Source organism: Kogia breviceps, chromosome X, assembly GCF_026419965.1.
Source record: "Kogia breviceps isolate mKogBre1 chromosome X, mKogBre1 haplotype 1, whole genome shotgun sequence".
Lineage (NCBI taxonomy): Eukaryota > Metazoa > Chordata > Mammalia > Artiodactyla > Physeteridae > Kogia > Kogia breviceps.
This window is the reverse complement of record NC_081330.1, coordinates 116604251-116675673: the sequence shown is the minus strand read 5'-3', so window position 1 is coordinate 116675673 and position 71423 is coordinate 116604251. Positions and strand designations below refer to the sequence as shown.

Below are 71423 nucleotides of genomic sequence, written 5' to 3'. Positions count from 1 at the left end.
CCGAGACTGGGAGCCACGTAGCAGAGCGGTTCTCCTGGCTTCCCATACCCTGTTGCTCTCCACCTGGGCGCCCCTTCCCAATAACGTCTCTTGCTTTGTCAGCACGTGTGTCTCCTCGGACCATTCATTTCCAAGTGTTAGACAAGAGCCCACTCTCGGGCCCTGGAAGGGGTCCCCCTTCCTGCAACAAATCGTGACTCTGGTGGGCCTCTTCTTCGCTACGACTGACATCCTGGCCACTCAGGAACCAGCTCGCCTGCTGACAGACCAGACCCAGAGGCCGCAACCGGGACCCTTTTGTCCCTGGTCTCCTTCTGACACACATGACTGGCCAGAGCGCCCTGACCAGGTAAGGAACAAGAGACTTTATTGATCTCTTTCCCCTTCCCTCTTCCCTTACTCTTTTCAACCCCTCCTATCCTACTCTTTTTTTCTTCTGTCCTGGTCCTGGACGCAGGAGTCTAGTTGAAGGGCTTCAGCCTAATCTGAGGGTCGGAGCCTGATCACCTTGTGTGGGCAGAGAACTCGAAATCTGGTCTGGTATGTGGTATCTGGTTTCTGGTTTCTGGTAGGGCCAAATTCCCATCCTGCCTTCCTGGAAGCCCGGGGAAAAGTCCCTTAACACCTGGGCATCTGCAGGTGGCAGGAGATATCCGTAAGGCCATCCCTTTTATCCCCCTCCTTCCCTTCTTCTTTCAACCTCTTTTCCTCCCTTTGAAATCTCTGAAGACCCGAGATATTTCCGTTTACTCTGTCAGTACTCCGATCTGAAGTTTTGTGTCTCTGCAGGAAGTTTCCTGAGAGACTGCAATCTTGTATTTAAGGGAGTGACTGATTAGGATGGCTGTGCCTGTGTGCATTTTATGCTTTGTGTTCTGTGTTGTAATTCGTGATGGCCATTCTGCCTCGTGAAATGGGAAATTCTAGTTCTGTTCCACTGTGAAGCCCTCTTGGGCAAATTCTGTCTTACGGGAAAGATTTTAGCTATGAACCTATAACTAAGAAAGAGATATTTTACTACAACATTGTGTGGCCACCATATTATTTAGACTCCAGAGAAAGTTGGTCTAGGTAAAACTCTTGAAAATTCCAAAACTGGTTCTTTTTGCATATACAGTTAGTAAAAGCAAGCTTGATAAAACGTCTTTTCAGAATTCTGACCCTGAGGGAAGAAGTCCTACTAGGAGAACTTGACTTTCTCTCCATGTGCCTTGAGACCAGCGCTCTCAGGATCACTTATCTAGACCATCTCTAATTCCTGAGACTGAAGGGGAAAAAAAGGTAAGAAGACTTAAATTTTACCTATTCCAACTGTTATTTATAAGCTAGTGAGTTTTATATTGTAACACCTGATTCATGACTAAGTTTAGAAATGAGGCTATGAGACCTCTGGTTGTGTCTGTCTATATGTTTATGTATGCATTATCTTTGTTTTTACCTTTGGATGGTATTAACAAAATTAATTTATAAGTGAGCTCTACTTAATTGGATTAAAGGAAATTAAGCACTTATATAAATTCTCAGAAAAACACAGAAGGTAACTGGCCAGAATTAATTTTAGGTTCACGTGAACTGGGAAATATTCAGTATTAAATTAATACCTGGTATTAATGTTTAATCTTGTTGATGTAATTAATATAGACTTGTCTTTAGAGTCATCAACATCAAATATAATACCTTTATTGTACTTGGGTTTAATAGAAGTCAAATAAGACCTTATTATATCTGTTGTAAATTTTTCAGCAAGAAAAATAACTTGGTATGATGAAATTTTTATAAGTGTGTTAAATGCAAGTGAGATAAGAGCTTTTGGATGAACTTTTTAGGAATAATTATGTTTTAGAAATGTCTACTTGAAGATGATCTCTCCAGATATTTGGTAATGTAAAATTTTACAGTTGTGTTAAGTTAAATGATGGAAGTTTGTTGAATAGCTGGGTCATTCCCAAATAAAATAAGATACTGAGACATCAATTACTAAACAGAGAAACTAAAGATATTTAGGACTATTAATGAGTAGGTTTGGTGCCACCCTGAGATGTTCTCTGTGAGAAAGCAAATTGTGGGACTTCCATGGTGGCTCAGTGGTTAAGAATCTGCCTGCCAGTGCAGGGGACACAGGTTCTATCCCTGGTCCGGGAAGATCCCACATGCTACAGAGAAACTGAGCCTGTGCTCCACAACTACTGAGCCTGCACTCTAGAGCCCATGAGCCACAACTACTGAGGCTTGTGTGCCTAGAGCCCATGCTCTGCAACAAGAGAAGCCACTGCAGTGAGACACCCATGAACTGCAATGAAGAGTAGCCCCTGCTCGCTGCAACTAAAGAAAGCCTGCACACAGCAGCGAAGACCCAATGCAGCCAAAAATAAATAAATAAATAAACAAACAAACAAATAAATAAATAAAATAAAACTCCCTCTGCTTTAAAAAAAAAAAAGAAGGTATGAGGAATAGAATTGCATTTTATTAGTGAAAAGAAAGTAAGTCTGACTGAGAGCTGGTTGTTTCTGGATGGAAGAAAAAGTGATGGATACAGAAAGTGATGGAAGATTTTTGGGCAGTGGACCCTGAGGAAAGAGTTTTGTGCATGGTCAGGACTGGCTAAGTTTAGAATAAATTTAATTGATTGAATGAATTTTAAAAGTAAGCTGGTACAAAACTTGAATTTGGCTTTTCTCTGTGTTAAGAGAACAAGTTTTCTTAAAATGTTGAACTGCCTTTGATAACAGATTTTAAGTTTCTTTATCTTTTAAGCGATATGTTCTGTATTTGCCTTTGAAATCTTTCATTGTTACTTTGGCTAAGTGAATAACTATTGTTTCACAGTGACCTGTGATCCTATCTGACTGAGTGTTCTAAACCCTTTTGATATTTTTCTGACAAACTTTCCAAATATCAAATTTTAATTACAGTTCTTTTGACCTCCAGCTAAGTTCGAGATGCTTTAGAAGACCCATGAAGCATCTCACAGAGAAATATTTCATCAGTATGTTAAATTACAATACATGGAGAGCATTATTACATGAGTGATACACTTTTTTAAAAAATATACTGTATGGAACGGGAAGTGGAGTCCATCCGCGATGGCCTCTAACTTTGAGAAGGCAAACATGGCATCAAATGCTCAGCGAAAAAGGATGAGTCCTAAATCGGAGCTTACTGAAGAGCAGAAACAGGAAATTCGAGAAGCTTTTGATCTCTTTGATGCTGATGGAACTGGGACAATTGATGTTAAGGAATTTAAGGTGGCAGTGAGGGCACTGGGCTTTGAACCCAAGAAAGAAGAGATAAGAAAATGATAAGTGAAATTGATAAGGAAGGGACAGGAAAAATGAACTGTAGCTACTTTTTGACTGTGATGAGTCAGAAAATGTCTGAGAAAAATACCAAAGAAGAAATCCTGAAAGCTTTGAAGCTCTTCAATGATGATGAAACTGGGAAGATATTGTTCAAAAATCTAAAATGTGTGGCCAAGGAGTTGGGTAAAAACCTCACCAGTGAGGAGGGGCAGGAAATGATTGATGAGGCCGATAGAAATGGAGGTGGAGAAGTCAATGATCAAAAGAGTTCCTGTGTATCATGAAGAAGACCAGCCTTTATTAAGATCAGTGTCATCTTTTTAAAAAAATTTTTATTTATTTATTTTTATTTTTGGCTGTGTTGAGTCTTCATTGTTTTGTTTTGTTTTTTTTTTTTGCGGTATGCGGGCCTCTCACTGTTGTGGCCTCTCCCGTTGCGGAGCACAGGCTCCGGACGCACAGGCCCAGCGGCCATGGCTCACGGGCCCAGCCGCTCCGCGGCATGTGGGATCCTCCCGGACCAGGGCACGAACCCGTGTCTCCTGCATCGGCAGGCGGACTCTCAACCACTGCGCCACCAGGGAAGCCCGAGTCTTCATTGTTGTGCGCAGGCTTTCTCTAGTTGCGGTGAGCGGGGGCTACTCTTAGTTGCGGTGCGCGGGCTTCTCACTGTCGTGGCTTCTCTTGTTGCAGAGCATGGGCTCTAGGTGTGCAGGCTTCAGTAGTTGTGGCTTGTGGGCTCTAGAGCTCAGGCTCAGTAGTTGTGGTACATGGGCTTAGTTGCTCCGCGGCATGTGGGATCTTCCCAGACCAGGGCTCGAACCCGTGTCCTTTGCATTGGCAGGCAGATTCTTAACCACTGTGCCACCAGGGAAGCCCAAGATCAGTGTCATCTTTTATACCGCAAGCACATGGAACTCGGTTTTGTGCCTGCTGATGTGTGAAGCCTGGTTTTTGAGAACGTAAATTATTTTTCCCCCACTGACCTCTCTGTATGACTTTAGTAATAACTCTGAATCTATTTTCACCTTTTGAAAGTGTTCTTTGAAATTGAGTTTCTTTGAAATTGAGTTTCTTTGTAAGGTGACCTGCTGACTGCTTTAATTACCCAGGGCAGAACGAGAGCACGTTAGAGTGGAGAAAAGGGTCTTCAAGCTTTTGCCCACCTGCTGTTCTGCCTTGTATCGCTTTGTCCCGCATTTCCACATTTATACCACCGCAGAACAACTTCTTCACGAGCACATGTTGTACCTGTGTCACCACAAGCAGGGGGCATCTCTTCAATGGTTCCAATTTTAATTGGTGCCTGAATGCAGCTTTCTCTTTTATAAAACCCAGTGAACTCTCTTACTTGCATTTGGATGTGTGTGTGTGTGTGTGTGTGTGTGTGTGTGTGTGTGTGTGTGTGCTATTTGTTTTGTCTTCAAATAAAGCCCTTATTTTGAAAAAAATATATATATACTGTATGGATGTTATTATTCTAGAAATTACGTGGAATTCCTAAAAATCTAGTATGTCCTGGTAAAATGTTGCCAGTCGGGCTTCCCTGGTGGCGCAGTGGTTGAGAGTCCGCCTGCTGATGCAGGGGACACGGGTTTGTGCCCCGGTCCGGGAGGATCCCACATGCCCATGAGCCATGGCCGCTGAGCCTGCGCATCTGGAGCCTGTGCTCCGCAACCAAAGAGGCCACAACAGTGAGAGGCCCGAGTACAGCAAAAAAAAAAAAAAAAAAAAAAAAAAAGTTGCCAGTCATAATTCTAGCTATTTTAAAATGTTACATGTCAGTAAGTTTCTTTTGTCAAGTACATTGTGATCAGATGTTTAACTGTGACTTTTTAAGTCTTTCCGTCATTTATAGACAGTTGTTGTACTCTGATAAATCTCAAATTATCCTGGGGAACTGGGTAAGAAATTAAAGAATCTTAAGGAAACCTGATGCTTCATCAAAAGTTTAACAAGAGGATTAGTTACTGAATGGACTGGTGAATATAGTTGTAATGTGTATGTTTCTGTGTGAAACATTACTAGCTGTTAATTTGTGTAAGAAACCCTTCCCCTCAAACTAATTTTGACTTACAGCAATTTGATAAATTACACCTTTGTAAGCAGAATTGAAACATTTCTCTTTTCTCTCTACCTGACCCCTCCAGAGATTGGAAACTCTTGGGTTCCCAGCAACTTTATCAGATAAATTAGAAAGGCCACCTCCTAACAGGTGCAGGAATCTAAAGGTATTTTTGTGGACCTTAAAAAGGGAGGAATTCACCTAAATCTGTGAGGCAGAATCTGTGACAAGCCCTTGGCTTTGCTTTCCTGGTCCAGGGAAGCCTTTTATCAATTAATCAGACTTAATTTGCAGACAAATTAATCTTGCTTTGACTATATTGGTAAAAATGAGGGTAACTTTGGACAGAAAGTAATGCTTCAATGGACATCAAAATCTAATTCTGTTTATTGAGGTCTATATTCACTAAGACTCACTTCTTAGATAGTTTTTGCTGTTATGTTATATTGTTGTAAAGTTTTAATTGAATTATTAAAAGGACACTCTAAATTTGTTTCTGAAGCTTAACTCAGTAATCTGTCCTTGGACGAAGCTCAGATGCTCCATGATCTGCAACCGGGAAGTTAACACCAGGCTATGGTCATTTAAATTTAAAGGCAACTTTATTTGGGGACAATTAAACCATACTAGAGATAACCAGCCTAGTAACACTAGGAAACTGGGCTGGGTGCCTTATGGACAGTGCCAATTTTTTATTTCCCTTAAAGATAAGGATTGGTACAGAACAGACTAAGAAAACCTGGGATATACTGGGCCGCACCTAATGGAAGTTCTTGACTTAAATTCTTACTTGTGAGCTTACTAATAGTGCTAGCTATATTATTTTTTAATAAATAAATAAATTTATTTATTTTTGCCTGCGTTGGGTCTTTGTTGCTGCACGCGGGCTTTCTCCAGTTGCAGCGAGCGGGGGCTACTCTTTGTTGTGGTGCACTGGCTTCTCATTGTGGTGGCTTCTCTTGTTGCAGAGCACGGGCTCTAGGCACGTGGGCTTCAGTAGTTGTGGCACGCGGGCTCAGTAGTTGTGGCTGTAGAGCATGGACTCAGTAGTTGTGGTGCACGGGCTTAGCTGCTCCACGGTATGTGGGATCTTCCTGGAACAGGGCTCAAACCCATGTCCCCTGCATTGGCAGGCAGATTCTTAACTACTGTGCTGCCATGGAAGTCCCTATATTATTATTATTATTATTATTACTTTTTAATTTATTTATTATTTTTGGCTGCGTTGGGTTTTCATTGCTGTGCATGGGCTTTCTCTAGTTGCGGCGAGGTGGGGGCTACTCTTTGTTGTTTTGGTGGCTTCTCTTGTTGTAGAGCATGGGCACCAGGTGCGCGGGCTCAGTAGCTGTGGCTTGTGGGCTCTAGAGTGCAGGCTCAGTAGCTGTGGCCCACGGGCCCAGTTGCTCCGCGGCATGTGGGACCTTCCTGAACCAGGGTTTGAACCCACATCCCCTGCATTGGCAGGCGGACTTTTAATCACTGCACCACTAGGGAAGTCCCCAACTACTTCTTATTGGGTCTGTTACACCAAAATGGTGGACCAAGGGATTGAGATTTTAATTTTTAAAAATTTATCTTTGGCTGTTTTGGGTCTTCGTTGCTGCGCGCGGGCTTTCTCTAGTTGCGACGAGCAGGGGCTGCTCTTCGTTGCGGTGCACGGGCTCCTCAGTGCGGTGGCTTCTCTTGTTGCAGAGCACAGGCTCTAGGTGTGTGGGCTTCAGTAGTTGTGGCACTTGGGCTCAGTAGTTGTGGCATGCAGGCCCTAGAGCACGCGGGGATTGAGACTTTAATCATACAAGACTCAGATCCAGGACTTGGAACTCAGAAATACTTCCAACTCGGTGTCTATTTTCCAAATAGAGGCAGGACTAGTCCCCCTTTTATTTAGCAGGGAGTGTCCAGAGCTGTCATACCCCAGTTCCCTGAATTGAAACCGAGCAGGACTCTGTTGGGCTCTGGAGTACAAATCCTTTCTGTGTCCCCTATTTCTTGTTTGTAGGAAATAGGTTTCATTCAGCCTCCTTGACCTTCCCTGAGTTCCAAAGAGCAGATTCAAACAGTTGCTTACCAAGGGAAATATGTTTCACTCAGCCTCCTTGACCTTCCCTGAGTTCCAAAGAGCAGATTCAAACAGTTGCTTATCAGGGGAAATAGGCTACATTCAGCCTCCTTGACCTTCCCTGAGTTCCAAAGAGCAGATTCAAACAGTTGCTTATCAGGGAATGGTGGGGATATAGAAACAGGGGAGGAGCAGTCAAGTGATGGTATGGCCTTGGGGCAGAGTCCTGGTTCCTCCTCAAGGAGTATGCATAACAATATCTCTGAGTTCTTCTGCAGGAACTAAGGCCCCCACCCAGCTGAAGGATGGTAACTTCAGGCTGAGCACAAGAGTCCTGGAGCACCGACCTGTTACCTCACTACCAACCAATCAGAAAAAAGTCGCACACACTGCAGAATGTCGCACACCCCAAATTTTGCCTTCCTTTTCTGGGCCCGGTGGGCCTGGCAACGACCATCCTGTTCCGCCTCCTGTTTGGTCCTTGTCTATTTCAACTGCTGACAAGGTTCATCTCTGATAGGGTCCAACAGTTTCAGGCTAAACTGTTGTTACTACGAGGGTGAATGCTGATTTGGGGCACAGAATACCTCGATTTAAATCAGGTGGAGAGAGTGGGACTTCCTTGGTGGCACAGTGCTTAAGAATCCACCTGCCAATGAAGGAGACATGGGTTCGATCCCTGGTTCAGGAATATCCCACATGCCGTGGAGCAGCTAAGCCTGTGCGCCACAACTACTGAGCCTGTGCTCTAGAGCCCGCAAGCCACAACTACTGAAGTCTGTGCACCCTAGAGCCCGCACGCCATAACTACTGAGCCTGTGTCCTGAAACTACTGAAGCCCATACATCTAGAGCCCGTGTTCCGCAACAAGAGAAGCCACGGCAGTGAGAAGCCTGTGCACTGCAACAAACAGTAGCCCTCGCTTGCCGCAACTAGAGAAAGCCCGCATGCAGCAACGAAGACCCAATGCAGATTAATCAATCAATCAATCAATCAGGTGGAGAAAGACTTCTATTCCACTAGGCAGGACTACGCCCACTCTCATCAGGAAGTAGTTACAGAAGAAAGAGACCTCTGCCCCAATTCCCAAGAAGTATCTTGAGTATGAAGTCTCTCGGGGGGGAATTGTTAGGGGAACCACTGACTGAAGCCACCCGCCCTAGCCAGGCACCATAGTAACCACTTACATGAGTTATCTTACAACAGGAGGTCCTGGTAAGGAATGCGGAACTAACAAGCTACCACCAACCAGAAGAATTTGGGAAAGGTCAAAAGGAGAGAGGAGACACCAGTCCATATGTCCTAGTAACCTCCCAGAATCCTTCTCGCTGGAATCCATCTTGCTGAGTGATGCACACGCCACCAGGAAGGACCCTGAGTCAGAGTGACTGGCCAGAGACAACCAGGAAACTAACCCCATTCCCATAAAACCCGAGACTGGGAGCTACGTAGCAGAGCGGTTCTCCTGGGTTCCCATACCCTGTTGCTATCTGCCCGGGCGCCCCTTCCCAATAACGTCTCTTGCTTTGTCAGCACGTGTGTCTCCTTGGACAGTTCATTTCCAAGTGTTAGACAAGAGCCCACTCTCGGGCCCTGGAAGGGACACCTTTCCTACAACAGATTGATTGGGAGAAGGAAGGATTAACTACTTGCAGCAAGTAAGGAGAACACCGGGGATCTTTCCCAAAGCAGAGTCTCCCCAAACACCAAAACTGGGGAAGTTTTAAGCTAAGGGTACATGCATATTTATGAAGGGGTTTGGGCAGAGGAGACTATAGCATAGAATTGGGGTAAAGGTTGACAGAGTCCCAGCTGTAGTTGATTGAAGTCTTAAGGGTCAGAAAAGGTCAACATCCTCATGCCATCCTCCATCTGGGTGGGGGGCCTTAGTTCCGCAGAACTCAAAGATATGTATCAGATTGTTATGTATATCCGTTGAGGAGGAACTAGGACTCTGTTTTATCTCTGAACTATTGTTTCTTGACTGTTTTTCCTTTGTTCCTTCGTTCCCTCACCTCCCTTAAAATCGTTAATTACTGAGACCTGTTCAAGGTCAAGCATTGTGGCCAGGCTTAGATCACAAAATGGCTTAGTCCAAAAATGGCTTCTCTTATGTCAAGAAAGCCGTCCATGCCTGGTTCTCTTTCTCTGGGGACCCCCTATCCTATCTGCTTACAGTCGTGGTCCCTGAGCCTTCATTTCACTAACAAGCATGTAAACTTGAGCTGGTCCCTCAAACTCTCTGGATTTTTTTTTTTGGTTTTTTTTTTTTTTTTTTTTTTTTTTTTTTTCCGGTATGCAGGCCTCTCACTGTTGTGGCCTCTCCCGTTGCGGAGCGCAGGCTCCGGATGCGCAGGTGCAGCGGCCATGGCTCACGGGCCCAGCCGCTCCACAGCATGTGGGATCTTCCCGGACCGGGGCACGAACCCGTATCCCCTGCATCGGCAGGCGGACTCTCAACCACTGCGCCACCAGGGAAGCCCTACTCTAGTTTTTATTGTGTGAGAGACATGCTGTTCCCTTGCCTGGAATACCTTTCATTTCATCTGTTCAACTCTTACTTATCCTTCATGTCTCAACATAAATGTCAAGTTTGTATGGGAAACTTCCCTGATCTCTACACTAGATCACCAAATGATAACTCAGTACCTAGGACAGTGTGTCACATACTTGACAAAACGTCATAGTATCATCTACTTCTCCTCTGGTAAAAAAAAATCATATTATTATTTTGTCCTTCTTTCCTACTGGACTGTAAAATCTGTAAAAACTGAGATTGTGTAAGTATGGTCCTTTTTTTTTTTCTTTTGCGGTACGCGGGCCTCTCACCGCTGTGGCCTCTCCCGTTGCGGAGCACAGGCTCCGGACGCGCAGGCTCAGCGGCCACGGCTCACGGGCCCAGCCGCTCCGCGGCATGTGGGATCTTCCCGGACCGGGGCACGAACCCGCGTCCCCTGCATCGGCAGGCGGACTCTCAACCACTGCACCACCAGGGAAGCCCTTAAGTTTTGTTTTTAGGGACTTTCTGGAATTTGTTTTTTTAATATTTTCATTCTGAGGTTGGTTGAATCTACAGATGTGGAACCCACGGATTCGGAGGGCCGACTATATGAGTTGAATGGCTGGGAGGAGAGTGGGGAAGTCCAGAGTGGGGAACAGAGTGGGTTGGCTGTCACCATCATCTCCCTTTCTCGACATAGGACTCCTGAGAACTGGGTCTCTGCTTGGGGTCCTTTGGGGTGTTGAGCATGATGCTCTATTCCTCAGTTCATTTCAAAGGACACAGATATGGAGCGCCTGCTGTGTGCCAGGCAGAGTGCTAAGCACTGGGAACCCAAGGATGAAAAGTCAAGAATCCTGAAGGAGCTCAGTGCCCAGAGTAGGGTGTGCCTTAGTAATAATAGCAAACATCCTCATCAGCATAGCCATTTATTGAATACTTGTCATGTGTCAGATACTGCCCTCTACGCTTGTCATATAGTTATTCATTTAATCCTCACAACAGCTCTACTGGTATTAGCTCCATATTACAGAGAGGGGAAAGAGGCACAGAGAGGTCGGTGAACCTATTCACTGTCACACAGCTAGTAAGAGATTGGGTAGGGATTCAGCCCAGAAATTGGTGGAGATGGGCGATGGCTCCAGAGAGGAGGGGGGCAGGACACCCTCTCCCATCACACACTCCGTGATGGGGAGGGGGCGCCTGCTGGTGGGAGGCGGGCAGACTCACACACCTCGGGTTTGGGGAGTTATAAAAGTGGGGACACTTTGAGGCAACAGGCAGGGCAATCAGAGGCAGCACCATGACGGGGTGACTAGCCAGACTCTGGAGCCACCTGCCTGGGTTTGAGTCCTGGACCCAGCACTGTCCAGCTACCTAACCTCTTTGTGCCTCAGTTAATCCATTTGTAAAATGGGGATAATTGCATCTACCTCTTAGGGCTATTGTAAGGGTTATATAAGTTAGCATTCGAGGCTGAGAGGCTGAAGAATGCTTCTTTCTGGGAAAACCACAACCATGAGGCTGGTTTCGCAGCTGCCTTCAATTCTGCTCCTTTTTGCAAACATCTCACTTCAAGTCCACCCCATCAGGCATTTACTTGGAATTTGCTGTAGGTGATGAAGTTCATTTAATAGAAATTTCTATACAGCTTTACCTTACAAACTTGGTTTGGCTACATGTCTTTTTTTTTTTTTTTTTTTAATTGAGGTAAAATGTACATAACATGGAAGTAGCCATTTTACGGTGAAAAATTCACCGGCATTTAGTACATTTACAATTTGGGGTAACTGTATGTAATTCCAAGACATTTTCATCCCCCCAAATGGGAAACCCTATACCCATTAAGCAGTCACTTCACTTGCCTCCTTCTCCCCGCCCCTGGCAAGCACTAACCTGATTTCTGTCTCTATGGATTTACCTATTCTGGACATTTCTAGTGGAATCATACAGTATTTGTCCTTTTGTGACTAGCTTCTTCCACTTAGCATAACGTTTTCGAGGTTCACCTATGTTGTGCCATGTATCAGCACTTCATTCCTTTTTGTGGCTGAAAATATTTTGTTTATCCATTCATCTGTTGATGGAAATTTGGTTGTTTCCACCTTTTGGTCATTGTAAATAGTGCTGCCATAAACATTTGTGTACAAGTTTTTGTTTGAACACCTGTTTTCCATTCTCTTGGGGATACACCCAAGAGGGGAATTGCTGGGTTGCATGTTAACTGTTTAACGTTTTGAGGAACTACCAAACTGTTTTCAACAGTGGCTGCACTATTTGATATTCCCACCAGAAATTCCTCCACGTCCTCGCCAACACTTGTTATTTTCTCACTTTTAAAATGTATTTATTTACTCGTATCAGAGCCAGCCTCATGGCTTTATCTATTGGGGTTCACACTGCTTTGGGGTTTGGCAGCGGCACTCTTCACTTTGCACTGGAATCTCCTGGGTTTTTATATATTTATTTTAACAATCCAATGCCTGAGCTGTACCTGAGTCGGGGCCCAGGCAGCAGCAATAGCTTTTAAAGCTCCCTAGGTGATTCCAGTGTGCAGCCAAAGTTGAGAATCTTTGTATCAAAGATTCCAGGCCCCTCTCGGTTATATGCTCTGTTTAATCAGAAATTTAAATCGTGTTTAACTAGCTAGGCCAGGCCCACATTCATCTGAGAAATGGTGGGGGAGTGATCCATATATCTGTCAGACATTGTAACCTTAACAGCTAAGGCCAGTTCTTTTTTTTTTTTTTTTAAGAGAGGAAGTGATTTCACCACAGCTGCACACAGGGGGCAGGGAGGCAGAATGTCTCCTAGGGTCCCAAGTGAACTGGTGAAAAAGCCAAAAACAAAACAGTAGAACCAATTGCTACTGGGTAGCGCTCACCCCTGCCTCCCCCCCACCTCTCTTCAAAAGAGAGGTTTGGATTGCAGCCCCATAGAATGGCCTGTGCATTCTTCCAGCTGGGGAAGTTTCCAGATAGCACCCCAACTTCCCTGCCACGCCACTGTCTTCTTCTTTTTAACAGAAATCTTTTCTGTTTTCCATTCTCTTCTTCCCAGGAGGTAGTTATTGTTGCTAACTGTGCAGGACAGTGTGGCTCTTTCTCTGAGTTTTTAAAAACTTGCAGATGTGCAAGTTGGCCTGACTGCCAGTAAGCAGATGGGCCCATGTGAATGTGAGTTTCAGATAAGAGTAATATCTAACATCGAGTAGGATTTTGCTAAGAGGTCACTTTTCCACTCTAAGTATTGACTTCAGCTTATTTTCACCACCCTCCAGCCACTCCCCCCGCCCCCCCCCTCAGGAGCACCTGCAATGGAACAGCCGTGTACCATGGGGACCCGCGGGGCATCACAGCGAGAGGGGGTCAGGAGGGACCACACGTAGCAGTGGGGCCTGTGTCTGGTGCTTTGGGGAGAGTTTAAGGAAGCCGGGTGTCGCTCTGGATTGGTTGCTGTCAGGAAGCAGGGGTGAGTCCTGATCAGGCGTCTTAGTCATCTTACCGGAGAAGCGGGGAAGACCAGACAAAGGCTAGGATTGGTGAAGAAGCAGCAGTCACTCCTAGGAGCCAGGACCCAGGGACGCTGGGTGGGTGACTTTGGTGGTTTGGACAAGTTCCTGTTTTTTTCCGTGTTTTGACATGAGTACGGAGTGGTCTTGTTTTCGTTCTGTCCCATCCTGGTCACAGAGTGGCCTTGTCTGATGTCAGGGTTCTGGGGAATTGTTTATGTTCAACAGGAGGGCACCTGGCCAGCTCCTGCTGGATGCCAGGTACTGCTTTTCTCTGTCTCAGGCCTCCTTTGGGCCAAGAGGAGACGAGGGCAGGCAAGAGGACATTAATCCATGATATCTACATTTTCACCATTGCCAAGATTTTGTTGATGAGGAAATGCAGGCTGGCGTTGGGTAAGTCTCTCCTGCTTTTTTGTTGCAGGATAAGTTGCTGAATTTTCTGATGTGATAACAGCTGCACAGGATACACTGGTCAACTCTAACACAAGCAATTCCCACAGACAAAGTGATTATTCGTCCTCTAACAGGCCTTGAAGCCAGGGGCCTAGATTATAAAACCCAGGCAAAGAGAACATGTTCCAGAATCCAAATAGGTACTCACAGCCCAGTTGGAGGTATTTAAAAAGGCCTCAAGCCCTTGATTCCTCTCCATGTCCTACCTGTAACAGTCTTGCCAGGATTGTGTCATTGGTAGGTAATACAGTCACTGTGAACATGCTTAAAATTACCCAACAATGCCGGCTCCATTTCAAGGCCCATTTATCTCTGATGCTATGCTAACATTATGAAGCGTTAGCGTTTTGTTGTGGCTTTCTGATTAGTTAATGGCAGAGTACCTCAGGGACTTTTATCTCCGTCTATTTTGCACCTGCAGAAGCAAGGCAGGGCACTATCGCTGGCCACTGCCACCTGCCCTGGAGAACACAAGCTGCTGAGCAGGACCGGCTACATAATTTGCAGGCCCAGTACAAAATGAAAACACGGGGCCCCTTGTTCAAAAATCGTTCACAATTTCAAGACAGCGGGAGCAGAAAGTTAAACCAAGTGCAGGGCCGTTATGAGCCTGAGGAGGCCTGTGGAGTCTTGCTGCCCCTGCAGTGTGGCAGACAAGGACAACTGGGTTCCCGGGGACCTGGCTCCGGAGGAATGGCCAGGCTGGAGAGCATCCCAGGAAGCAAGCAAGAGCTGCAGTCTGAAGAACAGAGACTGAAGGCTGAGATAGCAGAAGAGCTATGGAAATTGAGGACCCTGGGATCCACAGAAGAAAGGAAAACATGCAGGGCAACAAACAGGTGGCCTGGGCTGGAGAAAATTAATGTGGGGGCTAAAAAGGGGCCCCGGTTCTTAACAGGATGGTCTATTAAAGGACACTTGTGAAGACACTGCCCAGTTCCTGTGGAAAGGTGAAGGACTCAGCAAAACAGCCACTAGGGACTGTTTGCAGGAGAGATTAAGCTTAATATCCAGGTTCCTCCTGCACTCGTGGAGGTACAAGAGTTCACTGATCTAGACTTTGTCCGGCCATTACAGCAATTCCTGAGGAGCCTGGGAACACCTAGAGATGCACAGAGGACTGATGAGGTGATGGAGGCATTTGTCCAGTGATACTGTCACTGTCATAAAGAGGACTTTAGTGCCCAGACACTGATGTTCTCTCCTTTGTCACATCTTGTTGATCACCAGCTACAACCCCGAAGTCAAAGACAAGCTCACAGCGAAAAGGTTCACTGCCACGAATGTAGACATCAGTGGTGGACAAGTAACTCTAGAAGCTGTAGTTTCTCAAGTCAACATTAACAACGTTTTCCTCTCTCACTTGCTTCTTCCCCATTCCCATTTTTCGCAAAAACGTAGGCAACTAACTTGAATACCCAAGAATTTTCTGTTCTGTGCCGAAACGCAGAGCCGGCCCTGGCTATAGATAATGTAAATGACAATTCTAATAGATTAAATTGTAGCATTTGAAGAGTTAAGGAAAAGGCGGCAGTACTTTTAGACTCCAGGGTGGATCCCAGCATTTTATTTTCTTGGCTTGGCCAGGAAATCAGAGGGGCCTGGGCTCCGGGGGCCGGTCTGGGGGAAGTGCAGGGGGTGGGCCCCCCGGAAGTCGTGCTGCGTGGTTTAAACCTAAGGTGACCTAACGGATGGCGGGAGCGCCCGCCCGATCCTCGGCGCGGGGCGCGGCCATTGGTGACGCACGCCGGGGAGCACGGCGCCCACGTTTCCACCGTTGCCTTAGCGCGGCCTCACACCCGGCGCTCGGAGTTCGGGGCTGCGGGCGTCCTCGTTTCCTCCCTCCCGGAGGCGGGCCCGACCCCGCCCCCGCGCCCCGGGTAGCTCCCAGCGGTCCCTCCTACCTCCTACCTCCTACCCTCGGCCTCCCCGGCGCGGCGCACTCCCCGCCGGCCGCAGCCTGACACGCCGCGCGGCCCCCCAGTCTCCCCGGCCGCCTCCCCCAGGCATGGCCCAGGGCCTCGCCTCACTATGGCAGCAGCACGGCACAGCACCCTTGACTTCATGCTCGGCGCCAAAGGTGAGGGTGCGCGCCCGCCACCTGCCCCGTCGCTCCGCCGCTGGGCGGGTTGGGGTCGGCGGGGCCGGGCGGGGCGCGCGCCGCGGGCCGAACAATGCGGACGGCGGCGCGGCCCCGGCCCCGGCGCTGGCGTCTCCCGGGCTGCCGCTTGCACCGGCGCCCGCGTGGAGGCCGCGCTCCTGCTCCCGCCGCGCTCCATCCCGGCGGCAGCGCGGGGCCCGGGGGGGCCGCGCCGGCTCCCTCCACGACCCCGACCGGGCCGCCCTCTGGGGCCCGGGTCGCCCAACCGCGCCCTACGCGGGCTCGGCCGCCCCCGCCGGGGGTCCCCTCACGCCCTGGGCGCGGGAGGAAGAGTCCGGGTGGCCGAGGCTCCCCCTGGGGCGGGGGGCGTGCGAGGGGCCCGCCCGTGGGACCTTTCCCCGTTCCCCGAGGCGGGTAAATTCCCCCGGGGGTGGGGGCTCCCCTCGTGCGAGCCGGGGCTGGGGCAGGACCGCGCCGCGCTCGCAGAATTCTCAGCCGACTGCGTAGGAGAAAGATCCCCCGGAAAGAGACGGGGCACGGGAAAAGGAAACGATGATTATATTATTATTGGGGGGTGGGGGGTGAAGTCCCAGCGCGGGAACTATAAGTCTCCGAATCGGGGAGGCTCGTAAGACTGCGAGCCGGCCAGAACAGAGGGCTGGGAAAGTACGGACCGACTGCAGAAATTGTGGAGAGGAAGGATATTTTGTATTCTTTTTTCCTGGGTGCGTCTAAGGGAGGGGGGAGGGGTAGGACTGCTGGTCTTTTTTCTGTTTTTTTTTTTTTTTTTTTTTTTTTTTTTTCAGAGCCCAGCGGCATGCGGGATCTTAGTTTCCCTACCAGGGATCGAACCCGTGCCCCCTGCATTGGGAGTGCGGAGTCTTAACCCCTGGACCGCCAGGGAAGTCCCTCTGGTGGCTTTTAAACCTGTGAGTGCCGCAGACTTGAATCTGCGCTTCCGGTTTGTCCCACTTGGAGCGTCTCACCCAGGTCTTGCTTTTTTCACTGTGTTCCTCCAATTGGCTGGAGCCACCTTTTCTGTTACCACTGAAAACATTACTTTCACACTTGCTTTCTCCCCTGCCCCTTTTTAAAAACTTTTGAGTACTCTGCATTTTCTCCCCCAGTTTAAAGGATTTCCGAAGGCATAAGATGAGGGGGTAAAAAAAAAAGACCTTAGGAATTTGGACAAGACCTAGTTTTGTGTCCTGTGTTGATTGGCTCTGCTTGTGACTTTGGTTTTATTTCTCAACCTGTCTGAGCAGCTTCTTCCCTGTGGTAAAAAGGGGGAAGGATAGGGCGCACTTCGTTGGGCAACCCCATCCCACAGGGCGTTTTTTTTTTTTTTTTTTTTTTTTAAATGTGGTACGCGGGCCTCTCACTGCTGTGACCTCTCCCGTTGCGGAGCACAGGCTCCGGACACGCAGGCTCAGCGGCCACGGCTCACGGGCCCAGCCGCTCCGCGGCACGTGGGATCTTCCCGGACCGGGGCACGAACCCATGTCCCCTGCATCGGCAGGTGGACTCTCAACCACTGTGCCCCCAGGGAAGCCCCCCCGGGCTTTTAATGTTAACGGAGTTGCTACAGCGTTGTGAAGTAATAGCGTATTTGAGTGGTGGGGAAGTTACTAGGAGAAAAAGCATTTCTTAGTTCCCTCCGTTCTTAGGTGAGCCTGGAGGGAAGGGAGGCGGCAGGGGAGAATAGGAAATAAAATGGTGACTGGAGCTGGCTAAAAGGTTTTCTTGAGTAATTAGCCTGCCAGTTTCACTGGGAGGGTGAGGCTTGAGGAAGAAATAGTGGTTCAAAGCCACTCAGCTACTGAGTTGAGTTTCTGGTGGCAGTCTTGTGTGACCGCTCACCTGTGCGTTTTCCAGGCTCTAAGGAGGGTAACGATGAGGTGGGAAGATTTTGACCTTTCCCTCAGCCTGAGTGTCCTTGCCTGAAGCCTTAAACAGCTTTCTGCTAAATTCAGGTGTTGTCTGTTGAAATGGTTGCTCCCAGCGGACTTCTGTGTTCTGTTGTAGAAGCGGGGAAAACCTTCTCTTAATTGTATGAAGAAAAAGTGAGAGAACTTGAACATTTTGGGTGGGTACCGGCTAGAGAGGGAGAGAGAACCATGGACGTGCAGTTTGGAAGGGAGCAGGAGAAGTTGGCAAGGTGTGGAAGTGGAGTCTAAATAATTTAGTCGTGTGAAGAGAAAGTAAAAAAAAAAATTGAGAATTCCCAGTCAGTTACTCTTTTTTTTTTTTTTTTTTGGTCTGTGTTGGGTCTTCGTTGCTGCACGCGTGCTTTCTCTAGTTGCGGCGAGCGGGGGCTACTCTTCGTTGCGGTGCTCGGGCTTCTCATCGTGGTGGCCTCTCTTGTTGCAGAGCACGGGCTCTAGGCGCGCGGGATTCAGTAGTTGTGGCGCACGGTGGCATGTGGGATCCTCCCGGACCAGGGATCGAACCCATGTCCCCTGCATTGGCAGGTGGATTCTTAACCACTGCGCCACCAGGGAAGTCCCCCAGCTATTTACTGTTAATTCCCAGATTGTTGATCTTCAAGATGAGAAAGTTTTTTGTTTTCAAAGATGAGAAAGTTTTGATGACAAGGTGAACATTCTAGAAAGAGATCCTAAGGGCACATGTATGTATGCATCTGTATTAGATCTTGAGTCACTACAGAATTGTTTTGGGAGTAAGAGGACCCTGATTCTTATTGTATTCCCCCCATCACTTGATTTTGGGGGGAAGCATGTCACCCTTGCTGTCTGTAGGTATCCACCCTTGTAGAATAAGGGGATCTGGCTAAAGTAGGATCTGTTTTGGTTTTCATTAAGGGGCACTTGGTGAGAAGTCTACCAGCTGTGAGGTCTTCAAAAGCATTTATTTTAATTGATAATAATGAGTCAAAAGGCATTACCCTTGGCATGTGAGTATTGGATGTGACTCAGGGGTGAGTCAAATTCCTGTGGAGCCTGGAATCATGTTTTTTTCTCATTTGTCAGTAATCCTTCCTCGTGCTCCAGTTCCACGATGTGATTTTAATGGAATTAAACTTGAACTACTTAGTTGTGTTGCGATTCTGTATAACTTGGTTACCAGTGCAAGCCAGCTAGTACCCAGCAGCCACTGGGCCACTGAGGGCAATTATAAGTTGGGCCTGGCTGTGCCTGTTTAGTTCTGGCTGGTGAGGTAACTCAGGAAATTTTAATTTCTGCTGAAAAAAAATCTCACCTTTGATCCTCTCGAAGTGAAGTACTGGACTGTGAAGACTCTTGAGCTCAGAAAACATTTTGTGACTTCTCAGCCTGAGGCTAACAAGAATAAACATGTCCCACGTTAGTATAGCTTAAGCATTTCTGGGCAGGTGGAGGACAAGTGGTTTGTTTATGCTAGGCAGCCAGGGAGTGTTCTGCATAGAGGTACGCAAGACCTCTGCCTGCCCTGGAAGGGTAGGGCTGCAGTCTTCCTTTCCATGTCCATTTCTTCCCCGGGCTGGGAGTGTCTTTGAAGGGTGACCTCCAGGGTCTGTATCCTGGACACAGTTCTGATACATCGTAGATGTTTGAGAAGTACTGGTTAAATGGACCTGACTGATGTTATGGTAAGGTGGAAAGCTAGTTCAAGTCCACTAGAGGAAAACAAGGCACATATTTACCTTTAGAATTAAGAGGATGGGTCCTGAGTGAGGAAATGTGACTGATGCTGTTGTGTCTGTCCTTTGGATCACTGATTTATAGTTTATGTAGGGAAACAAAGTGACTTGTGTCATTCAAATTAACAAATTAGTTTTATAACAGAAATTTATTTAGTAAATTAAGGACACGGGAGTTCCCTGGTGGCCTAGTAGTTAGGATTCTGGGCTTTCACTGCCATGGCCCAGGTTCAGTCCCTGGTCGGGGAACTGAGATCCCACAAGTGTGCAACACAGCGGAAAAAAAAAAAAAAAAAAACCCCAAACAAAACAACAACAAAAAAACCATAAGCCTGCTTGGGAATTATGGGCTTAGCTGAAAAATGTTGAGGGGTAGGGGTTCTTAAGTTGTGTGCCTTTGGCCCTCATTGGGGAAGCCTGTGGAGCGCTTCTCAGAATAAGAATTCTAAATGCATAAAATAACCCATTTATTTATTTATTTTTGGCTGCCTTGGGTCTTCGTTGCTGCACGCGGGCCCTCTCTAGTTGCATTGAGCGGGGGCTGCTCTTTGTTGTGGAGCACAGGCTCTAGGCGCACGGGTTTCTGTAGTTGTGGCTCGCGGGCTCAGTAGGTGTGGTTCGCGGGCTCCAGAGCGCAGGCTCAGTATTTGTGGCGCACAGACCTAGTTGCTCCGCGGCATGTGGGATCCTCCTGGACCAGGGCTCGAGCCCATGTCCCCCACACTGGCAGGCGGATTCCCAACCACTGCACCACCAGGGAAGCCCACCCCATTTATTTAAAATAACATTCTCAAAATAAAACCCCTAATATGTGACATAGTAAATAGTAATATGTGCTTCTTTCATAACACAAAATACAGTCTAGCTGCAGGCCTCATAATTTCCAAATTTTCGTAATTTCGGAGTAGAGCCGAGGAAATCAGTATTTCAGCTGTTATTTAGTCAGGAAAAGCTGTGCTTCTGTTGTGACAGTGGCCAGGTAGTTGATAATGTGTGGTTTTACAAGCATAATTGAAAAAAATGCTAAGTTTCAATTAGTGAAAATAAGGATGTATACTTTTTGCCATCCATGTTCACAGAGCCTCTGAATTGTGTCCCCTGGCCCTTGGGGGTCCATAGACCCCAGGTTCAGGCCCCCCAGGAGCTGGAGAGAGAACTGGGACTGTCATTTCTCTATATTGTTCCTTTTGGGAGAAGGTTTCCACTCAGGCCAAAGCTGTAAGCAAATGTCCCCGCTTCTTCAAAACATCGTTTTGGAAACAAAAAAGCCAATGTTTACTAATTGCCTCTTGGGCTAGGCATTGCCTTAAGCTCAGAACACATTATTTTATGTAATCCTCACAGCAGCCCTATGGTGGGTTTTATCCCCATTTTAAACATGAGTAAATAGGTGCATTGAAGTTTTTCTCCTTATAAGTGGGCTACCTGTGATTCAAAGCCCTATTTGATTCCAAGTCCTTTGTTAATTCCACAACCATGAAGCCTCCAAGTTAAGGCAATGGCTGCGTGTCCCGCCCTCCCCCCCCAATTTATCACTATATGGAGACTTTTATTGGCTCTTCACCTTAGGAGGTGCTTCCAGCATCTAGTAGGCCAGGGGTGATTTTAAACATCCTACAGTGCACAGCATTGACAAGCCAACATATCTGTGGTGCTGGGGTAGAGAATCCCGGTTGTTGCAGTGATCTGGATGACAAATCATCAGCAAAATTTCCCTGGTTCTTTTTGGAAGTGTCCGTGGTGCAGGGAAGGAGGATGGGCCTTACCTTCCCCTGAGGTTTGCACTGGGGTCAGTTAGCACTTCCTAACGAGCAAAGCCTGTGGCTTCAGGTGACCACTCCCCCCTTTTCCTGAACCATCTTGGACCTCTCCACCAAGCTCCCGCTCTTCCATGTATTTATTGAGCTCCTTTCTGGCAGAAGCATATCATCTTCATGTACTTAGTTAATTAACATCTTTATTGGAGTATAACTGTTTTACAATGGTGTGTTAGGTTCTGCTGTATAACAAAGTGAATCAGTTATACGTATACATTTGTTCCCATATCCCTTCCCTCTTGCGTCTCTCTCCCACTGTCTTGGTGTATTTTAAATTTATTTTATTTATTTATTTTGGCTGTGTTAGGTCTTCGTTGCTGCGTGCGGGCCCTTTCCAGCTGTGGTGAGCAGGGGCCACTCCTCGTTGAGGTGCTCAGTCCTCTCATTGCGGTGGCCTATTCTGCTGTGGAGCATGGGCTCCAGGCGTGCCGGCTTCAGTAGTTGTGGCACGTGGGCTCAGTAGTTGTGGTTCGCGGGATCTGGAGCACAGGCTCAGTAGTTGTGGCGCATGGGCCCAGCTGCTCTGTGGCATGTGGTTTCTTGCTGGACCAGGGTTTGAACCTGTGTCCCCTGCATTGGCAGGCGGATTCCCAACCACTGCACCACCAGGGAAGCCCATCTTCGTGTATTTTAAATAGCTATAACTATAAGCATAAACCCTAATCAAGTTTTGATTGCATCTAGCTTTTTTGTTCTTTTGTTCAAGAGTAGAAAAAGCTTTCTCTCTACCCCCTCAGCATTAGCATTGTCTCATCACACTTTATCCATCTCTGTGATAGAGAACACCCACACCCGCTTTACCGATGAGACCTTGAAACCTTGGGCAGCGGCTGATGAATGGGAAAATGCATACTTGGGCCCCACTCTAGACTGACATGAATCACAGTCTTTGAGGGGAGGGTAGTACCTAGAATTTACATTTTTAACCAGCTTTCCTCCCAGCAATTCTGATGCTGATTATATGAGAACCACTATAATGGGATCCTCATTAAAAACAAAAAAACCCCGTGTATCAGAAACCCTCGCGGCACCCATCCTCGTCATTGAGTCCTATGGATTCTTCCTGCTAGCCTCTCAGATTCCTTGCTCACCTTTTTTCTGGCTACAGTCCTTGGCCACAGTCTCCCTACTTGTCTCCCTCCTTTGTTTGGGAAGGGCTCAGTCAACAGAGGCAACAGATCCCTGTCCCTTTTCCCGTTTAAAAGCCCTCCTGTGAAGTCCTCATTACAGATGAAGTTGAAACTCCTTATCAGCACTTCCAAGGTCCATGAAGGTCCATTTCTACCCGATTCTCCATCCTCACCCAGCACACACTTGAGTCTCACACTCCTTGTGCTTCCAAGTAGAACCTGGACTCAGATTTTTCTAACAGCTCTGGGGGAGGTATTTTTTTGTGTGATGTAGGTATTCTCTCATACCTTAATTGTCTTTGAAAATGTTATCTGGACTGCTTGGGGGGAGGTCCCTTGTTAGAGTCTGCCTACATTTGGCACGCTCCTTTGCTTTGTTGGGATTAAAAAAAAAAAAAAAACTCCCTTTTCCCCAACTCTGCAGGATTCTTAATTGCACTGATCATGCTGTATTTGACCCCAGGCTGAATAATTGCACATTGCTGGGAATTCATTTTGTGAGCTTGCCATTAAAAAACTGCGTAAGCCTTAATGGTTTTTTAGAGTATAGTTCTGCTGTTATACCTATATCTTTAAACCTGTAGAGGTGGTATATGGTAAAATTAGTTTGTGCTTTATATCAAAAAGCCTCATCTAGTTCCTACTTGGTAGTTCTTTATTGTTTTAAATGCTTTGGAAGGGATAACAACTGTTTTAAGAAATTGATTCCATAATCCAGGCATTTAGGAACAATCACCCCAGCTACCAAGGGAGGTATTTTTTCAAGTAATCTGAAGCTCTGCAGGTGATGTTTCTTAAAAAGAGTGTTTTCCAGTTTAATAAGCAACTGGTGGATGATTTGTCTTGTGGGTTTTTTGTCTGTTTTGTTTTTGTGGGGGAAAGCCAGTTTTGTTTTGCAGTAGAGGAGTTACCAATTTGGAATCTTTGTATCCTCTTTTTTTTTTTTTTTGGCCTCCCTGCCCGGCATGTGGGATCTTAGTTCCCCCACCAGGGAATCAAACCTGTGCCCCCTGCAGTGGAAGCGCTGAGTCTTAACCACTCGACCACCAGGGAAGTCCTGGAATCTTTGAATCCTCTTAATGTATAATGAAATTGGCCGTATTTGAATCAGCATGCAAAGGCCTTCCCTACCTTCTTGGGAGGTAGACTGAAGTGCTGTGGTCTCTCATGGCTTTGAAAAGTTAGAGCTTTTGGTGTTGGACTTGGGACCCTGGGTAGGATTTGGAATTACGGGCTTTATAATTTGAATTGAGACCACCGTGGTTATACTAACCCTTGGCACGTAAGGATTAGTTCGAAAGTTACTGGATTGTGGTTGGGCCTCTGATTAAAAACGTGTTCAAGAAAGCTATTATTGAGTTTAGTTTTTGGAGTCACGCATGCTCTTCGCGTTTTAATCCACCATTTCACTGCAGTTGTAACCTAAGCCTGCTGGTGTGTGCTGCGGCTCCAACCACCATTTCATGGTAGTTTAATTACAGGCTCAGTTCTTTTGAAAAGTCAGGAAACCTCCTCAGTTGAATTCTGCCAGCCAAGTATTGCACAAATGCTCTTTTAAACCCTTACGACTGGGCATTTTTCCAGACCCCAGGAAAAAGGCAACTCTGGAGCCCAAAGTTGTGGTGGGCCTGCAGTTCGTTAAACTGATGATGTCACCTGTGTTCTGGAATGAGCCCCTGAGCTAGTGGCCACACTTGTGATCAAAGGCATTCATGGGCCAAGCAGCAAAGTCAAAAGGAGCTGGTAAGAGCCAGGAGCATGTTCTGGGTTCCTGAGCTGACTTGACCCTCTGGGTAGTTTCCCACGTACCTTAATTTCGCCCTTTGCGTGTAGGCACCAGTGGTACCAATATCCCACACACTGTGTTGTTGGGTAGGATGTCCAATAAAATGGAAGAGTGTCAGATGATACATAAAACACTTAACACTAATTGCAGTACTTAGCGCTGAGTACTTTGAAATTGTGCCAGTGGGTAAAGATGATCTGTTATAAAGAGGTGTGAATTTCACTTACTGAAAGATAAGGAAAGTTCTGCTGGCAAAGGAAGAGGCAGAAAATAAAGGGTTGGCATGTGATTTGAAGGTTGGTCTACTTTACTTAAAGGACCTCTCTAAGTTACTAAAGCAGAATTTTATGAAGACATTTTGATTTTTAAGATAACACTTCCATGGGTTTGTGTTTCATGACTGTTTTCCCTGGAATGGAAATTTCTCCTGTGTGAATCCTGAGCAGTTTCTAGGATGCTGTTATATTTAGCACCAAATTGTCTCTTCTGAAGGACTGCAGATCACAGTGGTCAAGCAAGACCCATAGGATAATGGGCATTCTGAATTTCTAGAAAATATTAGAAGATTTCTCAAATTGGGTTCAACATGGGGTCCTTTCTATTTTGTTTATTGAGGTGTTACTGACACATAACATTGTATTAGTTGCAGGTTACAACTAATTACAACATCGTAATTCGATACTTGTATATGTTGTGAAATGATCACAGTAAGTCTAGTTAACATCTGTCACCGTACATAGGTTGAAAATTATTTTTTCCTGTGATGAGAACTTTTAACACCTACTCTTAGTAACTTCCACATATGCAGTACGGTATTAACTATAGTCACCATCCATGCTGTACATTACATCCTATGACTTACTTATGGGACCCTTTTTCTTAGAACCCGTGCCATGGATCACATTTGGGGAAACAGTAGTGGTGTAGGTTTTATAAATGGTTTAACACTGAATTTTTGAACTGTTTAATGCTGCAGCTAAGTGGCCCAGTTGGTCTGGGGTTGTGAGGAAGGGGATCATGGGCCTGTCAGTCCAAGTGTTCCTAAGTGGGGTTTGTCTAGGTTGGAGAGAAAAAGAGCATACTATCAGTTTATTCCCTTTGGAATATGATAGGTCTTAAAAAAAAAAGGCATTTTGTAAATGTTTTTTGTTTGTTAAGAGTTCCCATGCACTTCTTTTTTTTTTTTTTTTTTTTTTTTGGTACGCGGGCCTCTCACTGCTGTGGCCTCTCCCGTTGCGGAGCACAGGCTCCGGACGCGCAGGCTCAGCGGCCATGGCTCACGGGCCCAGCCGCTCCGTGGCACGTGGGATCCTCCCAGAGCGGGGCACGAACCCGCGTCCCCTGCATCGGCAGGCGGACTCTCAACCACTCCGCCACCAGGGAAGCCCCTATTTTTTTTTTTTTTTTTGTAAATGGAAGGATATGGCTTTGCTTGAAGAAACTCCAGAAGCTGTTGAAATAATGGTTTATGCATTTGTCTTTTTACATATTTTTGTTTAAGTTATGTGGTCATTTTAGACTACCTGCAGGGTGTAGGGAAATAGGGGGAAACCCAGATCTCTCACCTTATCACAAGTAGATAACCTGTTGATGTTTTGGTGTCTGGGACACATGGCTTATTGTCGCATATTTAACTAAGCGTGGGGCAACATAGTGTCATGATTACAAGCACTGGATCTTTGGAGCCCGGCTGCTTGAGTTTGGATCCTAGCTCTTAGCTCTACCACTTACGAGCCTTAAATGTGTAACCTTGGGCACATCTTGACCTCTAGGCCTTATTGAGACATCCTTGCCTCCTTACTGATAGCATTCAGTCTATTACCATTAAGTAGGATGCTGGTTGTACGTTTTTTTTTTTTTTTTTTTTTTTAAATTTTTATTTATTTGTTTTTGGCTGCGTTGGGTCTGTTGCTGCGTGTGGGTTTTCTCTAGTTGGGGCGAGCGGGGGCTTCTCATTGCGGTGGCTTTTCTTGTTGCGGAGCATCGGCTCTAGGCACGCAGGCTTCAGCACTTGTGGCTTGTGGGCTGTAGAGCACAGGCTCAGTAGTTGTGGCACTGGGCTCAGTAGTTGTGGCTCACGGGCTCTAGAGCGCAGGCTCAGTAGTTGTGGTGCACGGGCTTAGTTGCTCCGCGGCATGTGGGATCTTCCCGGACCAGGGCTCGAACCCGTGTCCCCTGCATTGGCAGGTGGATTCTTAACCACTGTGCCACCAGGGAAGTCCCTAGTGTACAGTTCTGAGTTTTGACCAATGCATACTGTCCTGTGAACACACCATTGTGAAGATGAGAATATCTGAGAGGATTTTTAAAGCAGATACTTGAATGATTTCAAACTGTATTTGGAGTCCATTTTCCTTATCTTCCTCTTTTAGGTTTAGGGGTCTGTCGAGAAGGCCAGAAAGCTGGTAAACTGCACAACCCAAGCCTGGCTCATAGGTTCTCTGACATGAGAGTCTGGGGTTTTGGGGAAAAAGGATACCTGCATTTATGTTTCCCCTTGCAGGGAGCTGCAAATGGATCTGCCAACAGCTACAGGGGCCAGGGCTGTGTTCCCACTGAGAGAGTGCAGATCTCTGAGGGGGGAAGTGGGGGGAGGGGTGGGGCGCCTGACCTGGATGGTAAATGGGAAGTGTGCATGGAGGAGGCACATCAGGGGGCTCTGGAAATTCCAGGGTCTGGGGAGTGGGAGGTGGGCTGGAAGGAGGCTGGGTTTTGGGCCTCAACACTTGGGCATGGTGCAACTATGGGAATAATTAACCACCTGTTGGAGCTTAAATTGCCCAAGCTTTGTGGGAGAGAGAGACCTAGGAGACAGTAATATTGAGGGGGGGTGGTCCTTGATGGTGAAGTGTGGCATTTCCAGTGCATATAAAGATACGTTTAGCAAGAACAGAAATTCATCTTCTAATTTTATAAGCCGGGTGCTGTTTAAATGTGAGAGAGCAGAGAGGAATGCAGCCACCTAATTTTGCAGAGGGGGGACTAGTGTGGCTCTGGCCCACAGCTGGTGCAGGGGGATGACCCTGCAGCTGCAGAGACTTGGCACTGTGTAGCTTAAAGCCCTCATATGTCCAGAGTTTTCTTAGTTGAAGTGTTTGAAGTTGGAAAAGCCTTAAAGGCACAAGTTACGGTCATGGGGTGGAGAGAGTCCCACAGTTTTACTGGAAGTGTGAGAATTGCTTATTTCCTGAGGGCAGCCTCTCTAATGGAATTCACTTAGTTCAGGAGGTTATGGTATTTTAGCCTCTTGAAGCTGAAGAAGAGGGAATCTAACTGAAGCAGGGCACCTGGTGTCATAGGTTTTTATTGGGCAGGACTCTCTTTTCTATTTAGGCTAGTACGGTTGGGGGGTACAGCTAATCTACTTATGTCCACAGGGCTGCCCACCTTATGGATAATGATTAAATGGCGGTGCCTGACTGAGAGGGACGGAGGGGTTCGAACATTGGTGCTGGCTTCCTTAGAGGAACCCTGTGAAGTGGTGCCTCCATTTTATGTTTGATGAAATGAGGTCTGTAAGTGAGGCCAGTGGGTTTGAGTGGTGCAGAGGGGCTGCGGTGGGGGACTTGTGGGAGAAGCTTCAGGGGACCGTTAAGGGGGATCTTAAGTGGCAGGGGTATTAACCATTGGTGGGAAGGAGTGGGGAAGTCTGGATTTTATTCCAGATGAGATTGGGACAGTGTGGTGAGCATTTGGCTGAGAGGCAGTTGCAGCTGGATGTAGATTTGGGATTTGGCCTCTGGAGCTGACGGCCGGGGTCGGAGGAATGAGGTGCATTCTCCAAGAGAGGTCTATAAATGGATCCCTGGGACAAAATGAGGCAGGGAGATGAAACCTTGTCTTCCCTTGTCTTCTTTTGATAGTGGTATATTTAATTTGGACTAGACCTGCAATAGACCTCCAAGTTGATTCTTCTTACGTTATTGTTGAATCAACACACACAAAGTGGGCAGTGGTCTGGAAATGAGGACACTGAGTTGCCCATGGGACAAAGGACACATTTTCCCTGGGACAGGTCTCTGTTTCTGAGCACTTTGGAAGTCTCTGAGTGCTTTACTAGTTGCACATCATTATTGCCTCGGCAGAGTTTTCTAACAACTTGTGCCAAGCAACATTTTATTAGCCTAGTTTGGATTACCATGTCTACTTGAAAGCGGTGTGCTTATATCTCTTTTAGTATTGAGTCTATTTTCATATTTTCTGATTCATAGACACTTCTGACATCGCTATTTTGTGTTCCCCAATTTGGGTGCGCTCTGACCCCAGGCCCCTGCTCACTCATGTGCAGAGCATCTAGTAAGTTCTCAAGGGATTGCATTGCCCGCCTCCCTTCTGCCCCTGGGAAATTGGGGTGTGGGGTCTTTTTTTTTTTTTTTTTAACAAAGTGGGGGCTCTTCTTGTATTTAGTGGGTATGGCTGAGATTATCAAAAGTCCTGTGAGGGACAGGAAAGTCATTTACACTGTGTTTTCAACCCAAGTTGACGAACCCTGATAGAGCAAGCACATTTTGTTTGGTCATGTTACGTGCTCCTTACTAGACAGGCATAAAGGTTGAAATTGCATAATTAATTGCATAGCATTTTCTGGGGGCCTGTCATGGGTTACCTGTGGCTATAGCTAGCAGGGAGTTTGGACTTTTTTCAGGCCTCCTGTTGTGTTGAATATTTTCTATAACCTTTTGGTGACTGGAGTGTAGTTAGCTTGGAGTTAGTGGGGGTTTATTTTTCTTTTTTTATCTAGTGGTTCTCACATGTGGCTGCAGGTTGAATTTCCCAGGGAGCTTTAAAAAAGTGTTGCCTGGGTTCCACCCCCAGATTTTTCTTTAATTGGTCTAGGATGTGGCACCAGAAGTTTTATAACTCCCCAGGTGGTTATAATACACAGCTACGATTGAAAACCACTGGTCTAGGTGTTCCAGAAGCTCTGCAGAGATACAGGAATAAGGAAGATTAATTTAGCTAGATGAAATTTTCATTTACCCACAAAACATTTACTGAGCACTTGAGATCAAGATGACCAAGGAAGCTACCTTGTTAAGGCTAGTGGATCTCATTTCTTTGGTTTCCAGTTTTCATCTTAAAACCTTGGTTCTGGAAAAGAGATGCTAGGTAGTTGTTTCAGCTCCAGCTCTGCTTTCTGGAATCCTCTCCAAGGGCTGGGAGCAGCTTGGGTGACAGGGGAGCCCCCAGGTCAGGAGGAAGGTGAATGTGAAGTGAGGTGAACAGTGGGCAAAACGGCATGGTCCTCATGTCCCTGGCAGGGCCGGCACACTCTGGCCACAGGGACTGGGCGGTGGCAACAGCCAGAAGGATCATTCAGACCCGGGCTGTTTCTATTGAACTGGGGGGCAAGCCCACAGTATAGAAATCAGCGAGCACTAAACTGGGTCTCTTTTGTAATGTATTTTTCCTTCAGTTTGAAACCGGGCTGGAGGGCCTCCATTAGCCCACTCAGTGCCTTTCTGCTAATTGTGCCAGTTAGAGAAAGGGGATGGTTGCCACGCTGGGCTTGGCCAGCAGTCAGGGGCTTTGCGTGTATCAGACAGACACCCCCTTTTCCTGCCCAGGGGACAGAGTTTGCTCCAGCTCAGCCCCAGGGCCCTCAGTCGGTGCACAGCTTGGCTGGTGATCCGCAGGGTGACCCTGCCTGCACAGCCCTCTTCACCAGCATGGGGGGGGGGGGTTGTGTTCTGTTTTGTGATGTGCCAGCTGAACCCGGTCTTGAGGCCGTTCACCGGGCGTGATGATTTGTTTTATACACTTTCAAAACAGAAAACATCTGTTCTGGCCAGGGAGGGATTGAATAATTGCATAGTGGCTTTCCTAGTCACAATTCAAGTACTGCTGGGCGCACTTGTCTCCACCGCCCCGCAGCTCAGTCACTTCCACGGTGGCCCGACCCCACCAGGCTTCGTTGACAAACACAGATGGAATGAGGTCAGTTCTTTGTATCAAGTTTGAAATGGAAATTTTTTTCAGGGGCTGAATTCAGTCTTAAAACCACAGTTCTGGGGGATATAATTCAGGCCTCCCCCTTTTAATTTCCTGAAACCAGTTCCAGAATAGCAAAGCCAGCTACATTAGTCTTTGCCAAATGAGTTTCCCAAAGGCACAGTTTTGCTGGGAACGAGGGAGACTCGAATGAGACAGGAGGTGTGGACGCTGCTCCAGTGGTCCCTTCCCGATGCGGGGCTTTTTCCTGAAGGGGCCTCAGTTCGTTTTGGCCGGGCACAGGGCGTGGCTCCCCGCACGCCCTTCGACCCTGCCCAGGTCCCCGCGGCCTGCTGGGCGTTTGCTGCCTTCTGCAAGGAGGAGCCCCCTCCCTTTTGGGTGAACCCCTGTTGGTATTTTTATGGGGGTTTTTGCAGTCCCTTCGCTCTGCTCACTTCTCTCACACTTGCTGGTACCCCACCAGGTCTCTGGGCCGGGGCTGCTTGTCTCTACCTACTCCTGGTGTGCTGTTTGGGGATGCAGTCCGTCATTTAGTTTCGTTCTGAATGTTGTCTGTGAGGTTTGGTTGTGCTATCTGTGTTTGGAGATTGAGAAGATTAAAAAAAAAAAATCACTCCTTCACTGCCATTTTTGCTACTCCATTTGCTTTTGTTTGTTAAGCAGAGTTAAAATAGGACTTTTGGTGGGTATATTAGTCGGCCAGGGCTGTTGTAACAAAGTACTACATTACAGAAGCTTTGTTCTCTCCCAGTTTTGGAGGCTAGAGTCTGAAAACAGAGTATCAGCAGGGCCATGCTCACTCCCCCTAAGGGCTATAGGGGAGAGTCTTTGCTTGCCTCTTCCAGCTTCTGGTGGCTCCACGTGTTCTTGGCTTATCACTCCAGTCTCTACCTTTGTCTTCACCTCCTCCTCCTCTTCCTCATCTTCCTCCTCCTCCCTGTGTCTTCCAGGCTTCAGTCTCTAATAAGGACTTAACTGGAATTAGGACCCACCTGGATGCTCCAGGACGATCCATTGCTAGATCCTTAAATTAACTACATCTGCAAAAACCCTTTTCCAAATCAGGTCGCACTCCCAAGTTCCTGGGGGTTAGGGTGTGGACATATCTTTTGGGGGCCACTATTCCACCCACAACGTTGGGGTGGATGAAATCATCTGCTTTTTAAGTGGCAATTTACATTTTAAAAAAATGTCTGCATAGGCCAGAATAAGACACATGTGCTGCCCAGTTTGGCCTCTGAACCCAGTTTGTGGCCTTTATTCTTATTATGCAGTGGAAGGTGTTGGGAGCAGAGTTCCAAATGTCATTGGAAATAGACTCTTGCGTAGACTGAGGCAGTCCTTCCAGTCCGTTTTGGCACTCCTTAGTTTATGGAAGGAATTCTAGTGTAATTTTCTTGTGAAACCACACTGTGGTCCGCTGTGGATGTTGTGTTTTTTTCTTTTGCCCTCGGTTCAAGTCACAGGGATGCTTTGTTTTGACGCTTTGCAGCCCTACTCTTTTCCTTCATGTGGAAAAAGCACCAGCCTGTGGAGGGCTCCTGAGGTAGTACAGAGTAATTCCTTTTGTCTCATCTTGGTTCTTTATCTTACCCTTCTCAAGGAGTGAGTACTTTTGCAGATACAACTAGATAGAATAAATTGCATTTTGTTTTTATCTAAATATCATAATGGTGGATGTTCTTGAAGATTGTGGCTTCAAGTGAACCTACAGAGGTTAATGCAATTTCTATAACCTTGAACTCAGTCCTTGACCTGAGCTCCACTTTGTTTGGTAGCAGGGGGTGGGATGGGAGATGGGGGTCACAATGCCTAGCAGCTTTACCATATTGAATTGTTGTTCAATTTCTACCAGTTAGAGATAGGTTACTGAGTGGCGCCATTTATTTTTTCCAATAATAAAAGCAAGCCATCCTTATTGTAGAACACCTGGAACACGAAGCCAAAAGTTTTGAAGTCGTTTATGATACCCATCAACAGTGGATGGAATTCTTTTTCTAGTACTCTGTATTCTCATTAACTTATTACTTAGTTAACCTAAAGTGGAATGTCTTTTATTGTGTTTGTATTTCTGGTATCTGGCTAGCCTGAATATTTTGTTAGGCTATTTCTAGTTTGCTGAATATCTGTCTGCATTTTTGGCACAGCTATTTTGTGGTTGGTGTTGCCATTCTTATTTTGTTCCCTGGTAATCCGAAGCCTCTCCTTGTAGGGTTCAGAACGTTGTAGCTCATGACAAAGGGGCTAAGCGACGCTGGCAGCTCTGTTCAGGTTTTCTTAAAAGTTCATTCATCAAACTATGCCTCGCTGGCTTTGCTTCTGAATGTTTCATTCTGACCATCTTGCCTTCTCCCTCTGTTCTCCAGCTGATGGTGAGACCATTCTGAAAGGCCTCCAGTCCATTTTCCAGGAGCAGGGGATGACGGAGTCGGTGCACACCTGGCAGGACCATGGCTATTTAGCGACCTACATAAACAAAAACGGCAGGTGAGGCCGCCTTGAGTGCTCCTCTTCAGGTCTGAGCCCTTCAGCAGTGTGTGTGTGTGTGTGTGTGTGTGTGTGTGTGTGTGTGTGTGTGTGTGTGTGTGTGTGTGTGTGTGTGTGTGTGTGTGTGTGTGTGTGTGTGTGTGTGTGTGTGTGTGTGTAAAGGGCGGTGGTGGGGTGGTGTCCTGGTTTTTTTCTTTCCTCCTTTGGCATCTTTGAGGAGGGGCTAGAATTCAGTGCTTCTCAGCTCTAGCTGCACAGTAGAATTGCCTGGGAGTGCCTTCACGAAATCCCATGCCCAGGCACTCCCCCCAGAGATTGAGGCCACTGGGCATCGCTGTTTCTCCAAACACCCCCCGGTGATTCTGTGTGGCCAAGACCCAGAACCCTTGGGCAGCATAAGTGATGTGAACCGGCAGGCAGTGGTCCAGATGGCCGTGCTCCACTGCAAGAGTTTCTGCTGCAGCAGGTCTTGGGCGGCACCCCAAAGAGCATTTCTGCCAAGCTCCCAGGGGATGTCAGTGCTGCCGGTCAGCTGACCCCGCTGTGAGGAGCACTGTAATAAGTGCTTATCAATTAATGCAGACCGTAGTCAAATTCAGGATGAGAAACTCTGCAAGTAGCTTGACAGGAAGCTGAAGGGATCCAGAGTTGTTTTTGGTTTTGTTTTCTCCTTAAGACTTTATAGATGATCTAGACTTTTTACCTGATCAATATGTAAATGAAAGTCAACCTAAGACTGGGAAAGGAAATGACTGATAACAGAAGACACTGGTTGCATTTCCTTAAGTCTTGGTTTGTATCTTCTAGACTGTCTCGTGTGTAAAACCTTTAGGATTCTTAGTAATTTACACTATTAATTTTAAAATGTGAACTTCTGGGTATTTTTGATGGCTTTCATTCTGTTCTCTAAGTTCTAGAATTCCACATGGCTTCATTAATGTCCCATATTCTCTCCCTTGTTTTTCTAATTAAAAGAAGGACCCCCCCCCCAATCTTACAGAGGCCCGGAAGACAATGCTGTGAGGTGAGGGAAACGTACTTTTGAGCTCAGCCCCGCTTCCATTATTTTCTTTATAGGGGTACATGGTTCACCCCTGTGGTGGATTGTTGTTTCTGACTATGTAGCAAACGTCCATATATGCCTGTAGCAGATACCTCCAACGTATCTAAAATGATTTCTTCCCAAGGCTGACCCAAACCCTCTACTGCCTCTGTCCTCAGGCTCTGGCCCAGTTAATGGTGAGTCCCATAGAAGCAGAGGTCTGCAGCTGGCCTTGTGCCCTCCAGCCTCTCTTCTCCATCCTCCCTGCCCCCATGTCTGGCTGTCCTAGCTGTGGTCCGTCCTTTGGGGACACAGCAATCAGACCTTGCCTCTCTCCCACCTCAGTAGGTTCCTCCTCCACTCTAGGTGAAGCCTTGCATCTCTTACCACCTCCTAAGGGCCTTTGCAGCTGGGTGCGACCAACCTCTTTACCTCAGTTCTTGAATCTTCTGCCCTAGACACCAATCCCAGTTTTCTAGAAGGCTTAGGATTCTTCCTGGAAGGGAGTTTTTGAGTAATAAGAGCTGTTGGAAGTTGGTTCTGAAAGCAAAAAAAAAAAAAAAAAAAGAGAGAAAAATTAACATGCTTATTAGTTTCCTTTTTTTCTTTTTTTTTTTTGGCCGTGCCGCACAGCTTGCAGGATCTTAGTTCCCCAACCAGGGATGGAAGCTGGCCCCTTGCAGTGGAAGCGCAGAGTCCTAACCACTAGTCTACTAGGGAATTTCCTAATATGCTTAGTTTAAAAACTTGTTTTCCACATTGGTCTTTCTCTTCTCTCACTTGGTTAGCTGGGACCCATCCCCGTGCGGCCTGTCGTGGAACCTCACTCCTCTCTTCCACGCCCAGGCACCTGTCGGCTCGGGTTAGGGACTGCAGCTCCCAGCCAGGCTTCTGGCCTGACTTCTGGTTAATGACCCCTTTGTGTGGGGTCACGGTCCTCAGTCACCTTTTTTCTTGGTCTCCAGTTTCTCTCCCTTGCAACTTTTCCTCTTTCTTTATTTCTGGTTTTAATCCAGTGAGGTTTGACTCTACCTTTCAGCATTCTGTATGTTCCTAGGTTCTCTGGTGGGGGATTCTTTGCTAGAACCACCTAACTGGTTAAGAGGTGGCATTTCTCTCTCCTTCCTTTACCGCTGGCTCCTCTCCTTTGTGTGGCTGGTGGTCGTGGTGGGTGGGGATGGTCAGCTCGTGCAGGTGCAGATGAGTTTGTGGTGTCTTGGGCCTGAACTTGATTTTGAGGCCATTTAAGGGCTGAAGGTGAAAATTAACTAGTTGTACTTTTAAAAAAATATTTATTTATTTTATTTATTTGGCTGCATCGGGTCTTAGTTGCGGCATGCAGGGTCTTTATTGCGGCACACAGGATCTTTTGTTGCAGCACAGGCTCTCTAGTTGTGCTGTGCAGGTTCTAGAGCACACGGGCTTAGTTGCTGAGCAGCGTGTGGGATCTTAGTTCCCCGAACAGGGATTGAACCTGTGTCCCCTGCATTGGAAGGTGGATTCTTAACTACTGACCACTAGGGAAGTCCCACAGTTGTATTTATTTTTTAATCCAAGCACACTGCCCGTATTTTCCAAACAGAACTCTTCATTTTATTTAGTGTCATTCAAACGTTTCTTTAATCACACTTTATAGTAAGAAGTGATTTTGTATCAGATGTGTACATACACATCTGCATATATGTAAATATACATGTCTAATTGAAAGAAAAGTTTCTTCAGATAATTCTTACACATGTGTGATACACTCTTCATTTTTATTTCATAAAAAAGCTGGTCAGGTACCCTAAGTTAGAGGTTAAAGCTTTTCCTGTAAGGAGTTACATAAAGTCCCTGTCACATACTCCCTCTTTTTTCTTAAGCAACTGTTTAAAAATGTAAAAAAAAATATTTAATCTACAGGCTTTACAAAACATGCCGTGGGGTGGATCTGGCTTGCAGGCCCCGAGCTCAGTGAATTTAGCCACCACCTGCTTGCAGTCAGAAAAACACAGCTCTGGGGACTTCCCTGGTGGCGCAGTGGTGAAGAATCGGCCTGCCAGTGCAGGGGACACGGGTTCGAGCCCTGGTCTGGGAAGGTCCCACATGCCGCGGAGCAACTAAGTTCGTGTGCCACAGCTTCTGAGCCTGCGCTCTTAGAGCCCGTGAGCCACAACGACTGAGCCCCACATGCCACACAGCTACTGAAGCCCGCGCGCCTAGAGCCTGTGCTCCGCGACAAGAGAAGCCACCATAATGAGAAGCCTGCGCACTGCAATGAAGAGTAGCCCCTGCTCGCCACAACTAGAGAAAGCCCGTGCATAGCAACGAAGACCCAACGAAGACCCAACGCAGCCAAAAATAAATAAATAAGTAAATTTATTCAAACAAAAGAAAAACCACGGCTCTGTTTTGAACTCTGAGAGTAATTGGGAGAACCCAGTTTGCTCTTCACCACCCTCCCTTCCTTTTAAGGAGGAGTCAGTCACTGCTGAGGAACCTTCTTAAAAATCAGATTCATAGAACTTGCTGCTGAATCACTTTCTGGACCCAAGAACCTGTTTTGAAAACCTTAGCACTTGATGGCTCTCTCTAAAATCTTCCCTAAATGATTGGCTTCCCTGCCCCCATGAAGAGGCTCTAATGAGAAAGCAACAGGGATAATTATGTAATTTCGGGAAAAAAGAGTAGTGGTTTTGCCTTTTAACTGGGTTTGTGTCTTTTTTTCTTTTGAGTGCCGTGATACAATTCCTAACCTTAAAATTATGTTTTCCTCTGTAGCTTTGCCAATTTGAGAATTTACCCGCATGGATTGGTGTTGCTGGACCTTCAGAGTTACGACGGTGATGCGCAAGGCAAAGAAGTTGACAGTGTCAGTTTTCCACTTTTATTTACTCAAGTATTTGAGGATCACAAAAACTGCTCAGTTTAATGATAAAATTATTTTCACCTATTTGCTGACTTTCACTTAATTTTTTTTCAATAAAATTTCTATTTTATCTTAAATATTAATTGTAAACTTGCCTCCCTTCAGATTAGTGATTTTAGAAGAAAAATAGTTGTTCCGCAGTAGTTTTTAGGAACCTGGCTGTCATCTTTCCCTTGACTGCTTGAGTACCGAGTTATGATTTTACTTTGCACTGGAGTGAATGTAAACCTTTATCCAGGATGTTACAGCTGCAATATCCTTGAGCCTTTCCCTTTGCCATTGTTTTGTTGGTACCTTAGGCTGAAGTGGTTGGCACTATGTTGGGGTAGTTGGCGTGGGGAGTGTGGAATTGGGCCAGGCTTGCAGGCTGCTGTAGGGGTCGGGGAGCACAAGTGTATCTGGGCATCGTATCACAGCTCTGTCAACACGGCCTCAACCTCCTGGTCTGTAATTTAGCTGTTCTGCTCAGCTTCTTCGAGAAGCCCATTTCTTTTCTTTTAATTGCAGCTTTTGAACAAAGTAGAAGAAAGAATGAAAGAATTGAGTCAGGACAGTACTGAGCGGGTGAAGCGGTAAGTCCACTCCTGAATGTTCTTTTATATTTGGTTAATTGATAAAATAATCAGAATGGTGGTGTTATTATCCCTGAGCAGTGTCTAAGATGTAGAAGAGATCAAAGTCGACTTCTGCTTATGGCCACTTGGTAGACTGAGGTAGTGGGCCCTTAAAACAGAAGACTAACTTGTATATGAGAGCGAGAGATGCTAGACAAAGTGGAACAAAGGCAGAAGGGAGTGTACAGTGATTCCAAGGGGCTGCAACTGTATAATGCAGAGAATCAGGTGGGGCTGGCACCTCCAAGGGGAGCTAGAAAACTCCTCGACCCTGTCCAGTGAAGAGAAAAGATTGTCTCGTCTTTCCTCAGAGTTCTGGGCCCCAGCATAGAATTAAGTAGTTGTAAGAGATTTTGGCAGCATGGGATGATAGAAAATTTGCCTCAGTGCTTTCACGTAAGATGACATTGATATTGCAAGGTACTAAGAATTTCAGAGGCCACCCACCTTGAGCAGCCCCTGGTGGGTTCTTTTCAGATGAAAACGAAGACCATTAACCTTTCTTGAGGAGTGCAGCCACTATGCCACATGTGACTATTTAAAACGAAGTTAATAAAAAACCAGTTCAGTTCCTAAGTCTCACCTCATGTCTTTAGTTAATGGCTAGTGACTGCCATATTGGACAACACAGATAAAGAACATTTCCGTGGTGCCAGAAATGTTCTGTTGGACAGAACAGAGGTATTTGTCAGTGGTGTCAGGTGTTAAAAGAGCTTTGATAGAAGTAATAGTTTTGACATTTGTTGGGAGGGATAGAGTCTGGTAGGTCCTGGGAATTAATCATGGCTGCACAGCAGGTAATTCTGAGCGGTCGGCCTTGCCCTGCCTGGGTGGCTCCTTATCAGGCCCTCAAAAGTGGGCTTGTCACTTGCTCATAAAGGCAAACACATAGATGCAGAAACACAGAGAGACTTTAGTAAGGGCGGGGCATTACTGATGGAAGTGACCATCCAGAATACAGACTTCTCCATTTCAGGGCACTTTCCACAAGAGGGAGTCCTTATTGGCTGTTTAAGGACGTTTAAGTACTTAATGGCTCATCCTGCTAAATTTGATCAGCCTAGAGGAAAGCCCCAGGGCAGATGTAAGATAACTGCAAAGTTGTTTAACCTCCAACATGGACACAAAGCAGGAAACTGCATGTGAAGAGAGCAAGACACAGTGTAGAACTCAGCCACTTGATTGAAATCTGTCGGCGCACCCAGACTTGTTTACCCCACCCAAGTTCAGCTTCCGTGTCCTCCGGCCCTTCCCCATCCTTAAAGAACTTGTCCACACCTACACTCTTTTCTGGAATTTCCCTCTTTTCCTGCTTGCAAAATTTTCCTAATCTTTCCTGGTCCATCTGAATTGAACACCGTTCCCACTGTGTCTTTAATTTGGTGATAATGAATTGGCCAACATCATAATGCCTGATTTTTTTTTTTTTTTTAAGTTGGTCTGGTTTTTATTGGGATTACTTCTAGGAGTGAGCAAATAGATGGAATGCATTTATGGTCTTCCGCATTCATGAGAAGACTGGTTCCTTTGTGGTTTTGGTATGGGAGTTTTTGAAGTGAGAATGCAGTTATACTTCCGATTTTCAGTTCAAAACACAGCACAGGCCTTGTTTTTCCTTGTCACTGTTTTTACATCTTTTCATAAAATCAGGGTGGAGGGGGCAGGAAGTTGTTGGGAATACTTTGTTGTAGGCCCTTTGTTTTTGGCCTCAAAAGGACAAGAATGGTGCCACTTTTCTGGGGAATGACATTGTTAGAGACTGAATCATTAACAAATGACTCAGTAACATCTGAAATGATTACTCCCCTGGGGCCAATGATTTAAATCTGAATTAAGCAGCCGTGGGATTTATTAGAAATTTTATTTTCATATCCTGCTATTCAAAAGAAAAGGAACAGGAAAAACAAGCTTACATCAGTAATGTTTTGTTGAAAAGAAAAATTCTTGGAATTTACACGGTGTACCTGAGGCCCAGGACATATTCTGTCTTTCTCTCTCCCATCTATTTTCAATTTTCTGTAGTGAAGGTTGAAAAGAGGGTTATGTAGGGCTCCACAATATCTCCCAAAGCCCTTTTCAGGGAGATGCGCTTCATGTTAGTGAAGCCAAATCCGGCCTCTGTACCCCAACACTGAATTAAATCTTGGAGACAGAGTTTTGGGTGAAGTAGAAAAGAATAGGTTTATTGCTTTGCCAGGCAAAGGGGGCCACAGTGCACTAATGCCCTCAGAACTGCGTGTCCCGACCTGCAGGGGGTAGTGAAGAGTTTTATAGGAATGGCTCAAGGAGAGCGTGATCAGCTCGTGGACATTCTTCTGATTGGCTGGTGGGGAGGTAAGCAGGAGTCAGCATTGTCAGCCTTCTGGTTGCAACTGGTCTTGTGGGCAGCATGCAGTTAACTTCTCCCACCTGGTGGGGGCTTCAGTATCTGCAAAACAGCTCAACGATACTGTTATGTGTGTCTCTTGAGGAGAACCAGGACCCCGGCCCAACGCTGCACTATTGTTTCCTTTGACTGTTCCTCCCTCTTCTGCACATCCCCTCCCTTCCTTAATTAGCATCTGTTTGAACTGCCCATTGGCACTCAGGCAAGGTCGTGGAGGCTGACTGAAGCCCCGTTTCCTGTAATCAAGAAATGGGGGACACAGAAAGGCTTTTGTGCCCAGGAGCCCCACAGGGTCCTGCTTGGTATGATCAAGGTGATGGCTTCCCCATCCTTAAAGATACTTGCTTCTTTGCATCTCTTTAAAAACCACTGTGTTGGCTGTGGAGGAAAGAGGTCTTACCTGCACCCAAGGCACCACTGAAACAACTGAGAATGGACATTGTTTCCATTGGGTTTTTGCATAGTTTAGTAATTGCCTGTAGCTGCCTGGCTGTCAACCCAGAGTGGTGGGTTTCCCCGCCTGAAAGCCCTTGAGTTGCTGTTTGTTAATTTATTTCATCCAGTGTCACAGGTAGCTCATGCTCCCACCTCATGCCACCCATCAGCCAGGGGTGGAAGAGGCTTCCCCCAAGTTCTGTTTGCTTGTTCTCGGGGTTTGTCCTGTTTGGGGTGCCACATTTTACAAGAAAAACCTCTGGTCTGCCTGATTCCAACAGCTGAGTTTGTTCTCCTGGAAGATGAAGAAGTGGTTAACTTAGGAGGAGTTAGGATTAAATGACAGTTTATGGGAATTTGTTTTGTAAATTCAATGCTTTTTGCAGATGTTAGTATTTCCTCATAGAAAGCCTCATTAACCTGTAACAGGTTCAGACTGTATTCTTGGAAACAGGTGAGCGGAAGAGCAAAGTCTTATCAGAGCGAGTCAGGTAGCCCAGCCCAGCATTTTAGGTACCTGTGGCTTATTTACTGTAAACCCCATTGTACTTGAGAACACAGGACTTGCCCACAGTTGTGTTATGTGTGCAGTGAGTTCTCATCTTGTTTGTGTTCCACTTAATTTGCTAAGCCCCCTTTCCAGGTCTGGTTTTCCTTGTCATGTAGTGTCCTCTGCTGTTACTTTCTAGTACATTCAGCCTATATCTAAAATGTTCACTATTAACAGAAAGAACTGAGAGGGAGAATCATCAGTGTGCAGCTATTCTCGTAATAATTGCTTCAGGCAAGAATCTTCTAGATGCCAAAGCCACTGGTGAAGGTGTGTTGAGAGATCAGGACCTTGACCCAGTTTCACAGGACCGCTCCACACCCTGTTTAGTAATTTCAAAGGGAAAAAAGGTACCTTTGCAAGGGTAGGGATCTCCTGGGCATCCGCTTTAACCATGTGCTCACACTTTGCATCACCAATAATAGGACAGGAACACATCTCGTGCCCCTGATGCGATGCTTGCATAATATGCCAACTTGACTCTATTGAAGAGATCTTCAGGCAAACCCACTTGAGGGATTTCCTGCAGAGCACCTGGTCTGGACTTTGCTGTGGTGTGAATGTCATGAAACACACGGGGAAGGGGTGACCAGCGCCAACAGACTATTTTCTTTTCTATCTTAACATCTTTATTGGAGTATACTTGCTTTACAATGGTGTGTTAGTTTCTGCTTTACAACAAAGTGAATCAGCTATACATATACATATATCCCCATATCCCCTCCCTCTTGAGTCTCCCTCCCACCCTCCCTATCCCACCCCTCCAGGTGGTCACAAATAACCAAGCTGATCTCCCTGTGCTGTGAGGCTGCTTCCCACTAGCTAGCTATTTTACATTTGGTCGTGTATATATGTCCGTGCCACTCTCTCCCTTCGTGCGTGTCCTCAAGTCCATTCTCTTGTCTGTGTCTATTCCTGCAACGGACTATTTTCGATTAAATGAGGGTAAAAAAGGAAAACGGCAAAATACAGTATATGATTCTTCATTCAAAAGTAGAATAGCTCTGAAGAGATCATTGGCAGTTGGGGATACTTGAACATGGATTCCTTACTAGGTGCTGGTATTCCATCAATATGGACTTGAATGGATGTGGTAGTGACAAGGTAGCTATGTAGGCAGTCTTAACAGATTCCTGCTGGAGTATTTGCGGGTGAAGGATGATGTCTGCAGTGGCTATTTTCTCCTTCAACATTTTTTAGGGAAAATTTAAAGTATGCCAGAGGGGCTTCCCTGGGGGCGCAGTGGTTGAGAGTCCGCCTGCCGATGCAGGGGACACGGGTTCGTGCCCCTGTCCGGGAAGATCCCACGTGCCGCGGAGCGGCTGGGCCCGTGAGCCATGGCCGCTGAGCCTGCGCGTCCGGAGCCTGTGCTCCGCAGCGCGAGGGGCCCCAACAGTGAGAGGCCCGCGTACCGCACACACACACAAAAAAATAATAAACTATGTCAGAAAGGTTTTTTAAAAAGTAAATTGTTAATGTACAGCAGTGCTGAAATTTGGTAGTGGCCATGTTTGTATAAACCTCAAAGTGCAAGTTTTAGATTGGTTGTTTACTATTTAGGAGTCTGCCTGGGGTCATGTGGCTCCTGCACATGCTTGTTCCCAGGTCCTCTTTAAAGGCAGCCTCACCTAAGCAGCCTTTTTTGTAAGGCTCATTCCTGTTTTCCTTTTTTTCCAGATTACCACCCATAGTTCGAGGAGGGGCCGTTGACAGATACTGGCCCACTGCAGATGGCCGCCTGGTTGAGTACGACATAGATGAAGTGGTGTATGATGAAGACTCACCTTACCAGAACATAAAAATTTTACACTCGAAACAATTTGGCAATATTCTCATCCTCAGTGGGGATGTTAGTAAGTATTCCATCCCTGCCCCAGTCGCATGACAAAGTGACAATGTGCTGGATTGTGTTTTCCTGACAGATACCACCGTTGTGGGTTTGTCCAGATTTGCCCATGGCCCTGCTGGGTTGTTTTTATTGAGATGAATATTTACATTGGATTAACCTGGGGCTTGTCTGGGCTTTTATGTTTTATAGTAGAGTCATGACAATTTTGTCTTGTTACTCTTTTTTCCTTAGTTTTCTTAGTGATTAGTATTTAGATTGTATTTTAAAAGAAAATGTAATTGCCTTTAAAAAAATTTTTTTATTGAAGTATAGTTGATTTACAATGTTGTTAGTTTCAGGTGTACAGTAAAGTGATTCAGTTATACATATATATATAAATATATTTTTTCGTTATTTATATTCTCTCCCATTATAGGTTATTACAAGATATTGAGTAGAGTTCCCTGTGCTGTACAGTAGGTCCTTGTTGGTTATCTATGTTATATTGCTTATTTTTTAAGAAGTCTTTTAGGTGGGAAATTTCAAACCAAAATAGACAAAACAGTAAGATGAACCCACATATAATCACCACCGAGTGCCAACAATTATCAACTCCTGACCAATCTTGTTTCCCCTGAACTCCAGTCTGCTTTTCTCCGTCTCATATTCTTTTCAAGCAACTCTGCTTCATATTTCATCTGGAAACATGCAGTTGCTTTTTAATTATCGTATCAGAACAGACTAAAGACTGAATTTTCTTCCAACTGACTAAAGTATATATGTATATAATCTATGTAGGTAACATCTTATGTTGGGTGTTACATGAATAGGGTTGATGAAAGTCCACAATCCAAAAAACCCGAAAAACCACACTTCTGTATACTGCTGTTTTTAATCTAAAGATTGAAAATGAAAAATTCTGAATTTTCTAGATTCTAGCACTTTTCTGGTATGATAAGTCAGGTGGTGTATGGCTTTGGTTAGAGTCACCATTTTGGATGTTTCTTCTCCCTAGATTTGGCGGAAAGTGATCTGGCATATACCCGGGCCATCATGGGTAGTGGCAAAGAAGATTACACTGGCAAAGATGTACTGATTCTAGGAGGCGGAGATGGGGGCATATTATGTGAAATAGTCAAACTGAAACCAAAGATGGTCACTATGGTAGAGATATCCTTTGTCGTATAAGAGATCAAGTTAAGTGGGCTTTGTTTGTTTTCTTCCTCGTTTTTTGTCTTAAGACTCAAGTTAATGTTACGAGGTAAATGTGTTATAAAGACTACCTTGAACAAACTTTTCCACTTAGTACCAGTACCTTTTTATATGGCCACCAACAAAGAAGCAGAGTTGAGAATTAAAGAGCAAGTAACATTTGTACTGTGTCTACTGTTCAGCAATTGCTGAAATGGCTTCTTCATTAGAAGAAAATTGAGTTCCTTTTGAAGTGTCCTTGGTGCACAAATGAAGTCATTGTCTCATTTATCGTTTTTTAAACTTACCCAAACTAGTGTTAAAAAAATGTTATGTTCATCTTAACCTTTTTATTTTATGTGGTACGTGGGCCCCTCACTGTTGTGGCCTCTCCTGTTGTGGAGCACAGGCTCTGCACACGCAGGCTCAGCGGCCATGGCTCATGGGCCCGGCCGCTCCGTGGCATGTGGGATCTTCCCGGGCCGGGCGGGACACGAACCCGCGTCCCCTGCATTGGCAGGAGGACTTGCCACCACTGCGCCACCAGGGAAGCCCCATCTTAACCTTTTTAAAAAGTATATTTCAGAATTCTTTGTTACATCCAAATCCAGGGGAAGTTTCTCCTTAACCTGTTTCGAACATTGACCAAATGGTGATTGACGGATGTAAGAAATACATGCGAAAAACATGTGGTGATGTCCTAGACAATCTTAAAGGAGACTGCTATCAGGTAATTATATTTATCAGATAATGTTTTTTATTATGTCAACTGATAATATGTTGATCAGAACTGTGCCTTCTGTCTTTTTTTTTTTGTGCTACGTGGGCCTCTCTCTGTTGTGGCCTCTCCCGTTGCGGAGCACAGGCTCCAGACGCGCAGGCTCAGCGGCCATGGCTCACGGGCCCAGCCGCTCCGTGGCATGTGGGATCTTCCCGGACCGGGGCACGAACCCGTATCCCCTGCATCGGCAGGCAGATTCTCAACCACTGCGCCACCAGGGTAGCCCAGAACTGTGCCTTCTGAAAACAGCTTTAAGTATAATTGGATAAGAAGATAAATAATCAAGATGATAGGTCATCTTGTAGGGGAGGAAAAGTTTTCCCTCCACCCTTCTAGTACTTGCCTGAGACCCCCGTAATAAAAGACTAACAAGAGGAAAAACAAGTTATGAAATGTTTTAAACTCATGTATTTATGGGAGATGCACAGAAAAATGAGCAACTCAGAGGTAGCTTTAGAATTTAGGCTTAAAAATGATCCTAATATTGACAGAGGGATGTAGGTGTCTTAAGGGAGAGTAAGTGACTCAGGAAAAATGAACAGGGCCCTTAGAAGAGTAGAAAAAGAGGTATGATAGTTTGTGACAGAGTTTGTCTGGGTGTGGTGTCAGCCTCATCTGCTGTGATGAGGCCATCTTCCCTGGTTGAATTCCTCGGGGAGGGGATCTATGACTGTTGAATTCCTTTTGGAGGAGCTGTCTTTTAGGCAGATAAAGGGGAGTTCAGAGAAAGCCTCTCCCTACATTTGCTGTTTTTCAGGTGCCTACAGCTCAAAATGTTCAATATGCCAAAGCACCGTACTTTGAGGTAGCCTGTTCTGCTATCCTTTTTTCTCTTCATGTGAATCCTATATACATTTGTATTCAGGGGCGGTGTGTACATATAGTTCAAAAAGAAGAAAGAAAGAAAGAAATGGCTAAGTCCAGATTCTTTGAATTTAATAACATTAATTCATTCTTGTATAAAAGATGCCATGTCCCTTTTTATGACCTGGCAACCACCACTTTTGACTTTAGTCTCTTTAGCCTGAGTCTCTCTCTGTCTGGCTCTTTGAGAAGGAAATAAGGTATTAATTAGAGGGTGTAGACGATGTTTGATGTAGGAATAATTGCTTCTTGCTAAGCAAATAAGTTCCTAAACTCTCCTGTGCTTGTAAGTTGACTGATCATTAGAGTTTGTAGGATATATTTTATATTGCATTTTGAGGATTCATATGTTAGGTGCCCATACGTACATTATTTGGTAGAGCAGCATAACTAAGCAAATGCATATTTTTATTTGACCAGAATCTTAAATGTGTACCTCTAGTTTTATAAACATATAAATGAATGCTTTCATTTGTTAGTAAATTACCTACACCTACCCATGTTCTCAAATATGTGTGTATCCAAATTTGATTTCATGGTACATGTGTTAATTTTTTTTTTTTTGCGGTACGCGGGCCTCTCACTGTTGTGGCCTCTCCCGTTGCGGAGCACAGGCTCCGGACCCGCAGGCCCAGCGGCCATGGCTCACGGGTCCAGCCGCTCCGCGGCATGTGGGATCTTCCCGGACCGGGGCACGAACCCGTGTCCCCTGCATTGGCCGGCGGATTCTCAACCACTGCGCCGCCAGGGAAGCCCCATGTGTTAATTTTTTAAATAGAGAACTTATATCCATGTTAAAATGAAGTTGTGATAATTTTATGGGCAAAAGGGAAAGAAAGTACGTATTTCACTTAACACTGTTGGAAAGTTTAAAAAGGGAGGGAGGATGCAGCAGTTCCATTCTTGGGTGTTTATTTGAAGAAAAGGGTAACACTAATTCGAAAAGATACGTGCACCTCCATGTTTATTGCAACATTATTTACAATAGCCAAGATATGGAAGCACCCTAACTGTCCATCAGCAGATGAACGGATAAAGATGTGGTGTATATATATATATACACAATAGAATCCTACTCAGCCATAAAAAAAGAATGAAATCTTGACATTTGTGACAACATGGGTGAACCTTGAGGATATTATTTCCACTTGGCTGAAAGCCAGTTGGAGAAAAAAATACTGTAAAAATACTGATTTCACTCATGTGGAATATAAAAAAAATTTAAGTAAAGGAACAAACCAAACCAAATAAAAATACATGGATACAGAGAACAGAATATTGCTTCCCAGAGGGGAAGGGGTAGGGGAGGGTGAAATGGTTGAAGGGGATCAAACTGTGTGGTAATGGATGGAAACTGCTTTTGCCAGTGAGCATGCTGTAGTATACATGGAAGTCAAAATAGAATGCTGTACACATGAAAAAGAAGAGGGAATTTAGGTTCAGAGCCTGACAGACTTTTCACAATGAGCTAAAAATTACCATTGTTTGCAAATGTTCGCATTGTTAGCCAGACCCTCTGCCTAAAGTGTTAATCCTCACATCTGTATCAAGTGGCTACTGTTTCTATTTTGTAGATGAAGACAGTAAGTTTAGAGAGTTTAAAGGGCAATTTATAGGGTAACTTTAGAGGAATGGTTCAAATTCATGTCTCCCCGGCGGCTCCTTAGGTTGACTTATGGATTAAGAAAAAAATATAACAAGAACCGCAAACCTAAACCTTCAGTACTGTGGAGTTCCCTTTCAGGAACAGAACAGCCACCAGGGGGAGTCTGAAAAATTCTTCTGAAGCTGAGAGTTTTCCTGGCGCTCTAAAGGTGTGGGGGTTCCTGGTCTGTGGGACAGCAGTAGGCAAGCCCCTTAGCCATTAAAATACTACCATTAAAAAAATACCAGGTCCTTGTAACTGTTTTTCATTTATAAAACATAATTAATGTTATCCTTTTTTAGAAAATAGATTCATAAGCAGTAAATCTAGCAGTTTGAAGAATTTTCAATTATGTCCAAAAAAATTTAGTTAAGTATAAATATATGAATCTTAAATCTGTTTGCAACACAATCCATTATAAAAATAATAAAATAATTTGGTATTAACAGGTGACAAACCATTTGAGAATATTTAGCAGTCTTAATAAAAACTTGGTAAGAAAATTGCAAGAGAAGGGAAACTACCTAAACATAATCAGAAATGATCAGAAATGTAAAGATACTGGATTAAATGGCAAAATACATAAGCGGTTTCCACTAAACTAGGAACTAGAAGAGGATGCTCTGTTTAACCTTGTTTTTGAATCGTTAATGCAGTAAGGTAGGAAAATGAAAACAGTATCAACATAGGATCACATTACTTGCAGAGGATATGAATACTCACAAAATATAGAAAACTCATCTAGAAAACAAGTTGAATTCATGAGAATTTGGTGTAGCGATAGGATAAAGGCAGACGAAGACTTTTTTCCTTATTCTAAATGCAAAAGTTTGAATGGAAATTGAGTGTGGGCCAGAAATCCTTTTCAAAATAATGAGCAGTTAATACTAGGAATAAATTTTAAAAGCATGATTTTGAGACTGATAGAATTATGTTAAGATCTTATTCAAAGACAAGCAACTGAAGTGTGAATATGTGGAGAGACAAGTTATTTCTTAGATGAAAAAGTACCATAACCCCCAAGGGGGTTTTTAGCATTAGACCAAATGATTTTGAAGTTCTCTTGAAACCATAATTATCTAAGACTAGCCAAGAAAAAATTAAAAAATGATCACAGTGAAGGGAGATTTGCCCTCTTATTAATTTACTGTGAAGTACAGTAAGCAAATAGGAAGTATGATGATGACATATATAGAAAGAAGTATGGCACAGAGACTTGACCACACCTTGGTGTTTGTGTAGACACAAAGCTAATATATGGACTAAGGTGTTTTCAGTTTGGGAAAAGATTTAGTTGATTTAGTAAATGTCAACATAATGGGCTGTCCATCTGCATGAGAACAAAATTAACCCTAGAAGCCATAGAAAAAATAATTTCAGATTACTTAGGCTCTAGATTCTAAAACCAATACATTTAGAGAAATTTAGAGTATCTAACCTTGGAGTTGGGAAACCTCATAATGAAAGACAAGAAACCAATAACTAATAACGTCATACTATATAAACAAAGCCAAAAGTCTGAAAATAATGGCAACAAACATGATAGGGAGTTAATCATTTTAATAATACAAAGAGCCCCTACTAAAATTTTAAAATATTAACTAAAGGTGTAAAGGATATGAACTGGTGTTGTAGACCCCAAGTTCGTGTGCCCAGTGCACAGTGAGGCCAAACAAACGGACATGGAATTTGGAGCAAAGTTTATTGCAAAGGGCAAGCAAAGAACAGGCAGCTCATGTTATAAAGACCCGAACTCCCTGGTGGTGTCTAGGGAAGTGGTTTTACGGGCAAAATTTGGGGGAAGGGCTGCAGGGTCTGTGACCTTCCTCTGGTTGATGGTAACAGGGTGGTGTTCCAGAAATCTCAATCATCAGCCATCTTGTTTCAGCCAGGCTGGGTCCATGTGCTTGTGCACAGCCTGAAGTTATTGTTCTCTGCTTGGGTGGGGGCTTTAGTTCCTGGTTAAGAACTCAGTAATGTATCAGATTGTTATCTATAGGGACACAAAGATTTGTACCTGGGAGGGGCCTGCGGTGCCCCACTCACTTTAAATTTCTCCTTTTCTTTGATACTCCTTAGTCTTGATGGGAACAGGTGTGGGATAAGAAAGGGAATAAACTTTTGGATAAAGGGGTTAATCATAAACTCCACTGAGGGAGTCCACTTTTGGGGGCTGGGGAGATGACTCAGTTTTAATCCCCCACTCCTGTTTCAACCTTCTCCAAATCTTTGAGGGAATGGGGTGATGACCTGTCTGGCTACTTCCTGCTAAAATGGGGCATAGTCCTGCCTCACCTTGGGAAATGGACACTGAATTGGAAATACTCCCAAGTTCCAAGTCTTTTTTTTTTTTGTGGTATGCGGGCCTCACTGTTGTGGCCTCTCCCGTTGTGGAGCACAGGCTCCGGACGCACAGGCTCAGCGGCCATGGCTCACGGGCCCAGCCGCTCTGCGGCATGTGGGATCTTCCCGGACCGGGGCACGAACCCGTGTCCCCTGCATCGGCAGGCGGATTCTCAACCACTGCGCCACCAGGGAAGCCCCAAGTTCCAAGTCTTGAATCCAAGTCTTGTATGATTAAGATCTCAGTTCCTGGGACTTACCTGGTGGTCCAGTGGTTAAGACTTCACCTTCCAATGCAGGGGGCGGGTACAGGTTCCATCTGTGGTCTGGGAGCTAGGATCCCACATGCCTCATGGCCAAAAAACCAAAACATAAAACAGAAGCAATATTGTAACAAATTCATTAAAGACTTTAAAAATGGTCCACATCAAAAAAAATCTTAAAAAAAAAAAGATCTCAGTTTTGTAGTCCACTGTTTTGGTGTGCCAGATCTAGTTAGGAGTAGTAGTGACAACCCAAACAGACTTTGGAAAATAGATATCATTCCCTGAGAAATTAAGAAGAATGAGCCTGAAAACCAATCTGGACCTGGCACTTAGATAAAATAAGATTAACTGGTTACAAGTCTCCCCCTAAGTAGGTTATAACTTTTGATGTGATATTAACATACATGAAAGAAACTATTGGCCATTACATGTCTCCTTTTTCTGCTAATGTGTGATCTAAAGCAATTTCATTGTCTAAAAAATTTAATAGTTACAAGAGGAGACCTTGAGAGAGGGGGTTGCAGCTGCCAGTGGGCACTACTTTGAGAATGGCTTGTGGTATCCCAGAGTTTGAAACAGTTCAGAAAATTCAAGTTATCAACAAGACAGATGTGTCTAAAATCATTTCCTCAAAGGCCACCTAGTTCTACCTTGGATGTCTGAACCACATCTCTTCCATTTTGACTTGACAAACTTATTCCCCTCCTCAATGGCCAAAGCATATGTACCATATGACCAGGCCGCTCTGGTCAGTAAAGTTTAAGTTAAACCTAAACTTGTGTTTAAGTTTGTGTGTAAGCCAGAATGACTCCCCCGTACTTCCATATGTGAAGATTTTTCTATCATTTCCCCTTTTGATTTCATATCTTTCAGTAGACCAAAGTACTTGTCCCTCGATGTCAGGGTGGTTGCTGCCTCCCCCTGGGTCTCTCATGTTTTTCTGTGCTAGGCCTCCTTTTTGTTTATATAAATTTGCCTAGGTATCTACTTTGGGGGAAAACTAATCAGATACTGTCAACAGGCTCAGAGGTATGCTAATGGTGAAACATTTCATAGGCTACACATTTAGTTAATTATACCAAATTGTAACACAAGCAATGTGTATGTGCTTTTAGCAGTAGACTTAAAGCTAACAATGATATATGTCATGTATGAGTAGTTATACCCGGACAACTTCACTAGAAAATTTTCTCTCCTGAACATTGGGGGCAACAATGTGGTTAACACAGTAGCTTTCAATTTTGATAGGGCCTTGTCACACACAGGCCATGGGACAGCTGATCTTCATCTCAAGATAGATTGCTGTTATAAGCTTCAGAAACAAACTCAGTGTCTTTAATAATTCGAGTAAATTTTACAACTGTATAACAAGGAGCTGTCTGGGAAGTAAGTCTTGGGTAATAAATACCCCAACAGAACTAGAATTTAATATCTATTGAAACAGTCTTTCTCCAAAATTACCCTCATCTTTTACCAAATATTTTAGCCAAATTGTTAAAATCAGACTTTCACAAACTTGGTCTGATTATTTACATACGTGTAATTGATCCTTTAAATTGGCTGTGCTGGAACTTTTCATAAGGAATCCCAGACTGAATTTTTAAAAGGCCCCTCAGGGCCAGGAAAGCTATGCCAAGGGCTTGCCACAGATTGTGCCTGCCGTGTCTGTAGATCTGGGTGAATTCCTCTCTTCTAGAGGTCTCCAAAACATCTTGAGACTCCTGCGCTTGTCAGGTAGTGACCTTTCTTGTTCACCTTGATAAGGTTGCTGGGAAATCTGAGTTGCCAATTTTTGGAGGGCTCAGGTAGAAAAAAAAAAATCATTGTTTTGTTGCTGTAAGTCATAATTAGCTTGAGGGGAAGTGTTTCCTTATATCTGGAAAACGCAGATCAAAACCAGTAGTATTTTAGACAAAAACCATAAAAATTATAACCATATTCACCAGTTCACTCAGTAATCCTTTGTTAACAGTGTTTATGAAGCCACCAGGTTTTTCTGTTAGGATTCTGTAATTGCTTACCCAGTTCATCGATACCTGAAATTTATGAGACTTGGACATGTCAAAAAGTCCTTTCTGTGAATCTTCTTGAAGATGAAGCATTTTTGCAAAAACAGTAAAACAGTAACTGAGTGACAAGATTTAAAAGGTATAGTTAAACACCTGATCCCAATGTAATTGACAAAAAACTTGGTTATAATAACTAGAATTATGAGTAACATTTTATCAGGCCACACCAGACTTTGAGAAATCCCATATAATTAAAAAAAATTTATTGGAGTATAGTTGATTTATAATGTTGTGTTTTGTATAATTTTAAGAATGTAAAAACATTTGCCCATACCGTATAACCTGATAAGGCTTAACATTCATTTGACAGTGCTTCCCATGTAATGTAACATACTGAAGTATCCTAGTTCATTTAATCTCTGAGATGCCTTAGGGTTCTTCTGAAGCATCCTAAATTTAGCTGGAGGTCAAAAGAACTTCAGTTAGAAGTTGATATTTGGGACGTTTGTCAAAAATATTAAAAAGTTTTAAAACACCTGGTCAAATAAGATCATAGGTCATTGTGAAACAATACCCATTCACCTAACCAAAGTGACAATAAAAGATCTCAAAGGCAAATATAGAAAGTTACATACAGTCAGATCCCTCAGAAAGGCAAAAAAACTCACACTCTTATTGAAAGCAGCTTAGCATTCTAAGAAAACTTTGTTTTGCCAGCAGAGAGAGAAAACCAAAAAAACCAAACTCCAGTCTTGCATCAGCCTATTCTTTTTTTTTTAAAAGAATCTTAAGAAAGTATTTATATCTCTCTGTAAGTGAATCAAGTGGGTGTAAAGCGGCATAACACAGTAGTGAAAATCAGATACCCCATTATAAAAATAAATTACAAAAAAGCCACAAAGACAGTGAAAGAGAGAAATTTTTACAAAATCGTTCAGGGGCTGTGATGCAACCTGGATTGACCACATCTAGACCCACAGCTGGATGAAACATAAGGCTGGACGGTCTTGGGGCTGAGAGGATTGATGAAGTTGGGTGAGCAAATGCATACCCCTTAAAGTAATACTGCGTGCTACCCATTCCATGGGTCCCAACTCTCCAGGTTCAAGGGAATTTTCATACAGCTAACACATGCATGGGAAACCCAGAGGATGGTACACTGTGATCGGGAAAGGTTTCTAAAACGCACCTCATTTTTCACCTCCTGGTTCTCGGGTTTGCCATTCCAGCCGCTTTAATAACAGTCTCCCCACTTGGAGAACCAGCATCTTTAACCTCCTGTTTCGTACAGTTTGCAATTTGTCCGAAGGATGAACGGGAAGTGGGGGAACCAGTGAGAGACTAGCTCTAGGTGTTTGGACAGGCACATGTTATTCTAATTTCTAATCAGGAAGAAGAATTAACCAAAGGATCAGCTTGCCCCTCCCCCACCCCCCCCACCAGAATAGGGCCTGAAGCAATCGTGTGGTTTTGCGGCCAGCTCCCAAATAAGCGAGGTGAAAAATGGAGCCCAGGGGCACTGCAGTTCGCAAACCTGCAGGGTTATAAATGATAACTATCGTCCAAAAATATATTGAGGTAAGGCAACGAAGAGGAATTGAAAGCAATGCAGAATTGCAGGAACCAGTTTTCTAGAGGTAGATTGGACTCACCTTTAAAGCACATGAAAAGTGGCAGAACTTCGACAATGATGCAGTTGGCCAAAAAGGGCGCATGCGTCATCAGCCTTTTTTTTTTTTTTTGGCGGTACGCGGCCTTCTCAATGTTGTGGCCTCTCCCGTTGCGGAGCACAGGCTCTGGACGCACAGGCTCCGGACGCGCAGGCCCAGCGGCCATGGCTCACGGGCCCAGCCGCTCCGCAGCATGTGGGATCTTCCAGGACCTGGGGCACGAACCCGTGTCCCCTGCATTGGCAGGCGGACTCTCAACCACTGCGCCACCAGGGAAGCCCTAGTTTTTTATATTTCTGAGAATTATTAAAAAAGCACATAATTTTTTTTAGGTCAGTTAAATGGAACTCATCCACAAACCAGTCTTGGCAATGCCATTTGGAGATAGACACATATTTATAATGTGCACATAGACATGTCTATATAGACACAGATGTAAAAGTTTTCCTGTTTGCCTTTAAAAAAAAAGCCTCCGTCTCAGGGATCACAGGCGATTAAAGTTTCTGAGAACCCGGGTAGATCATTTTCATCTTGAAGGTAGTAGCTAACTACTAACTGCACACACACAAACCAGTTTTGGAATATTAAAAGAGCCCCATCTTAGCCATTTTCAGGGTGAGATTTCCTTCAGTTTGTAAGTGGCCAATTCGGTTTAAATCAATAACAGTAATAGACAGTAATACATATCACTCACGCACATTCACATGCTTCCCTTACAGATGAAGTTGAATCAGCGTTCAGGTTACCAAGACTCCCTTAATGAGGGTTAAAACCAGGAAGAGAGAATAGGATTGGGACTTGTGTACCGAGACACTCAGGGCCACACCCAAAATAAAAGCCAAACCAGTTCCAAAAGGCTCACTTATATACAACACAGCATAAAAGCCTATATATACATAGGGCTTGCCTGGTGGCGCAGGGGTTGAGAATCCGCCTGCTGATGCAGGGGATACGGGTTCGTGCCCCGGTCCGGGAGGATCCCACATGCCGCGGAGCGGCTGGGCCCGTGAGCCGTGGCCGCTGAGCCTGTGCGTCCGGAGCCTGCGCTCCGCAGCGGGAGAGGCCACGGTAGTGAGAGGCCCGCGTACTGCAAAAAAAAAAAAAAAAAAAAAGCCTATGCATAAGGAATTTCACCCCATTTCACTTCCCTTTTATAAAACAGTTCTAGTTGAAATATGCTGTCATAGTTTAGAGGGCCATTGTTGTCCAGATCCCAAGGCATAATGAGGCCAGGCAGTATTAGGATGAAATATCATTTTCTTTCATTTGTGGGAGCAAAGCTGATCTCCCAGTTCTGAAAAATGTGCTCTAGGGGACTACAGGATGGAGCAGAGCTGTGGTCATGAATACCAAGCAAAGAGCAAATCAGTGCAGTGCAGAACAATCTCAGGGTCACAGTTCCCTAGCCCCCGGAAGGGAGATAGCCAACCAGTGCCCTATCAGAGGTGAAGCCAAATGACCAAGCCTAGTCCCCTATTCCCTTTATTTTAGGGAATTGTGTCAAGCTCGATTTCTGACTTGTTACATGTGATTTATTTTTTATTTTATTTTACATGAACATGTTTTTTGTAACTAGAAGGGAAGATTTCTTTGCTGTAGGCGAAGCCAGTGTAATAGGGAAGAATAACCATGGTGTCAGTGTGAGTGAGCTCCATTACCAGAGATATCTCAACCAGCCAATGCAAGTACTGACTGATACACAGATATGAAAACCAAATACGGTCGCATAGACAACAGATCAGATGAGGTGTAGTTCAAAATTGCTCTCCCACACTCCCAGATGGAGGTCTCCAAACAGATTCGTCTGACTCCCGAAAGAGAATTTGGATTGACTCACAATTCCTAGCTCATGCATGCTGGAGAGACTCACCCCAAACCGATACCTAAGGCGGGCCATAGGTCAGAATGTTTCTTGGTTCTAAACAGTCCTGTGCCGAAAGGGCTGCTGGTATCCGGCATCGCCAGGGAGAGTCCCTCCAAGTTGCTCTGAGTGAAATGAACTCTGGTGGCTGTTGGGGAGTCAGGGAAGAAGGCTGCCCTTGGCCAGTGTCAACCTGTCATGGGCACAGGCTCTTGGTTGGCTCATCAAAACTGGTGAAACCAGATTTGTGTGCCTGATACACAGTGAGGCCAAACAAACTGAAACTTCAGCGTTTGGAGCAAAGAAAGGTTTATTGCAAGGGCCAAGCAAGAACAGGCAGCTCAAGCTCTAATGGGTTTTCAGGGAAGAGTTTTTTAAGGCAAATTTGAGGGGAGAGCTGCAGGGTGTGTAGTTTTCTTCTGATTGGTTGGTGGTGAGGTAACCAGGTGGTGTTACTGGATTCTCAGTCATCAGTCTTCTGGTTGTAAGAGCTTGTGCTCAGCCTGAAGTTACCAGCCTCCACTTGGGTTGGGGGCCTTAGTTCCTGTCAGAGTTCGCAGAGTTATGTATCAGATTGTTAGGTGTAGGGCTACAGAAAGGTTTCGTACCCGGGAGGGGCCCGCAGGGCCTTGCTCAGTTTCAACACCCCCCCACCCCCACCTTCTTTGATACTCAGGCTTGAGGGGAACAGTTGTGGGACAAGAAAGGGAATAAAGTTTTGGATAGAGAGGTTAATCATAAAGTTGGCAGAGGAATTCGGCTTTAGGGGGACTCGCTTTCCTTGGTACTTTTCAGAAGACGAAAGTCAAATAGCCTGCAAACTTATGACAAACTGCTTACCCCTATTGGTGGCGTGAAGTTCTCGTGAAAAGTTAGCAAGGGACTCAATAAAACAACAGGGACAACATCCAGTACTGGGAAGGCTGCAAGGACACAGGTGCTTTCTGGAGCAAGAATTGCCTTCAGAATTAAAAATTAAAGTACACATGCCTTTTGTTCTGGCAACCCAATGTTTGGGCATCTGGGCAACAGTCATCTATACAAGGAAGTTTGTTATGGCTGTGTTTGTAGAGACCAAGACTTGAAGATGGTAAGAATATATAGAATTTTTAGTGGTATGTTACATTTTTAAAAAACCATTACCTGGAATGCTGTTACGTGAAAGTTGCCAAGTTCAAAATGATGTGTGTGATCCAAGTTATACAAACGAGAACAAGCATTTGTGTTTATGTGCAGGTGAATGTGCCCAAGACTTTATCTGAGCACAAGGGAAAACTGAGCATGTCACACAAGACTGATATGTAGTTGGAGGCAGCTGAGGTGTTAGTGCCTTCTAGATCTTTGCATGGTTGCACTTGATGCATTAAATGAAACGAGTTATGTTAACAACCGGACAGGAAGATCCAGTTTCTTCAAGAATTGTGGTTTTGAGGAAATGTGTAAGAACATTTATAGGAAAAGATCTGGAACACTTTATCTTAGGGAATTGTGGCAAGCGCAATTTCTGACTTGTTACATGTGATTTTTTTGTTGTTGTTGTTACACGAACATGTTTTTTGTAAGTAGAAAAATGAAAAAACAAGGAGAGTAACTGCTTTCTTGTTCAGGAATTTGCCTACAGCTAGGTGGGTCTCTAGCACATAGCTTCAATACTCCAAAGATGGCAAACCCCTAACTTATTTCCTGTATTTACTGTAAGGAGTCTGTATGAGAATTCCAGCTCCTACCTTCTATACTCCACTTGTTAATAACTCTGTGATTGTGAGAGCTGGCATTTACCACATGGCTTTATTACACATCAGTACTTGAGGTATTAGAGGTAAGATGCAAAAAATAAATCAATAGACAACAAAGTCATTCAGTGCTTAGTATAAAAGAAAAACTAAATGTAGAAGAAAATACATGTAGTAGGAGAGGCAGTATAGATTAGAGTTAAAAGTGTGAACTTGTTTTTCAGATCTAGGTGTGTTTCTTGGCTCCGTTTCTTATTCGGTGCCTTTGAGCAGGCTTTGTGTCCTCTCGTTTGTGTCTCTATTTGTAAAATGAGGATGATAATAGTACCTGCGAGGAGTTGTAAAGCATGCAGTAGATCCTGAATTTTAGCTCTTAGCAGGTATGGGTGGAAGTCATTTTTGCTTGTGCGGCAGGGTGCTGTGGCCCTCAGTCCCCGCATGCGTCTCCCCTTTCCTTCTACAAGTGTTTTAACTACTTCCATATGTGTTGGCTCACCTGCATCTGTTCCTGTTCTCTCTGGAAGGTTCTAATAGAAGACTGTATTCCAGTACTGAAGAGGTACGCCAAAGAAGGGAGAGAGTTTGATTATGTGATTAATGATTTGACAGCTGTTCCAATCTCCACATCTCCGGAAGAAGGTAGATTATGTTCTGTTTTTTCTTTTTAACCAAGATAATGTTCATGGAAACGTTTTTCTTGGCACCGTGTGAGACTGAAAGGATCTTAAGAGATTGTCTAGTGAAGTTCCTTCATTTATGAAAGGTAGTCAGACTGAGACCAGAGGTGGAAAGATGGCTAGATTTGGCTTTGGTCAAATCCTGTTTTGCCATTAAATGAGAAAAATTAATTCAGTTGTTTGAAATAAGCGTGAAATAAAATGACTCATAGTTCTATCATTGAGACATTAGCTTGTGGGTAACTTATTTTTACATACTGTGATTTTTTTAACCTGTACTGGGACAATATGGTGACCTTTCTAAGTAACACCAGAGACAGTTCCCCTTTTCAGACCACAACTCGAAGTCACTGCTAGCTTAGGATTTCAGTGTTCATGTTTTTTCTGTTACCTTGTCTTCCTGCTGTGTTTCCATACTCGGGTCACCACCTGATGACCCTCGCTGACCCTCACCCTTGCAGTTTCTCTCTTGAGATGTTGCTGCTTTCCCCCATACTTAAAGCTGTTGTCTTCCACATTTCATCCACTGCCTTTGTGTCAGATCTTTATGGGTATGGTGAGAACACTGCTACGTACGTGCACATTTGCTTTTGATCTTGCTTGTGTATGCGTTTATGTGCACATGTGTCCAAGGCACAAAATATGTGACAGTATGCTGTCATTCACAAATAAGCCGTCGAATATTGGGTCTTAAGAAGCTCATGGCTATTTCTTTTTTTTTCTTATTTTTTGCATTGTTGAATATTAATGTGAATGTTTGACTGTAGATGTTTCTGATGCACGCAAACTCATGTTTATAAAACTTAATTGTTTTTTTTACATCCAGATTCCACATGGGAGTTTCTCAGACTGATTCTTGACCTCTCAATGAAAGTATTGAAACAGGATGGGAAATATTTTACGCAGGTATAGACTTACATAAGTGTTTTTTCCCCAGAACTCTCAAATTTTATGTTTTGTGCTTCGCACGGCCAAAATACTTAAGGAGACATTAACATAAAGACTAATGGCAGCACTATTTAGTTACTTGTAAAATTAAGACTAAATGAAGTTTAAAAGGGAGTGCGTATAGTATGTAATGGCTGTATGCTCAGACAATGTAGGGATAGTACACCTACTAAAAATAGTGGTGAGTGGGGGAGACTGGGACAAGTATATGCAAAAATCTTCTGTGTATTTTCAGTAATCATGTTGGTGGTGACGTATTAGTATTGTTATTCTGAGGTTGTTATATTTGTAATGTGGGATAAAGCAATTGAGCAATTATGCAATATTTTAATTCTGTCATCCCCAACATTGTCAATATGGAAGGAAGTAGTTGAAGATGTAATAGAGAAGTGGATAAAGCCATATTGTACTGAAAAAAATTTCAAGGACAGACCAGTATAATTGGATTGTGTTCTCTAGCAGTAAGTTTGTAAGTAGCTGGCCTGTCATTTTTAGGGAATTAATGAGTTCTGTTGTGTCCTGTTACCACAACCTTCCGATTTATTAAACTTGGGCTTTGGCTGTAGTCTAAGCCGCCGTCACCAGATGGAGACACAGACTGTGAGTCCCCTCCCCACCCCCAAACTCTAGGGTAGCGGTCTCCAACTCCCAGGCCACGGGGCCGGTATCGGCCTGTGGCCTGTTAAGGAACCGGGCCGCACAGCAGGAGGGGAGCGGCGAGTGAGCCAGCAAAGCTTCGTCTGCTGCTCCCCATCGCCCGCGTTACCGCCTGAACCATCCCCCCACCTTCCGTGGAAAAACTGTCTTCCACAAAACCGGTCCCTGGTGCCAAAAGGGTTGGGGGCCGCTGCTTTAGGAAACTCTTAGTGGAAGAGCCAGCAGCATAATTTCATAGACTGCTTTGGCTGTAGTATGAGTTGCTGCCACTAGATGGAGACACAGACCGTGGTTTTCCCCTCATCCTCTAAGAGATTCTTAGTGGAAAAGCCATCTACATAATTTCATAAACTGCTCCGGCTGTAGTATGAGCTGCTGCCACCAGGTGGAAGCAAATTGTATTTTCCTCATTTTCTAGACGATTCTTAATTTTAAAAGGTTTGAAGTTAGTATTTCTTGATATATAAAAAATACATATGTATATAACCTACTAAAGTCCTTAACATTTCGAAAATGACAGCAAAAGCAGCTAATTGATGATCCATCTTTTTACTTGGTACAAAAATCCCTTGATTCGTAAGCAGAAGATAAACAGTATTGTACTCTGGTCCCTATAATTAATTCTTCAGCATTTTCAGGAGAATTCCACCTCCCCCCGCAACTTTTTAAAAGCATTATATTATAGTTAAATGTCAAGAACTACTAGAAAGCTCCTAACTTTATTCTCCCGAGGAGGCATTTTTAAGCAGACCCCAGCCAGTTTACATGCTCTGAGATTCATAGTGCCGAAAACAGCTTGGCAACTTCAGAGACACCTTGAGTTAGTTTCCATCCCATCCTGTTTTCTTCCTCCTCCCCCTGCACGGGTAATTAATCCTGGACCTTGCACTTGGTGAAAGTGTTGCCAAGCTTCAAGGAAACAGACAACTGTTGACGAATGGACTTTTTTTTTACCCTGATCCTTAAGAATGATTTTTTTTTTTTTTTTTTTTTTTTTTTTTGCGGTACACAGGCCTCTCACTGTTGTGGCCTCTCCCGTTGCGGAGCACAGGCTCCGGACGTGCAAGCTCAGCGGCCATGGCTCACGGGCCCAGCCGCTCCGCGGCATGTGGGATCTTCCCGGACCGGGGCACGAACCCGTGTCCCCTGCATCGGCAGGCAGACTCTCAACCGCTGCGCCACCAGGGAAGCCCCTTAAGAATGATTTTTAAAACACACTCTAGAATTGACTTTTTAAAAGCCAGGGCTCCAGGGGTCCGTAAGCCATGGGCCAGATCTCATCTATTGCTAGTTTTTGCAGTTTTCTTGGCACACAGTCATGCCCATTCATTACAGAGCGTCCATGGCTGCTTTTGCTACAGCAGCAGCTTTGGAGCACTTTTGGTGTAAACTATATGATCTGCAAAGCCTAAAATATTTTCTGTCTGGCCCTTTACAGGAACCCTGTAAAGGGTTTTGACCCCTGCTTTACAGGAACTTCACAATGAAACCTGCTCAAACCAAGTGGTCTTATTCTTATAAAAGCAACCCAAATTCAGTGAGTTGGGTTTTTCATAAGTGGATATTTCTCAAGCAGAGCATATATTGATAGAATTTGGTTCTTTTTATGTTTCTGCAAATAGAGCATATATTGATAGAATTTGGTTCTTTTTATGTTTCTGCAAGTAGAAGTCTCATGGAGCTTAAGTTGGGGAGAATGTGAGGCTCTGGCATCTTTAATCAGAAGTGATTGAGGGCTTCCCTGGTGGCGCAGTGGTTGAGAGTCCGCCTGCCGATGCAGGGGACACAGGTTTGTGCCCCGGTCCAGGAAGATCCCACATGCTGCGGAGCGGCTGGGCCCGTGAGCCATGGCCGCTGAGCCTGCGCGTCCAGAGCCTGTGCTCCGCAACGGGAGAGGCCACAACAGTGAGAGGCCTGTGTACCGCAAAAAAAAAAAAAAAAAAAAAAAAAAAAAAAAAAAAAGTGACTGAAAACAATTTGGATCTACTACAAACAAGTCAGTTTGTAGTAGAGAATAGGTACAGTTTGGAAGAAAGCGTGACTGTTTTCTTTTGTTGTATTTACCTGGTAGACTGCTTTCTTGGGGAACTGCTTTCTCAGTATGGACAACTAATAGAAAGGCTTACTTGACAGATCATCCCTGCCCATTCCTAAATACTAATGATTCAGGCTTTGATAACCTGGCCTTTGCCAACCAACGTTTACTAACAGTCACCTTAAATACTCAAGACTCTGCTGGTTTCTAAGAATTGTCCAAAAGATGTATTAGGACATGCTTCCCACGCCCGCATTCATTATAGTTGGAAACTCAAGGCGATCTCTTTTTATGATAACCCAGGAATCCCAGAATATGTTGGGTGGTTGAATGTGTCATATGGACCAAGGGGACATAGGCCTTTGAAGAAGCAGCAGTCAAGAGCTGCAATGTGGTTTGACTCAGTATGTACTGATGTCATTCCCACAGTGTAATACTTTCTTCAACTACCACATGGTACACTCAGGAGATACCTTTAATTCACACCCACCCCCCTTCCCTGAACGTGTAGCATAGAAATGGAGTAAGGTAAAAGATGGGACAGAAATGTTGTTTGGCTTGTTAACTTGGTGACTGACAAAAGCTAAACGTTCCTGCCTAAAACTGCTTGCATCACAATGGCAAGTTCATGATGTCACTAGTGTCACTGTGGCTGGTTGAAGACAGCCTTACCTACGGGCCATACAGCTGGGGAAGGCGTCCTGGAGTGTGTGGGGATTCATCGAACCACCTCTGGCAGGCCAGGGGAATTTGAATGCAGGGAAGAATTGCTTTTGTGGGACTAGGAGGCAGGTTCCCCCACCCCCCCATTAAAAAAGAAACTGTAGGTTATTTCAAAGTACAAAAATATGTGTGTGATATTCATATTAGTTATGGTACAAAGATATTAACTCTGCCGTTCCCCCCACAGTCGTGGATGTTACCAGTACGCTTGACTCGTCTGCATTCCTCCTTAATGCCCTCCTGCCTTCTGGAAGTAACCCATTTTTAGTGTGATTTTTTTTGTTTGTTTGTTTCAGTTACTCTTGTGCGTTCTTTATAGATGTTTTACACACGTGTGATCTCCTAAATCATCATACTGTTTTTGCTTGCTTTTGAACTGGATAAAAATGGTGTCATTAAGGAGGTATTCTTGCAGACTTTTTTTTTTTAGTCGCGGCATGTGGGATCTTTTCAGTTGCAGCATGCGAACTCTTAGTTGTGGCATGCGTGTGGGATCAAGTTCCCTGACCAGGGATCGAACCCGGGCACGCTGCTTTGGGGGTGCGGAGTCTTAGCCACTGGACCACCAGGGAAGTCCAGACCTTTTTATATTACAGAAATCACACAAGCTGTTTAAAAGATACAAACAGAACTAAAATCTATAAAGTAATAAAGCAAGTGTCACCCGCAGCTAACATGAGGCAAGGAGAAACTTCTTAATTCTTTGCTATTAGGTTGTTATCATGCATCCTCCATGTGTCTTAAGAAAAGAACAGTGTAGTTCCATTTAAATATATAGAAAAGTGAAATGTATCACATTACTTTTTTGGGGTAGGTATCTGTGGGTTTTTGTTTTCTTTTTTAAACTGCTTTTTGACAATTTTGGGGAAGCATAAATTGAAACTATCCTGTTTCTTTACCACATTCTTTGTAAGGAGGACTTCCCATATATACTCTATAAAGAGAGAGCGTGGTGTCGTTTTTAAGATGGCAAGGAAAACCTTGAACTATGAACCTTGGTGGCATTTCCATTCTATAGCTTCCCCAGTAGTGAGGTGTTCTAAAAACAACCAGGCAGTGTTTTCTATTTGTGAATCTTAAATTATACATGTGGTGTTTATGTACTCTCATGGTGAACTTGATGTTGAAACCAAATTATATGCTGGCCAAGGGCACTTTGGCCAGTTCCCACTGCAGGACCCTAGATGATGGGTTACTAAACAGGCTGGCACTGAAGGATGACGATGTGCTGAGCTAATGTGCTACGTTAAAACCGCCCAGGCCAGCCCTTGGAATAGTTCTGTCTACCCACCTGCCCGTGACTGACTGGTTCTTTGGTTTTGAAAGCCATCCTCAGGAACGCTTATATCACAGGCTGCTTTATTTGTGAATAATTTTCATCTTACATTATACTTGGCTATTTTTGAGGCAAATTGATAGCAAAGTTCTTATGAAGGAATGTGATCAGCACATATATTCAGTTGTCTTCCAAATGTTAAGAACTTCAGAGGTTGGGACTTCCCTGGCGGTACAGTGGTTAAACTCCACGCTCCCAATGCAGGGGGCCCGGGTTTGATCCTTGGTCAGGGAACTAGATCCCACACGCATGCCGCAACTAAGAGTTTGCATGCCGCAACTAAGGAGCCCTCGAGCCGCAACTAAGGAGCCCACCAGCCACAACTAAGGAGTACATGTGCCGCAGCTAAGGAGCATGCCTGCCGCAACCAAGACCTGCACAACCAAATTAAAAAAAAAAAAAAATATATATATATATATATATATATATATAAGAATTTTAGAGGTTAAGAGGAAATAGTTGGTATTAAATATCCATCTTATTTTCTAAATCCATTATGAAAAGCCCTTGGGGGAAAATTGTGCTCAAATGATAAACCCTACCCCAGATCTACTGAACGAAAATCAGCATTTTAATAAGGCTCCCTACGATTCATACATACATTAAAGATTGAGAATCGGGCTTCCATGGTGGTGCAGTGGTTGGGAATCCGCCTGCCAATGCAGGGCACGCAGGTTCGAGCCCTGGTCCGGGAGGATCTCACATGCCGCGGAGCAGCTAAGCCCATGTGCCACAACTACTGAGCCTGCGCTCTGGAGCCCACGAGCCGCATTTGATGAGCCCGTGTGCCACAACTACTGAGGCCTGTGCTCCTGGAGCCCGTGCTCGGCCATAGGAGAGGCCAGCGCAGTGAGGAGTGGCCCCCGCTCACCGCAACTAGAGAAGGCCCGTGCGCAGCATTGAAGACCCAATGCAGCTAAAAATAAATAAATAAGTTAAAGTTAAAAAAAAAAAGATTGAGAATCACTGCTCTAGAATTACGCAGGTACTGTATCCATTCAGCAGCTCTCCTGTGTCTTGGCCAGCATCTCTGATTCCCTTCACCTTTTTTTTTTTATGGTCATAGAGTGGCTGCTGCAGCTCTACAAATCCCATCTAAGTTGGAGGCTGGAAGAAAGTTGAAGGAGTCGGGTCACTGTATTTATCGTTGATTGTCCAGAATCAAATATCACTTATATGTGGAATCTAAAAAATAATACAAATGAATCTATATACAAAAGAGATACAGACTCACAGACATAGAAGACAAACTTATAGTTACCAAAGGGGAAAGGGGAGGAGGAGGGATAAATTAGGACTTTGGGATTAATAGATACAGACTACTATATATAAAATAGATAAACAGCAAGGACTTACTGTATAGCAGAGAGAACTATACTCAATATCTTATAATAACCTATAATGGAAAATAACCTGAAAAGATATATATATGTATATATAATATATAATAATATATGTAGTGTATATAACCCAATCACTTTGCTGTACAGCTGAAACTAACACAAAATTGTAAATCAACTATATTTCAACAATTTGAAAAAAGAACGCATTTCAAAAAATAAATCTTTCCCAGCAGACTTCCACTATATTTCATTGAGCCCTCCTACCTGCTGGGGAGACAGAAAAGGGGTGGCAAAAAAAGGAGAAATATTAGAACAATGAAGTCAAGAGAAAATGTTTGATAAAGAGTAGAACTGGGGAATATCCTTAGTGTATACATCCTGAATAGACTTTTGTTCTCTTATGCCTTAAATCACAGATTTTGGAGGAAAGCACAGAGGTGTGAATATAGTTTTGTGTCAACATCTTAGACTCTTAAGAGGGTTATAATTTAAGCCATTCTGGAAATGAAGAACATTATCTCTTTGATACTTCATTCTCAACACAGTGGTGACTATTGGGAAAACGTATTTTGAATGGGCTATGTGTATGAATCTTTGCTAATTGCATTGTGTTGGCAGTGACTGTCACTAATGAGAAATTGGTCTCACTGCTTTCTGTTGCTTCATACTCGAAGAATTTGAAATGGTTTGGTAAGTGAGGTAGAAGGATAATGAGCTAATGGATCTATAAATAGAACTCAGTGTAATTTGTGAAAGTACAGAAACCTTATCTCATTTTCAGAGATGAACTTTTATCTAAGGCTAGAATTGCCCATTTATCAGAGACCTTCAAATGAGTGCAGCACTCAGTAGAACTTAAGACTCCTATTGTTTGCTTTTCTCCCTTTGATTTAGGGGAACTGTGTCAATTTGACGGAAGCCCTGTCACTCTACGAAGAACAGCTGGGGCGCCTGTATTGTCCTGTGGAATTCTCGAAGGAGATTGTCTGTGTCCCTTCGTACTTGGAATTGTATCCTTTGACCACATCATTGTGTTGCCAAATCAGAACCTTTGTGTAAATACCATGCCCGTTTAACCTTTTAAAGAAACAGAATTAGTTGTATAGTACATGTAAGGCCCTGGTAAACCGCCCCCCCACCCCTCAGATGCTGGGGCGTGGCCTGACACAGCTTCTCAGGTGGTTTTAATGGTCTGGCAGCACTGGTTCTCACACGCAGTCCCCAGACCTGTGGCATCCCCTGGGAACTAGTTTCTCGAGCCCAGCCCCAGCCTGCTGCCCGATCAGAAACACTGGAGGGTGGGGCCCGGTGACCTGTCTTGACCAGCCTGCCAGGAGGTTGATGTGCACTTTAAAGCTTCAGAATCCCCAGTCTAGACACTGTCCCAGCTGGAGCAGCCTGACTGAAGCAGCTCATTGTCCTTTTCTGTTAAAATTACCCCACTTTAATACTCGTTTCTACACTTCACTTGATTCTGATTTGCAGTAGAGATAGAGCTAAAAATAATGGTGGGCATCACAGAGTTAATGTTGGTGTTCTCCATTAGTTCCACTTAGTAAAGTTAGTCCAGGGAAATAGGAAAAGAACCCAGAGAAAAGCCAAATGAAAGCATTGTCGTTGGAAATTCATAGTGCATTTCTTCCTCCTAAAAACCGGAGTGTGGTCTGTAGACCAAAGCTACCTTACCGGAGGTGGCAGGGTCTAGCTTCCTGCGAGAGCAGGTTTCATGGCTGCCTGCTAGCCTGAGCTCTGTGACCATGACAGCCCCCCAGGGAGGAGGGGCTGCCAGGTTCCTCCTGGCCCGTGGAGAGCTCTGACACCTCTCCCTGGCGAACAGTCGAGCATGTTCATCAGGGTTCCTCTCCAGAGCTTTTGTTATGGCCAGCTCTTCTTTATACGGTGAAAGACGTTAGAAAGCAGTTGTTAACACCTGGAGAAAGCGCTTTCACCCTCTGGCTCCACTCTGGTTCCTCTTCCTCCCCATCGGTCCACCTTTTCCCCTTCTCTTCCTAGCTCCCTGTCCTCCCCCCACCTCCCTCCTTTCTCTCTTCCTCTGTCCTGCCACCCCACTTCTCATCTCCCTCTTGTCTTTGTCTCTCCTCTCCTCTCCTCATTCTCATGTTAATTCCCCAAAACATTTTAGAGTCCTTGGAAGCAGAAGTGTTACCTGAGAGAATATTTGTGTCCCTTTAATCTTTTCTTTGCTCATCGGCTACTGCCCCTCCCTCCCCACCCCACTACGTCCTAGGTGGTGGGCATCCTGGCTGCGAAGTGCCCTTGTTTAAGAGGCCTTCATTCTCATTACCACAGTGCTGTAAGCTCTGAAGCTTTCATCCATCTTCCAATTTGTAGGCCAGTAAACACATTTTAAGTGATGCCTGTTCTTCCTTGAATTACCTGTTGTTATTCCTTGACTCCTTGTCCAGGTGGGTATTTTACACTGTTTGGAAGAAAGCTAAACCTTGAAAATCAATTTCCCCTAATCATGTGTGCTGCAAATAGCCTTCCTGACCTTCGTATGCTGTACATGACATCGAAAGGAGTCAGGCAATTGATTGTGAATTCCTTCAAGTTTCCTTTTTTTAATTATTTTTTAATTTAAAAAGCAAATGGAAAATGTATATTTTGATGAGCTAGGGTGTTATTTTTTTGAAAGTCAGCTGAAGGATGATTAGACAGCACAGTGAAGGCTGCTAAATGCACTGAACCCCTAGAATGTGATCTTTGTTTTTGTTTTTGTTTTTCTGTGTGGGCTTTTTTTGTTTCTGTTTTGGTAGACTTCAAATTTGGTTGTTTGGAGGAATGAACATCATTGTTTTCTTCTGGAGGGAAGCTCTTGACGGGAGTTTCTTTTCCCCCCAAATTGACATAGTTATTAAAATTTGGTGCTTATAAGGAAAGACTTTAAAAAATGAATAGCAATGCTTCGATTAAAATTACAAATGAGAAATTTCATGTGTCTGTTGTTTTATTTCAGCGAGGTCTTCTCTTTCTCACTTCTGATCTCACGGAACAAAGATGTCTCCTTGGTCTTTTTTTAGTTCTGTTATATCACTGGGTGCCATTTATCTCTTTCTAATAGGATGGCCTTAGGGCCTTTTTTGAACAGCAGTAATGACTTCATTTACCACCGTGGTGAATGACACACAACCTATTACATTCACCAGTTCTTCATTATAAAATTGACCTAAGGATAGGAAAAGATTTGGCCTTACTGTAAAGTTGAAAGTCAGAAGCTTCTTTCTATTCCAACTCTTATTGGTGTGTTAGATGTGAAAATAAAGACCACTTTGGAATGCTGCTGTGAAGTTTTCTGAGTTTTTTGATGCACAGATAGATGACACTTGTGGAGGGGCCCACAGCCGCAAGAGCAGCTGAAACTCACCTGAGGAAGTACGTGTAACAACAGCGTGGTAGTGTACTTGTCGGTTACAGTCCACATCAAAGGTGACGTTATATTGACCTGGATTGTTGGACATCACTGGGTTGTCCTGTTTCGCTTTTTTTTTCAAACTTTAATTTTTAAATTTTTTTTATTTTTAAAATTTATTTTTGGCTGTCTTGGCTCTCTGTTGCTGCCTGCGGGCTTTCTCTAGTTGTGGCGAGCGTGGGCTACTCTTCGTTGCGGCATGCGGGCTTCTCATTGCGGTGGCTTCTCTTGTTGTGGAGCACGGGCTCTAGGCGCGTGGGCTTCAGTAGTTGCGGCACACAGGCTCAGTAGTTGTGGCATGCGGGCCCTGGAGTGTGCGGGCTTCAGTAGTGCGGCGTGTGGGCTCAGTAGTTGTGGTGCGTGGGCTCTAGGGCACGTGGGCTTCAGTAGTTGTGCCTTGCGGTCTCTAGAGCACAGGCTCACTAGTTGTGGCCCACGGGCTTAGTTGCTCCGCGGCATGTGGGATCTTCCCGGACCAGGGCTCGAACCCGTGTCCCCTGCATTGGCAGGCAGATTCTTAACCACTGCACCACCAGGGAAGTCCCCCTGTTGTTTTTTAAAAGGTTTTATGCTTTATCAATGCAGTGAGTTCATTTACAGTGAATTTGCAATAGGCAAAGCATTAAACATGAAATAGCCAGTGTCTGTTTTGAGACAGAGTAAGTGTCAACCGACCATTCTTCCTCCTGAGATAGGTTCATGGTATGAAACAGATATTCTTTAAAAATGAATATATGTCTACTTTTTTTTGTTGGATTGGCATGGGGGAAAAATAATAAAGGAGTTAGACTCACGTGGGAACTAGATTGGCTTTCAGCAATTATTTTTCTTGTGATAGAGGTTAAAAACAGCATTGGTAGGCAGACACTAAGAATCCTACTCGGGCTTCCCTGGTGGTGCAGTGGTTGAGAGTCCACCTGCCGATGCAGGGAACACGGGTTTGTGCCCCGGTCCGGGAGGATCCCATGTGCCGCGGAGCGGCTGGGCCTGTGAGCCATGGCCGCTGAGTCTGCGTGTCCGGAGCCTGTGCTCCGCAATGGGAGAGGCCACAACAGTGAGAGGCCCGCGTACCGCAAAGAGTCCTACTCAACCCCCGCCCTCCGACTCTATGCTTTCAAAGTCTCTGTGTACTGTGTAAGATTAAAAATGACGATACTACTACTGTTAGAACACAGTTTGGGGTAAATAGAATTAGAGGGTTTTATTTTTTTAAATTTTTGTTTATGGCTGTGTTGGGTCTTTGTTGCTGCGCATGGGCTTTCTCAAGTTGCGGCGAGCAGGGGCTACTCTTCGTTGTGGTGCGCGGGCTTCTCATTGCAGTGGCTCCTCCTGTTGTAGAGCACGGGCTCTAGGCACATTGGCTTCAGTAGTTGTGACTCGCGGTCTCTAGAGCACAGGCTTAGTAGTTGTAGCACATGGGCTTAGTTGCTCCGCGGCATGTGAGATCTTCCCGGACCAGGGCTCGAACCCATGTCCCATGCATTGGCAGGCGGATTCTCAACCACTGCGCCACCAGGGAAGTCCCAGGGTTTTCTTTTTTATTCCATTTTAGAAAAGAAAGCAAGTGTATCTGCTGTCTAGCTATGGTATTGTTAATATGTGGCATAACTTTATACTTGAAGACTAGCTTGAGGCTGAGGCTAAATCTGCTGATGAATTTCATGACACCCAGGTAGGTCCTGCCAAGAGCTGAGAGTTAGGAATGAGATGGATCCGGTTGGACCGGGCCATGGAAGACACATTCAGGAGAGACTAAGGGATGTGGTATGGGAGAAAGAAGGGAATGGAAAGCAATTTTTTTATTCTGTGTGATAATGGTGAATTCTGAGCACAATCATTACTTTCTAGTAGAGAAAGGATGCCTGGGTTTTTTTGAACATCTTTGTAACTGTTAAAAGGGAAGCATGCAGATTGAACTCGATAACTAAAAACGACCTCAACTTTTGCTGCATTTTAAGGAAATGTTATAAGATCCAAGCACTGTTACATTACTTTAATGGGTGTAGTGTTATTTACTGCTGTAGTCTCCTTTATATTCTAAAATAGAATACACTGTAATATATAGCTGCTTTTTAATTAAAGACAAGACAAATGTGGCTGTAGTTTAAATTCTAGTCAACACATCAGCAGATGTCAAGAACTCATTTATTAAAAAAAAGTAATGCTGCCCTCTCCTGAAAATGTGATTGGATATTTAAAACATTTGATTAATGGTGATCCACCTGGGCTGGAGGAAGGCTGGGTTGACAGTGCTGCTCCTTCCTGTGCAGTTGACTAGACACCTTCTTGCTTAACTACTGCTGACGTAAGAGTTTACATTTGTCTCAGTAGATGATCAGTTTTATTCTGTTCCCATGACTTCCGGGATAGGGTGGAGGGTGAAGGGTGTGTGTGTGTGGGGGGGGTGAGGGTGAGAGTCAAGGTTGTGTGTGTGTGAGATGTATCGTTGGCCTGTACCCAAGACTCTAGAGCAGTATTATTCAAAGTGTGGTGCGCCAACCAGCTCTTTGTGTTCTAAGCACATTGTTTCGTTTGCTTCAGCTGAAGTGTTTTGTTCCCAGCAAGACTTGGTCAGTGAACAAAGCATTAGTTGGGTCTGCACTGCAGGGCGTGCTCCTTACCCAGTCCTGGAACAGCACCATAAGTAGCACTGTTCGCGAGGCCAGCTGGGCAGCTTTATTTGATTTGAGCTGCTACGTGGCCTTGACATTACACTTAACAACCTTCTGTATCACCCTGTTGCTGAGTGTCTTTGTACCACATAATCTTTTACGGTGCCGTGCTTGGGTGAATACACAACTTTCCTTTACATTCTCTTGCTTTTAAAATAGTTTGAATTATGATTATCACTGAGTAGGCCAATAGTCAAAATTTGAAATATGCCCAAGGGTCCTGTGGCTAGTAGCAGTCTGAATTAAGGTTCTAGCCTTCTGAATTTGCTGTCGGAAAGCTCACATCAGGGGTTCTTTCTCAACCATTTTGGTACCGTGAACTCTGGCAACCTGGTGAAACCTATGAGGCCCTCCTCAGAAGCATGTTTTCTAATACATAAAGTAGATATGATTACAAGGAGACAGGTTACAATGCTTTTCAAAGACGTCTGATTTAATATTTGGGCTTTACTAACTTGCTACATAGCTGGATCTATTTATGGGTCAGAGATTGTAATTTTGAAGCATAATGAGCCTAAATAGAAGATCTGCAGCAACTGAAATGTGCTAAGAACGCATCTGACTTCTCTTGTTGACAGAGTCATAGGTACTGTCCGTGCTAACATGGATTGTGACCTATGCTCATGCTTAAAGGACATGCTAGATTTCAGTTAGAGGTTAGTGAAAATAA

The 71423-nt window shown here is 44.7% G+C and overlaps 1 protein-coding gene and 1 pseudogene across 1 annotated transcript; both read left to right on the top strand.

Moving 5' to 3' along the window:
• Positions 1-3015: 3015 nt before the first annotated feature.
• On the top strand, positions 3016-3606 carry LOC136793362 (centrin-2 pseudogene; annotated as a pseudogene).
• An 11950-nt stretch (positions 3607-15556) lies between these two features.
• Positions 15557-67601, top strand: SMS (spermine synthase). Its single transcript, XM_059051162.2, has 11 exons — positions 15557-15973; positions 32686-32806; positions 36609-36699; positions 37264-37328; positions 42419-42594; positions 43585-43739; positions 44401-44490; positions 57457-57571; positions 58436-58515; positions 65546-65661; positions 67078-67601. Exons 1-11 carry the CDS (start codon positions 15925-15927, stop codon positions 67115-67117), a joined length of 1098 nt encoding a protein of 365 aa, XP_058907145.1. The 5' UTR covers positions 15557-15924; the 3' UTR covers positions 67118-67601.
• The last annotated feature ends 3822 nt before the right edge of the window (positions 67602-71423 follow it).

Coding starts and splice junctions, on each gene's coding strand:
- SMS (XM_059051162.2), top strand. CDS start 15,925: ATGGCAGCAGCACGGCACAGCACCCTTGACTTCATGCTCGGCGCCAAA. Junction 32,807..36,608: donor TACATAAACAAAAACGGCAG/GTGAGGCCGCCT, acceptor TTTCCTCTGTAG/CTTTGCCAATTTGAGAATTT. Junction 57,572..58,435: donor CTCCACATCTCCGGAAGAAG/GTAGATTATGTT, acceptor TTTTACATCCAG/ATTCCACATGGGAGTTTCTC.